The sequence below is a fragment of the Symphalangus syndactylus genome, chromosome 19, assembly GCF_028878055.3.
Source record: "Symphalangus syndactylus isolate Jambi chromosome 19, NHGRI_mSymSyn1-v2.1_pri, whole genome shotgun sequence".
Lineage (NCBI taxonomy): Eukaryota > Metazoa > Chordata > Mammalia > Primates > Hylobatidae > Symphalangus > Symphalangus syndactylus.
Genome location: NC_072434.2, coordinates 79,058,704 through 79,128,176, shown reverse-complemented (window position 1 = coordinate 79,128,176; position 69,473 = coordinate 79,058,704). Strand labels below are relative to the sequence as shown.

General features: G+C 43.5%; 1 protein-coding gene and 2 long non-coding RNA genes across 4 annotated transcripts; 1 reads left to right on the top strand and 2 right to left on the bottom strand.

The window, feature by feature from the left end:
• Positions 1 to 8,718: 8,718 nt before the first annotated feature.
• On the bottom strand, positions 8,719 to 23,530 carry LOC129458369 (uncharacterized). The gene is made up of 4 exons (XR_008649601.1): positions 23,325 to 23,530; positions 14,319 to 14,555; positions 13,411 to 13,536; positions 8,719 to 9,502 (listed from the first exon to the last, which is right to left on the bottom strand). It is a non-coding gene; the product is annotated as an uncharacterized lncRNA (long non-coding RNA).
• A 10,979-nt stretch (positions 23,531 to 34,509) lies between these two features.
• LOC129458527 (uncharacterized) lies at positions 34,510 to 51,659 on the bottom strand. Its single transcript, XR_008649647.2, has 4 exons — positions 45,602 to 51,659; positions 42,777 to 42,957; positions 39,530 to 39,668; positions 34,510 to 36,342 (listed from the first exon to the last, which is right to left on the bottom strand). It is a non-coding gene; the product is annotated as an uncharacterized lncRNA (long non-coding RNA).
• Positions 51,660 to 57,740: 6,081 nt separating this feature from the next.
• IRF2BP2 (interferon regulatory factor 2 binding protein 2) lies at positions 57,741 to 63,678 on the top strand. Of its 2 annotated transcripts, none has more exons than XM_055234068.2 (2): positions 57,741 to 59,500; positions 60,095 to 63,678. In XM_055234068.2, exons 1-2 carry the CDS (start codon positions 58,453 to 58,455, stop codon positions 60,808 to 60,810), a joined length of 1,764 nt encoding a protein of 587 aa, XP_055090043.1. In that variant the 5' UTR covers positions 57,741 to 58,452; the 3' UTR covers positions 60,811 to 63,678. The 2 variants fall into 2 exon arrangements, with proteins under 2 accessions (XP_055090043.1, XP_055090044.1); XM_055234069.2 differs by having other exon boundaries at positions 58,179 to 59,452.
• The last annotated feature ends 5,795 nt before the right edge of the window (positions 63,679 to 69,473 follow it).

Here is a 69,473-nt window from a genome sequence, read left to right as displayed (position 1 = left end):
ACTCTTCATTCATTCATGAAACATAACTTAGATACCTACAATGGGTATTGTGCTAGTGGCTGGAGATTTCAATGTAATGAAACAGTTCCTAACTTAAAGAAAAGCAGATACTGAATGTTTGCTACCATGAGTCTATTATTCCTATGCATATCAATTCCCATGAAGCATGTGTAGCTCGCCGATGGAATACAGAGAAATATTCCTGAGATAATACCAAAAATAGTCCATTTGTGCTACTAAAACAAAATGGCTGAGACTGAGTAGCTAGCTTGTAAAGAACAGAAAGCTATTTTCTCACAGTTCTGGAGGCTGGGAAGTCCAAGATAAAAGCACCAATGGGTTTGGTTGTCTGGTAAAGGCTTCTTTCTGTTTCAAAGATGGTGCCTTGTTGCTGTGTCCTCCAGAGGGAAGGACTGCTGTGTCTTCACATGGCAGAAGGCTGAAGGGCAAGTGAGCTAACACTGTGTGAAGCTTATTTTATAAGGGCCTTAATCCCATTCAAGAGGGAGGAGCCTGCATGTCCTAATCACCTCTTAGAGCCCTCATGTCTCAATACTGTCACATTGGCAACACCTGAATTTTGGAAGGGATACATTTAAACCATAGGAATACCTGTATATTACCCCAAGATCAATACTGGGTGACAAGTTTGCAGTCATTCACAGACATGAGCAAAGCAAAATATGTGTTACCTGACCTGCGGGTTGCTAGCTGAGGTCAAACAAAGTGACACGCTCTCTTCTTGTTTCAGCTCTCATACTATAAACAAGTGACCTTTTTGTGGTCTATTTGGTGCCATCTTATTTTACATTTTTCTTGGCTCTTTGTTGGTGATTTTGTTGCTTAAAATGTCCGTTTTTCCTGACCCCATTGCAGACTAGTGCTGAAGTGCTCTCTAGTGTTCATAAGCACGGGAAGACCAGAAAGTGCCTTATGTAGAAAATATGTGTGTTAGATAAGTTTTGTTCAGGCATGAGTTATTGTGCTGATAGCCATGAATCAATGTTAATGAGTCAACAATACATATTAAATAAGGTGTCTTTACACAGAAATACACATAAAACAAAGTTATGTATTGATGGGTGATCAGAGGCTCATAGGAACCTAACCCTGTGTTTCCCCTAGGAGCAATGCTTCAGTATTCCGGAATTCAGGGTTTGAAGCAACTTTATAGAATGCAGCTGTTGTGAATAATGAAAACCAGCTTTGTTTTTTATGTATTTCCCTAGCTGCTATGTGGAAAATGAACTGCAGTTGTGCAAAAGAGGTGGCAGAGAGGTCAATTAGAAAGCTTTTGCAGGAGCCCAGCCCAGGAGCTTGCACTCAAGGGGTAGTTATGGTGACGGAAAGAAGAGAAGAGGGAGTAGGATGGTTTTTAGTTGGAAAGGACAGAGTTCCTGTCTGCCTAACCAAAGCAGGCTCTCAGTCATTCTTGCATTGCTGTATTTAAAATTCCTGAATAGCTTTTAACTATCTGACATAGTCCTTATTTATTTATTTATTTATTTATTTTTATTTTTGTTTTCCTCTGCTGGGATGGAAGCCACGTGACAGCACGTGCCTTATCTATTTTCTTCATTCCCGTACCTCCAGTGCCTAAAGCCTAAGCTGGCCTAGAGAAGCACTCAATAAACATCTACTAAATGCATGGGTTTGCCAAAGGGATGGAGCAGAGGTTGAGGAAGGAGAGTAATTAACAGTACTAGGAATGTGAGGAACAAAAGATAGAGTGTAAATTAAGATCCCTTTGGTTAACTTCTGGAATATTCCAATCTCACAGAGAATTTTCCTATAAGAAAGTACAGGCTAGAGGGGTTCGTACATGGAGAATTTAAATTTCCCCATGAGAATTCAAGAATGCTTTTAAATTTCTGCATAGAAATAGCCATTGATTCATTCATGTCTCATGTTAAGACCTTGCCATACAAGAAGAAATTACATGGATGGTATCTTAGTTGGCTTGGGCTGCCATAACAAAATGCCACAAATTGGGTGGAATAAACAGCAGAAATTTATTTTCTCACAGTTCTTGAGACTGGAAGTCCAAGATCAAGGTGTCGGCAGGTTTGGTTTCTCCCAAGGCCTCTCTTCTTGGCTTGCGGATGGCATCTTCTCACTGTGTGCTCACATGGCCATTGTGTACATGGAAAGAGATTGAGCTCTGGTGTCTCTTCCTCTTCTCAGAAGGATACCAGTCACATTGAACTAGAGCCAATCCATATGACCTTACCTAACTATTTCTATATACAGTCACATTCTGAGGTGTACTGGGGTCAGTACGTTAACAAGTAAATCTGAGGGGGACACAGTTCAGTCCATAACAGACAGCCTTAAGAAGAGCCAGGGCTGTTGCTAGGTTGTTTACCCAGATGGAGGGGCAACAGTGAAGAAGAGCCATTTGCAAATGGTACTCCCAGACCAGCCTCGGCCAAGCCCAAGGGCAGGTTTGAGGCCATCCAGGAGCCAGAGTCCCAACACCAGGCTCTTACAAAGTGTAAATAAGCATCCTCTGCATGCTGGTTGCTTACTTGGAGATATTTTTAAGTGTCCCCAGTCTTTGAAAAGGGAACTAAATGTTCCCCCTGCCTCAGCTCCCTGCTGCCTAAGAAGCATGTGATGGAAAAACCAGGCTGGGCTAGGGACAGAGTGGGAGCGAGTGAGCTCTCAGGTCCTCACGTTGATTTATGTTGTGGTTAGTGGTTGTAGTGATTGGGCTTCTCAGTGGTGATTGGTATGATCTGGAGGTTGGCGTTGTTAAGGAGAGGTTTCGGTGATGAGTACAGAAAATAGAAAATTACTGTAAATAAGGTGGTATTTAGCTGTTTTTAATTTTATACAGCTCATTATACCATGGTCAAATGAAAACCTTGACATTTGGGGCAGGAAGCATGTGGCTAGTGGGGGTGAGTGGACTCCAGTCCTGGCTGCTGCAGAGTGAAAGTCTTTCAAGAACCTCACAGAAGCAAGCTGCACAAAAGGGAGCTTTAGAAATCAACACTGGTGATTTTGTCTTCCAGATAGAGTTCTGTACTCTATAGATTCCTTACTCTGCTAGTCAGTACAGAGATAGGAATGGGGACACTGGGGGATGAGGGGGTGGACTGCCCCAACACACAGGGCACAGGCAACGATATTCTCATTAGATCAAGCCAGTGGAACACATTGTCCTCACTCTGAGGTCCTCGTTCATGGAGGTCAGATGAACACAAATCTTCAGCATCGCTAAGGCCAGGCTACACTGTTAAGGCAAAGGCCTAGCTGTTCTCCAAACAGCTTAGGAAAAGACAAAACGTTTTCCTGGGTTACTCCTTGCCTGGCTGGATAAAGCGGTCACCCAAAGACTGAACTGCAAGAAATTGTGAGTCTTTGGTACATCATCTACATTCAGGTCAAAAGAACTTTGAACATAATGTTTGTCTCTGCAATAAAATCCCACTGTGATTCTATCTTCTCTTTGAAAACTATGAAGTTGAAAGAATATAATACAGCAAGATCATAGTATGGCAAGTGGTTAAAAGAATGGACTTTGGAGGCGGGTGACCTGAGTTCAAATCCAGTCTCTGACACTGACTGGTTGTGTGATTGTGGACAAGCGAGGTATCCTTTCTGTGCATAATGATGGTATCTTCCTCCTGGAAGTGTTGTGAGAAATACACATACAAGGGCTGGGGACAATGGCAGGCGTATGGGACAAAGGAAACTTGTTATCATGTGTACTGAACAAAGCCTCCTTTGGAAATTTCACTGGGTTAAAGGAGAGACAAAGAGAGCTAAGGAGAGAGAGAAACAGAGAGAGACACAGAGATAAAGAAACAGAAAGTATGTGTGTGTGTGAGAGAGAGAGACACACAGAGAGAGATGCAGGGTTGCGGGGGAGAGAGAGACACAGGGTTGCGGGGTAGAGAGATACAGACAGGTTGTGTGTACCTATTAGGTAGGAAGCAATGGAAGAACAAACTGGTTCTTATGAAGCCTCACTGGAAACACTCTTTAACAGTGGTCCCCACCTTTTTGGCACCAGAGACTGGTTTCGTGGAAAACAATTTTTCCACGGTTGGGGCTGGAATGGTTTCGGGATGATTCAAGTGCATTACATTTATTGTGCACTTTATTTCTATTATTATTACATTGTAATATATAAGGAAATAATTATACAACTCACCATAGTATAGAATCAGTGGGAGTCCTCACTCAGCTTGTTTTCCTGCAACTAGATGGTCCCATCTGGGGGTGATGGGAGACAGTGACAGATCATCAGGCATTAGATTCTCATAAGGAGCAACCTAGATCCCTCGCATGTGCAGTTCACAATAGGGTTCAAGCTCCTATGAGAATCTAATGCTGCAGCAGTTCTGACAGGACGCAGAGCTCAGGCAGTAATGGGAGTGATGGGGAGCGGCTGTAAATACAGATGAAGCTTTGCTTGCTTGCCTGCCGTTCACCTCCTGCTATGTGGCTTTGTTCCTAACAGGCCATGGACCTATAGGTATTTTAGAGCAGGGTTGGGAACTCCTGCTCTTTAATATTGTTTTATTTTATTTTATTTTATCGAGACAGAATCTTGCTATGTCGCCAGGCTGGAATGCAGTGGCGCGATCTCAGCTCACTGTAACCTCCATCTCCCGGGTTCAAGTGATTCTCCTGCCTCAGCCTCCCAAGTAGCTGTGATTACAGGCACCCGCCACCATGCCCGGCTAATTTTTGTATTTTTAGTAGAGACAGGGTTTCACCATGTTGGCCAAGATAGTCTCGATCTGCTGACCTTGTGATCTGCCCTCCTCGGCCTCCCAAAGTGCTGGGATTACAGGCGTGAGCCACCACGCCCAGCCCTGCTCTTTAATATTAAAACTCCTCCCAAATGTGGGCCAGTGGCTTAGTTGATACACCATACATTTTTGCCCCCTCTCTAAATGGAATGTGAAAGTCCCCTCTTTCTGAGCCTCTGTGGCCTTGAAAAAATCCAGGAAACACCTTTATCTGCCTGGGCCCAGTCTCACCTTCCTCTCCTCTTCATCTTGACAAGTGTCCCTGCCTTGGAGTCATCAGCTGCCAGTCCCCTGCCCCTTGGAGTGAGGCCTCCATCACCAGAAATCCTTCCTCTGCCCAGCAGGTGCCTTGAAACCTCTGAGAGTTTAGGCCTTAGAGATATTCTCTGGTGTATGTCTTAAAAAGAAACTTGCTGATTCGAAAGAAAATGTCTATTCATGGCCCTGGAAATGAAGGGAGGCAGTAAGAAGAGAACTAGGAAGTATAACAAAGAAGGAAAGAGGCCGGGCGCGGTGGCTCATGCCTGTAGCACTTTGGGAGGCTGAGGAGGGCAGATCACTTGAGGTCAGGAGCTCGAGACCAGCCTGCCAACATGGTGAAACCCCGTCTCTACTAAAAACACAAAAATTGGCCAGGCATGGTGGTGGGCACCTCTAATCCCAGCTATGCAGGAGGCTGAGGCAGGAGAATCGCTTGAACCTGGGAGGCGGAGGTTGCAGTGAGCCGAGATTGCGCCACTGTTCTTCAGCCTGGGTGACAAGAGCAAAACTCCATCTCCAAAAAAAAAAAAAAAAGAAGGAAGGAAAGACAGAAGGTCAGGGGCAAGTGAGTGAGCGAGCTAGCGAGTGAGGCGAGTGAGGTGAGTGAGGTGAGTGAGGTGAGTGAGGTGAGTGAGTGAGGTGAGTGAGTAAGGTGAGTGAGGTGAGTGAGTGAGGTGAGTGAGGTGAGTGAGTGAGGTGAGTGAGTAAGGTGAGTGAGGTGAGTGAGGTGAGTGAGGTGAGTGAGTGAGGTGAGTGAGGTGAGTGAGTGAGTGAGGTGAGGTGAGTGAGGTGAGTGAGGTGAGTGAGTGAGGTGAGTGAGGTGAGTGAGGTGAGTGAGTGAGGTGAGTGAGGTGAGTGAGTGAGGTGAGTGAGGTGAGTGAGTGAGGTGAGTGAGGTGAGGTGAGTGAGGTGAGTGAGTGAGGTGAGTGAAGTGAGTGAAGTGAGTGAAGTGAGTGAGTGAGGTGAGTGAGGTGAGTGAGTGAGGTGAGTGAAGTGAGTGAAGTGAGTGAAGTGAGTGAGGTGAGTGAGGTGAGTGAGTGAGGTGAGTGAGGTGAGTGAGTGAGTGAGGTGAGGTGAGTGAGGTGAGTGAGGTGAGTGAGGTGAGTGAGTGAGGTGAGTGAGGTGAGTGAGTGAGGTGAGTGAGGTGAGTGAGGTGAGTGAGGTGAGTGAAGTGAGTGAGGTGAGTGAGGTGAGTGAGGTGAGTGAAGTGAGTGAGGTGAGTGAGTGAGGTGAGTGAGGTGAGTGAGGTGAGTGAGCGAGGTGAGTGAGGTGAGTGAGGTGAGTGAGTGAGGTGAGTGAGGTGAGTGAGGTGAGTGAGTGAGGTGAGTGAGGTGAGTGAGGTGAGTGAGGTGAGTGAGGTGAGTGAGGTGAGTGAGTGAGGTGAGGTGAGTGAGGTGAGTGAGGTGAGTGAGTGAGGTGAGTGAGGTGAGTGAGTGAGGTGAGGTGAGTGAGGTGAGTGAGGTGAGTGAGGTGAGTGAAGTGAGTGAGGTGAGTGAGGTGAGTGAGTGAGGTGAGTGAGGTGAGTGAGGTGAGTGAGTGAGGTGAGTGAGGTGAGTGAGGTGAGTGAGCGAGGTGAGTGAGGTGAGTGAGTGAGTGAGGGGGGTATGGGAGGGAAGGAAGGGAACGGAGCAACATTTTCAAAGTTTATTGTGGAGCAAGAAACAAAAAGTGGCGAAGTGAGCATCTTCACGTAAATCTACACGAAAGCATGAACATCTGTCACAGCCAGGATAAATGTAACATGCCGAGAAACATACACACTAGGATGTTCAGAGCAGCAGGATCCACAGTGTGATTAGAACCATGTTAAAACCAAACACAAATCGATGCAGGAAAGATGATCTGAAGGAAATACTTCCAAAGTGTTAGCAGTAGTGGTCTTCGGGAGGTTTTGAGGAATTTTCTTCTTCTTTTGATGTAACAGAAAGAAGGAGCAGACTTATTTAGAACAGAAACCTCACTGCAGTAAGATCCCCCCTTTCACAGGCCACTATCAGCAAGGCAGCTGAACCATTCCAAGAGCCTATTTGTCTTGTTCCTTCTCCATTCCAGCTTTTCTCACTTTGTACCAGGTTCCTTCATTCCTGATGGGTGTCTTTACCTTCTAGTACCTTCCTGCCCTGTCCATCCTGTCCACTCGTCAGAGGGCTGCTGGACTCATCCACCTCAATTAACGACCACTTCCCACTCTCTCCCACCCTCACCTGGTTCATCCACCTCCTGAATTGCTCCGGCATCCTCCCTGCCACTCCCCAGGCTGGAGTCCAAGTCTGGTCCACATCTCTTCCCTGCCTCTTGCCCTCAGAAAGTACGAACCCTCCCATTGTGTACACTGACTTTCACACTTGCCTCCCTCCTCTTCCCTCCCTGTGTTCCACACAACCAGGTGTCCTGCCCTTCTCCTAAGCTGCAACAACAACTTGCTCTGAATATTTTTACCACAGCCCTTATCATGTTAAACCAAAAATATCTGTTTCTTATGTGTCATATTCCCCCGGTTAGATACTCTCTAAAGACAGAGACCGTGTCTTAACACGGTCGAACCCCCAGTCCCTAACGCAATCCCTGGCACAGGCTGAATTCTCCATCAACACCGTCTCACTGAATCTGGTTTCTTTGCCAAAAACTTTCCATGATTCTTCTCTGAAGACCGTCCAAACCTTCAGCCTGACTTTCTGAAACATCGAAAGGCTGGTTTAAACCTAGCTTTGCCACCTTAACTGCAAATGAACGCCACTAGCCCCCAAAATGGGCTCTGCCATACTGAGTGTTCACTTCTCTGGAGCATACCTCACACGTGTTCTCCCATTCCTTTTTTCTCACCGTGCCCAAAACACCCTCTCATCTTCGGGTTTCCTAATTTCACTCTGGTTCTCCCTCAACTCCCAGCTCCATTGCCACCTCCTCTCCAAGTCCCCCCTTCCACCCCACTCAGCTTCCGCAACCATCCGTGATCCTTTGCTGCTTCTGGAACTTCTCATGTGTGTATATCTCACTTTGCTAATTCAATGTAGGTAAGCCCCCCTCCCCGTCATGCTGCACATGCACTTGGACCTAGGAGCTCCTCAGTAAGAGCTGCTGACTGGCTGATGTAGGTCACGTGCTGCCGCGGAGGTGACTGTGCTGGGTGTGCCAGTTTTGGTTACCAGGCTGTGGATCCATGTCACACAGGCCGCACCTTGAAGGGAGGGCCCCTGAACCTAAGCAGGAGAGGTTCGGTCATCCCAGTGCTCCCCCAGCTGCTCTGCCTCTCCTTCCTGATCGCCTGCCACAGGCCACTGTGTGGACCGCCAGAGAGACCCTGCCACAGCTCGCCTAGGGACCAGGACAGACCCCGGCGGACGAAGGGCCCCGAACCTTGCAGCCAGTGTCCGGGTGCTCAGAACAATCCAGGCATCTTACAGAACACCATGGTTTGCCGAATCTGTAGGCAAACTGTTACTGTCCATGGGAAAGTATTAGGAACCAGAAAATCATGTTTGTTTTCCTTCTCATTATAAACTCTCAATGGCTCCCCTCTGAATACAGAAAAGCAGTAAGTAACCTGGTATTTGAGAACTTACACATTTTTATTCAAATTTGTCTTTCATTAATCGGATACTGTCCAAGGACACCCAGCCTGTACCTTTTACTCATTTATAAAGAAATGGAAAATTCCTTACTGAATGAGTCAATGTATAAATGCATGCAATGGTGATTGTCTTACACTTTATATAACACGTTCTCTGGATTTACTAATAAAAAATGCTGTAGGCCTCTTCCAGCGGCTTTCCCTCATTCTGGTCTGCATTGCAGGGGCTCTGGCTGCAGCCAACACTGAACACTGCAGGGCACCTGATGAGACCAACATCTTGTCTTCCAGAGACGAGGGCGATGTCATGAGTCACTTCTTGGTCTTTCCCCTCTCTCTGCGCATGTGGTGTCAGCCGTGGTGCCTGCCAACCCGAAGACGGGACTTGCTACATATGTCAGCAGTGGAAGAGACCCGAGTTACCAACGGCGAATCCCTATGGGTCCACAGCAACTTCAGTCCTTGCCTCCTCAGAAGACAGAATTCGACTGAGGGGCGTCAGGCAGAAAAAGAGACCGAGCAAGTTTCAGAGCAGGAGTGGAAGTTTAGTTAAAAGGCTTTAGAACAGGAAAGAAAGGAAAATTCGCTTGAAAGAGACCCAAGCAGGCGCCTGAAGGTCCAAGAGAGAAAAGAGAGCACAAGAAGACAGTAAAACAGAGGGTCTTTAACCTTGATCCTGGGACTTCATAGGCTTGCCTCTTTCCCAGGATTCTTCCCTCACAAAGTGGGTTTCCCGCATGCGCAGTGCTCGCCTTATCCTTTGGAATGGAGCATGCGCAGTGTGTTTAGGGAGGTCCACGCAGGCCCCTCAGGCTTTCTTCCCTTTTCTGGTGGAGTGGTCATCAAACGTCATCATTTTTTGTCTCTTAACACGCATGCCCAGGAAGTTGCTTCTCCCTGAGGCCTGCATTCAATTGACAGTTTGATGTTAACAGGTGCGGACCATCAGGAAATGGTCTTTTCTGGTGCGGTGGAATTGTCATTTTTAGAGAGGTGATGCGATCATTGCCGAATCATCACCCGAAATTTCTAGTAGGTGGTGGAGAGAGCTCTCTCCTGCCCCTTTCATGCCTAACTACCTGTAACACATAGAGGGGGCTTGGCTGGGACTTTGGAGTGAATTCAGGGAAGCTGGCCATGCACAGCTCGGTAGACAACTGGGGATGAGACTTGAGGGTCTCTGGGCCTGCCGGCGGCCCATTGTATGCAGATCAGTGCGAGGGATCCTCATACTCCGGCTACTACAAAGCTGGGCCTTTACCTCTGCTCAAGTAGAAAGAGGCCTGAGAGGGTGACTCATTCTCACTCATCACAGCATCCGCAGTGCTCCAGCCCTGCCCCAACCTCCCTGTGTCTACTGGGACAGCCTCAACGCCAAGGGAAGGAACTAAGAGGAAAAAACTCCAGTTTTAAAAACTGAACAGAATTGAGGAGGAGCCTCCTCAGGACTGGTTCTTTCCTCCCCCACTGGCCTCTCTCACCTGTCACCATCAACTCTTACTCCCTTGGAATGTTCAAGCTGTTTATCATTCCCTGGGAACAGCTTGTCCACTGAGCTTCTGCATTTGGGGCTGAGTGACAAGAAATCAAAGGGACGAAATGGGCCAACTCCCTAATCTTACCTCCCTGCATTAAAGTGGAGAATATATGGGAGTAAATAAATGGAAAATACACAGTCAGTTCTTTACCATCACAGTCAATAATGGCAGAATCACTCCAGGAGGAAATGCAGTCTGGGGTACTTCCTTCATCTGAGACACCTAACCTGGGGACAGCTTGGCTCTGTGTCCCACCTCTGCCACCACAGACTGTCTGCCCACTCGCTTCTCTGTATTCCTCAAGATCTGGGGTGCTCCATTTGAGTTCCTGGAGAAAAGAGAAATGTTTTCTACCTAGAGTGAATATATCTGGTGTCCTTCCAAATAGCTGCAGCCCATGCATTTTTAATAAGAAGGAAGCCCTGATGAATGTCACAAAGCCAATTAATGTGGCCACCACCACGGTGGAGATGTTGTTATACAGCTGTCAAGTGCCTGCAGTGTGCAGGGCAGAGCAGAGATTAGACATGTTGCCCACCCAGTGGGCTGATGATCAAAGTGCTTGCGTGTTTCTGTAGGCATTTCCAGTTCAGTTTACATTTTAGAAGAAAATAAATACACTCAGACAACCATCTCCTGTTCTTCTTCTCCCTACCCTCCACCTTTGTTAATGGAATAAACTTTTCCCTTCCCCCTCCTTTTTATACTAAAACAGTTCCTTGGAGGTATCAGTGGGGCTGCTTAGGGGCAAAGGCCGCGGATCCCAACTCTGCACCTAGGAACTGGCTGATCCTTGTGACCCGGTCAACTGGGACCCAGTTGTAGCCAAACCTCTCTTCACTCCCCAGCAATACCTGCAATTGCTCAGTTTCATCCCAGATCCCAGTGGTTCTAGCTAGACTCAGGCCAAAGACTACTTGGGCCTTTTGATGCAAGGCATTTGGGAAATTAGCACTTTTCCACTGGATTATTGGAGCTGCAGAAACTTGCCTACCTCTGGGATTCTGTTCAGCGCCTGACATCCTGAAGGTTTGCCTGGGCTCCTCCCAGCCCTAGTCTAATCCTGAATGAGCTGGCACTGGCTGGGCAGCCTGGCCTCACCTGGGATCCCTGTTTGGCTTGGCCTTTGTCAAGGAGGCCAGGAGCCTGAGGAACTAGAGGATTAAGCAACAGCTTCCCAGGGGCGAATTCCTGCCTAGCGCCTGGTATTGGTTTCTGAGCCAAGCATGGGTGGCTCTGTTTCTGCTGATTCCTCATCGTAGTTGCATGCTACATCCTGGTTCTCTATTCCTGCCTGGATATTCCTCCCCAGAAGGAATTAACTCAAGGGCCCTGAGAGCTGTGGGCCCGGATGTAGCTCTTATATGCAAACACTTCCACTTCTGAATTTTCGGAAGTTACTAAGACCCCTTAGAGCCACGCTGGGGTCCTGTTAGCTCTTCTTCTGGGCCCGACTTAATTGACTTGGCCAGGCGTTATTTTAGACACCTGAAATTGGCAAGTGCTTGGTATCAGGGTGGTTTAAATTTCAGAGGGGCATGGCATGGCATGGCACGGCATGTTTGAGGCTGGGACTTATAATGCACAGATAAGAGCCTTCTTTGTCGCTCTAACAGTTTTGCTCATCTTTACCCACCATGTGTCAGATCACCCTGTGGATGTTGGAGAGTTATGTCTGATTGTTTTTGCACACAGGTCGGAAATGTATGAAAGATAGGCTGAGTTTCTTGCCTCCTTCCCTAGAGCAAACCTAATAGCTCAGACTGCAGCAAGCTACTGATGTTCTATCTCTGTGAACTAGGAGGTGATAAGCTGAGGAATGCCTTCTCCTATCCCCATTTTTACCTGAGATCCCAGAAACTGGCATGCCCCTACACCGTGGGTTTGCCAGGGACAAACCTGTTTAAGCCTGTCCTGTTATACACATGAAAACACCCCCTGTTGTTCTCAAAATTGAAAGCTGGACAATGAGTTATAGAGTTGCCCTGTGTATAGAGGACATCCCATTCATTCTAGCTGTGTTCTTTCCAGACTACAGAGAGCATGTTATGGCTGGAGAAGTTAGGGCTGAGAAAGGGAAGTGACTTGTCTACACTCACATAGTGAGTCAGTAGCAGAACCGTTTAAGAGAATCCAGGGGCTTTGACTAATGTGCTACTCACTCCTGACACCACCCTGGTAAAGGGAGTAGAAAGGACAGGAATAGGTCAGTTGACAACATGTGGTGGAGGAGAGAAGCCTGCGTGCCTATGCATGTGAAATGACGGTAGAAGGCTTCCAAAGGGCAGGTGCAAAATAATACTGCACAGTGCAATCGATCCTTAGTGGGAGCTCAGGAGCTGTTGGTTGATGAGTGAGTTGATAAGCTACAAGTGCCCACAGGGAGAAGGAAAACATCAAGCAGGATGACCAGGGGGTGCTGCAGAGAGGAAGAAGTGAACTGCCCGCAGCTGGCTGAGCCTGAGCCTGTGATGGCGCCAAGGGTGTGCTGGCACCGTGTGGGCGGAAGGACTCGAGCTACCTCTAAGTCTACTGAGGCCTTATTTACCAAGGTGAGGGTTGAGCTGGATTCTGAAAAGGAAATCTAGTAAGGAGAAGGAGGCGAGCCCAGCGTGAAGGAAGGAGGTGTAGGGACAGTGGGCAGACGAGACAGCCTGGGGCAGAGGGAGATGGAAGAAAAGAAACAAAGAATGTCTGCCCAGCATCCTCATTTTTTTGGTTTTCTGGGAAAATGGTGAAACTCTTGCAAGTGGCGATTACAGAGGGCGGGAGTAAGAGAGAAACCACAGTGATTTTTTTTTCTTCAGGACCAAAAAAATAATGTTTTCCCCAAACTAAACAAAGTCAGATTGAGAAATGCAACATAGTACCTTAGGGACCTGGTGGCTCATTGCTACGTCTTGCCACAGGCGCCGGCCTCAGATGCTCATGGCCGCCTGGGAAGGGGAGGAGGACCCTTAAACTTTTCAAGATCCAAACAATCATGGTTCTCTTTTTGGAAAATAGTTTTTATCGGCCTCTTGTAGACAGCGGTGGTCGCACCTTTTGTGAACCACAGAACAATATGTGTCTGGATGCCTCTTCCCCACCTGTTACCTGCCCGGGGAGCCTCACCTGCCTCTTATAGGACAGCTTCATAGCCTGTGACTTCAGTGTGGTCCTCTTACACGGAAAGCCCCCAGTAATGATTGCTGTTGTTACCTAAAAGGTCATTTCCCTCAGATGACACCAGTGCTTTAGGATCATTAAAGAAACAAAGGAATCTTATAATTACAAGATGAAACTCTGCCTTCAAAGAGGGAGATGCGGCCAAATTCTTTAGGAAAAACTGGAGCTGGGGCCTGGGTGGTCTTGCTGGTGTTCCTTCTTTTGTGATTAAATGAAGCCATTCATTTCAGAGCTGCCTTAAAAAAAATGTAGGAGTCATTCAACCTTCTTCAGCAAATTATAGTGATTTTAAATGAACAAAAAAGTCAGCGGCCCTATTCACACCCCCCACCCCTCCCCCATCAGAAATAATGTATCTGATGATGGAAATTATCCACAGCCTGAAAAGAAAAAATCATGGCAACTTCTCAGTTGCACATCGTACTTTCATATTTCTATTTATGTGAAATTCTTATTCTCAACCATCTGATTTTTGTTAACGTTAGGGATCTAGATCTAGTCAGGTCTTGTGCCTGCAGACCCCTTTAATTAGCATGATAACTCAAATTGTTTTCTAATTGAGGTGGCTGTGCTTCTGATTCTTATCTGTGGAGCCAGAGGCCTTGGGGCCACCTGCACAGCCCCATTGGCTGAGATTTTATCTGCAAGCACTGCCCTCTCTCCCAGGACTCTGCTGGCCAGGGGTTGAACTCTGAAGCTTCTCCAACCTCAGGTGGAAATCTGAGTTCTTGCCCCGCCCAGAGTGCTGGGGGATCTCAGCAGCCCACCTGGGCACACAGGAGGAGTGGGTGCTGAGCTGGCACAGCCCAGAGTGCTGGGGGATCTCAGCAGCCCACCTGGGCACACAGGAGGAGTGGGTGCTGAGCTGGCACAGCCCAGAGTGCTGGGGGATCTCAGCAGCCCACCTGGGCACACAGGAGGAGTGGGTGCTGAGCTGGCACAGCAACTCCATCCTCCTGTCCTCACCCTGGGATTTCCGATTTGCTGCAGGGTGTGGGAGAACCCAGCTCCCACCTCTGCTAGCTGTGCATAATTACTGAGTGGGGAGGGCATCACTGTCTCAGACAAGAATGAGGGGCTGGCCCAGAGTCTCTGCACCTCTCAAGTGGTCTCTGGAGGCACCCCAGGTCGCTGGCTATGATCCTGACCTATGTAGTCACTGGTGCCAATGTCCATGCTAATGACTCTAGTGGCCACCTCTGTCCAGGCAAGGGCTGAATCCCATCACCAACATAACTTTTTCCAAGCAGCCTAGATTAGGCAATTGAAAAAAACAAAAACAGCCGTGAGGTAAAGGGACCTTCAGCATAATCCTAGCTTTTATCACATAAACAGAGGTTGGGGGTAACCACCCCACCAAACCAAAGGGATTCATGACACAGTGCGAAGTGCCATGTGCCTTCACAAAGAGAAGGGTCACGTCAATATCAACTCCTACAGCGATTCAACTCTACAGAGACAAATGGTGTTTTAAAAATTCCATTTTATTCTTTGGTAGTTTTTCCCTTTTTAACAAAATTGTCTATATTTAAGGCATACAACATGATGTTTTGACATACATATACAGAGTGAAATTGTTACTACAGTCAAGCAAATTAACATATTCATCATCTTGCATAGTTATTTTTTGTGTGTGTATGATAAGAACACCTAAAATCTACTCTCTTCACAAATTTCCAGTATATAATATAATATTATTAACTATGCTGTACACCATACCTTTAGATTTATTTATCCTACATTTGCACCCTTTGACCTCTCCCCATTTCTCCCTCTCCCATCCCCGGTAACAGCCATTCTACTGTCTCTTTTCTACTTATTTAACTTCTCTTTTAGATTCCACATATAAGATGAATCACAGTATTTTTCTTTCTGTGGCTGGCTTATTTCACTTAACATAATGTCCTCCAGGTTCATCCATGTTGCCAAAAATGGCAGTATCTCCTTTTTAAAGGCTGTATAATATTCCACTATGTGTGTGTGTGTGTGTGTGTGTGTGTGTGTGTGTGTGTATATATATATGTGCATGTGTGTGTGTGTGTGTATATATGTGCATGTGTGTGTGTGTGTGTGTGCATGTGCATAAAAGCATACTGATTAAGGAAAATGTTTAAGCCATACTGGTCTGCGGTCTGAGTTAGATCATGATTGTATCCTTTCCTTTGGCTGACCTTTACAATCCCTCAATAAGTTGTGCTAACACAGGGAAGCTGCTTTTACCAAATCCCTGTGATGAACAATTTCTTTATCCATTCGTCAGTTGATGGACACTTAGGTTGCTTCAATATCTTGGCTATTGTGAATAATACTGCAATGAACATGGGAAAGCAGGTATCTCTGTAAGGTACTGATTTAATTTCCTTTGGGCATATATCCAGTAGAGAGATTGCTGAGTCATATGATAGGTAGCTCTATTTTTAGTTTTTTTTTTTTGAGAAACCCCTGCAATTTTTTCCATAACGACTGTCAGGATTTATATTCCTACTAACAATGTTGTTCCCTTTTCTCCACACCCTCTCCGACACTTTTTATCTCTTCTTTTTGGTAATAGTCATCTTGATGGATGTCAGTTGATATCACATTGCGGTTTTGATTTCATTACTCCGATAATTAGCGATGCTGAGCACCTTTTCGTACACCTGTTGGCCATTTTTATGTCTTCTTTGGAGAAATGTCTGTTCAGGTGCTTTGCCCATGTTTTAACTGGGTTATTTGTTCTTGTTGTTGCTTTTGAGTTGTGTGAGTTGCTTATATATTTTGTATATTAACCCTGTATCAAATATCATGTTGGTGCAAAAGGAATTGTGGCTTTTGCCATTAAAAATAATGGCAGAAACTGCCATAAATGCCATTAAAAGTAATGGCAAAAACCACAATTACTAATATATGGTACACAAATATTTTCTCACAATCCACAGGCTCTATTCTTTTCATTTTGTTGATTGTTTTCCTTGCCGTGTGGAAAATTTTTAATTTGATATAGTCCCGCTTATTTATTTTTGCTTTTGTTGCCTGAGGTTTTGATGTAATATTCAAAAAAATCATTGCCAAGGCCAATGCCAAGGAGCTTTCTCCTGTTTTCTTCTAGGAGTTTCATGGTTTCAGGTCTTAACTTAGATCTTTAATCTATTTTAAGTTGATTTTTGTGTCTGTTGTAAGATAGGGTCTAATTTCTTTCATTTTCATGTGGATATCTTGCATTCTCAACACCATTTACTAAAGAGACTGATTTCTTCATTGGACCTTCTTGGTGCTCTTGTCAAAAATTAGTTGACTGTATATGTTTGGGTTTATTTCTGGACTGTCTATTCTGTTCCATTGGTTTATGTGTCTGTTTTTATGTCAATACCATACTGTTTTGATTACTATAGATTTGTAGTAAAATTTAAAAACCACCAAGTATGATGCCTTCAACTTTGTTTTTCTTTCTTAATAACTTTGGCTATTGGGGTCTTCTGTGATTCCATACAGATTTTAGAACTGATTTCTCTAGTTCTGTAAAAAATGTCATTGGAATATTGACAAGGATGGCTTTGAATCTTTATACTGCTTTGTGTACTATGAACATTTTAACAATATTAATTCTCTCAGTCCATGAATATGGGATCTCTTTCCATTATTTGTGTCATCTTAAATTTCTTTTATCAATGTTTTATAATTTTCAGTGTGCAGGTCTTTCAGCTACTTGGTTAAATTTATTCCTAATTATATTATTCTTTTTAATGTTATTAGTGAAATTGTTTTATTTTTTATTTTTTGGATAAGTCATTATTGTTGTGAAGAAATGTACTGATTTTTGTATGTTGATTTTGTATTCTCCAACTTTACTGAATTCATTTATTAGTTTAAACAGGTTTTTGTGTGTGTGTGTGAAGTTGTTAGGGTTTTCTACATATAGGATCATGTCACTGATAAACAGGGATAATTTTACTTCTTTTCTGATTTAGATGCCCTTCATATTTTTTTCTTATCTGACTGCTCTGGCTAGTACTTTCAATACTATGTTGAATAGAAGTGGCAAGAATGGGCATCCTTGCCTTGTACTGGATCTTAGAGGAAAAGCTTTCCATTTTTCCCACAGCTTATGTTGCCATCTCTGGGATTTTCATAAACAGCCTTTATTATGTTGAGGAAATTTCCTTCTATACCTAAAGTGTTGAGACTTTTTAATCAAGAAAGAATGTTGAACATTGTCAAATGCTTTTTCTGCATCTATTGAGGAGAACATGAATAATCTTGAGGAGCGTTTTGTGAAAGTGACTTACAGAGTGATTGTGCCTAGAGCACTGACCCAAAAAATGATCAAGTGCTGGCCGGGTGCTGTGGCTCATGCCTGTAATTCTAGCACTTTGAGAGGCCAAGGCAGGCAGATCACCTAAGGTCAGGAGTTTGAGACCAGCCTGGCTAAGATGGCAAAACTCTGTCTCTACTAAAAATACAAAAAAATTAGATGGGCGTGGTGGCGGGAACCTGTAGTCCCAGCAACTTGGGAGGCTGAGGCAGGAGAATTGCTTGAACCCGGGAGCCAGAGGTTGCAGTGAGTCGAGATCGTGCCATCGCAATTGCACTCCAGCCTGGGCAACAGAGCGAGACTCTGTCTCAAAAAAAAAAAAAAATCAAATGGGCAAGAATTGCCAAATATGCATGAGGAGAATTATCTCAGAGAGGCTGGGGGTGGGGGTGAGTGGACAGATCAGCTTAGCCTCTAAGGTAGGGCATGTGTATGCTTGCAGTAAGAAGTTATATGAAGGGCTTTCTCTTTATAGGAACAGTAGCTTTTGCCCTAATTCTAGGTCATTGTCATCATCTACCCAAAGGGGTAAGCATTAGACACTTGATGAGTGTGGATCAGGTGAAAGTAGTAAGGGCTGCTTATAAGAGGTGAAAAGAAGAGCTATTCAACAAACGGTGTTGGAACCAGTGGCTAGCCACTTAAAAAAATAAATTAAGCTCGTTCTTACCATACTCTTTCCCCCAATAAATTCCATGGGGATAAAAAATTTAAAGGTAAAATTTGAAACCATAAGATTTAAAAAATCATGGGTGTGTTTATTGATCATCTCTGTATAGCGAAGTCCTTTCTAGTGTAGAAGCCACAGATTTAAAAAATTATAAATTTAATACCATAAAAGTATACATACTTTTGTATGACAAAATTACCTTTAAAAATGTGACAATCAGGGCAAATACTTGCAACATATATGAGAAACACAGGGTTAATTTGCTTAAATTATAAAAAGCTGGTACAAACCAGTAAAGAAAAGCTGGCACGAATCAATAAATTAAAAATTGGGCAAAGAATATGAATGGGCAGCTTATAAGAAAAGTCACACAAATGTGTGATAAGCACATTTACTTGAAATTAAGAATGCATATCCAAATCATAACAGGATACCATTGTTCACCTAATTGGCAAAAATTATAAAGTTTTTAAAATAATTAGTGCCTGTGAAGATATGTGGAGAAAGGAACTCACAAATATTGTTATGGGGACTGTTAACTGGTGGTCATGTTGCTAATATTAATAGACTCATCTGAGAGCAATTTAACAATAGCAATTGTAATTTTCAATGTATGTTCCCTTTGATCCAGGAATTCCGCTGCTTGAATTTCGACTACTACTACCTTGACAAAATTATACCAAAACACATCCCAGCACTTTGGGAGGCGGAGGCGGGCGGATCACGAGGTCAGGAGATGGAGACCATCCTGGCTAACACGGTAAAACCCCGTCTCTACTAAAAATACAAAAAATTAGCTGGGAAACACTTGCTACTGTTTTAGACCACTATGTTTGGGGGTGATTTGTTATGTAGCAATAAATAATAGAAATAACCATGATCCCAAATTTTTGTGCACACTCGTGTGTGTATGTGTGGTGTTGTGTACACAATTGGCCCTTGAACAACATGGGCTTGAACTGTGCAGGTCCACTATACACAGATTTTCTTCTACCTCTGCTACCCCTGAGACAGCAAAACCAGTCCCTCCTCTTCCTCCCCATTGCTCAGCCTACTCAACATGAACACAATGAGGATGAGGACCTTTAGGATGATCCACTTCCACTTGACACATAGTAAGTATATTTTCTCTTCCTTATGATTTTCTTAATAACATTTTCTTTTCTCTAGCTTACTTTTTTCTAAGAATACGGTATCTAATACATATAACATATAAAATAGGTGTTGCTTGACTGTGTTATTGGTAAGGCTTCTGATCAACAATAGGCTTTTGGTAGTTATGTTTTAGGGGAGTCAAGAGTTATATGCAGATTTTCAACTGTGTTGGGAGATCGGTGCCCCTAACCCTCGTGTTGCTCTACAGTCAATTGTATATGTATATGCATACACACACACACACACACACAATATTTTTATATATGCAAATGTACATCCACATTTGCTGTGTTTTGCATAATTTTGAGGCAATAGAGAACAGAAGGAACTGCTGAGAATGGTTATTTTTGAGTGATGGACTGGAAGGCAGGGAAGCTGTGATAGTTAATTTTAGGTCTTAACTGGATTAAGGAATACCTAGAGAGCTGGTAAAGCCTCAAATCTGGGTGTGTCTGTGAGGGTGTTTCCAGAGGAGACTGGCATGTGAGTCAGTGGACCGAGTGGGAAAGATCTGCCCTCAATGTAGTCAGGCACCATCCAATCAGCTGGGGGCCCACATAGAACAAGGCAGAGGAAAGGAGAATTCTTTCTTTCTCCTGGACCTGGGGCACCCTGCTTCTGTTGCCCTTGGATATCAGAACTCCAGGCTTTTCAGCCTTTAGACTCCAGGACACACTGGGTTCTCGGGCCTTTGGCCTCAGACTGAGAATTGCACCATTGGCTTCTCTGGTTCTGAGGCTTTTGGACTGAGCCACGCTACAGGCATGCAGTTTGTGGGCGGCCTGTCATGGGACTTCTCTGCCTCCATAATCATATGAGCCAATTCCCCTAATAATCCTCTCTTTATCTATCTATCTATCTATCTATCTATCTATCTATCTATCTATCTAATCTATTCATCCATCTATCCATCCATCTATCTCCTATTGGTTTTGTCTCTCTGGAGAACTCTAATATTAAGATCATCTTTGTTAGAAATGGAATGTTAATGCTCTGTTCTTGCCTGCATGATCTATAACTTTTTTCTTGTGTATCTTTTAAAATCTTTAACTGGCTTGGGAGGAAACCATCCTTTTTTCTGCTCATATTAGCTTTTTTAGAGTCTGAAAGCACGTAGTTTCTGCACAGTACCAACCTGGACTGAACAACAGTAATGTGCTTAACATGATCCAAAACTGATTCCAGTTATCAATTGTGCAGTCCTTGGAGTCACATTTGAAGGTTCACATCCTGGACCTTCAAATATGAAGCTGGAGCTTCATATTTGAAGCTCCATCATTTCCATCCTCTCTAAACCTCAGTTTCCTCTTCTGTAAAATGCAAATAATACCAGTACCTACCTATATTAGTTATCTATTACCGTATGATAAATTACCCCAAAACTTAGCAGCTTGAACCAATAAACATGTATGAGCTACAACTTCTGTGGGTTATGAAGCCAGGCACGACTCAGCCAGGAGCTTCTGGCTCAAAGTATCTCATGAGGTTGCAGTCCAACTACTGTCTGAGGCTGCAGTCCCATCTGAAGGTGTGACTGTGGCAGGATCCTCTTCCAAGTCCATGCACGTAGTTGCCAACAGGATTCCATCCAATGGAGTCTGTTGGACTGAGGGTTCCACTTCCTCACTGGCTGTTGGCTGCGGGTCTCCCTCAGTGCTTTGTCACATAGACCTCTCTACAGGGTGGCTCATGGCATGGCAGCTGGAGCACCAAAGACAGAAACCACAGACGTTTTACAATCTGATCTTGAAAGGGACATCCTATTACTTCAACATACTCTATTCATTCAAGGCAAATATATGAATCCAGTCCACACTCAAAGAGAGAAGAGATTATACAAGGAAGTGAATGCCAAGAGGTGAGGATCAACAGGGGCCATCGCAGAGGCAGCCTACCACAAGACCTCATAGAGTGGTTGTGAGCATTAAATGAATTAATGTCAGTGTTTAAAACATACTATCACTCAACAAATGGAAGGTCTTATTAATATTATAGATATCTGTCCATGTTTAACATTAAATATCAAATTTTTTTTTTTTTTTTTGAGACAGAGTCTTGCTGTGTCACCCAGGCTAGAGTGCAGTGGTGTGATCTCTGCTCACTGCAACCTCCACCTCCTTGGCTCAAGTGATTCTCCTGTCTCAGCCTCCCGAGTAGCTGGGACTACAGGCGCACGCCACCACGCCTGGCTAATTTTTGTATTTTTAGTAGAGACAGGGTTTTGCCATGTTGGCCAGGCTGGTCTTGAACTCCTGACCTCAAGAGATCCACCTGGCTCGGCCTCCCAAGGTGTTGGGATTACAGGCGTGAGTCACCTTAAGTGCTCTTTTTCTGCAACTAATTTATAGTGGAATTTCAGAGAGGCCTTTTGGCCAGAAATGTACTAATTTATCCACCTAGGTGTTTTCTCAGATTCCCCAGGGCAACACTGACTTAGGAGTGGCTCCTGCCAAGCAGTGATGTGGGCTGGGCCTGTCATGGTTTTGGGGCCTCTCAATACAGCTCATCGAGCAGTCATCGAGTCTGTATTAGTGCCTATAACAAGACGGGAACCCAGGTAGTAACTGGGGACCCAGCAGTGAACCAGGCATATGTAATTTCTGCCTTTACAGGGCATGCAAGTTACTGGAGGGGGTTCAGACAGAGAAAAGACAACTTCAGCTATTCCTGGGTGCTCTTAAATACTGATACCCAGAAAGGCATAAACCTAAATGATTACTCTTCTCTTACTACCTCAATATTTGAGGGTAAATAAGGAGGTTTATTATTGTTAAGTATTTAATTTAAGAAATACATAATTTATTTAATTAAAATCTATTTAATACCTAAAATGTTATATTTATGAAATTTACTAACACCAAGTATGCCCTCACTCTGGTGGAGGCAGGAAACTAAACTGCTTGCCACTGTCATGAGATCAGGTTCACAATGTGGTGATACTCTGGTTTCCTAGGAGACTTAGCCCTGGCACAGGCACACAGCTGGGCACATGCAAATAATCGCTATCCTCGCCAGGTGTTCAGCTGCTCTTCATACAAGCATCTCTGCAGTCTCAAAAAGTATATATTCATGCATTCAACAACTATTTTATGAACAATAAGCGAATGCTATATTGGGGTACTCTTTGGATCCCACCTATTTCCAAATTTCCAAGACTGCATTCTCTCCATTCATTGTCCTCCAACACAGCTTTCGAGACTGTGAATTGGGGTCTTCCACTCATAGGCATGCCCAGCACAGCATAAGGTAGAGAGCAGAACAGGAGCCATCAGAGTGGACATTGAATCAATCACAGAGACAACAGCAATAAGCCACAAATACTCAACAAGTGGGGAAAAGGGGCAAGGGAATACAGTTATAAAGCGCAAGAGTTCTCCAAACATTTAAAATATTTTCTTCTCACTCTTACGATTCCCACTTTCTGTGTAGGAAAACAAAGAATAAGAAAATGACTTCTATGAAGCACATCCTCCAGAGTGAGTTGACCCAGAGTCTTTATGGAATGAGAAGGGAGAGAATTCATAATTAAATAAACAGCAAACAAACCTCAGGACAAAGTTACCCCTTATCTTACCTAAACTCTACAGTATTATAATTTACTCAGTCAGTCAATAAGTATTTTTTAGCATCTACTCTACACCAGGTACTATTCTAGCTCAAGTTTTATCATGGGCTCCAGTTTTCTCCTTGTAGTATTTACATTCAACAAACACTTATCACTAAACCCACTGGCATGCAGAGCTATAATCTGTAACCTATCGTACACTTCTGAAAAATATTAACAGAACCTTAGTTGGCAAGAACAAGAACTCATTAAAAATGGGGTTTAGAGAATAAAAATTTTAAATGATACTATGTTTGAGTAATTACACATATATATATATGTAAAAATATATACACAAACCAAATATTCAGGAAGACACCAATTCTGAAACAAGCTCTGTCGATATTAAAGAACTAATGTTTTCTCCTTAATCTCCTTCAGATATTTAGTATATATCTGTGATATCATGATTTTCTAGGGCATATTCTCCAACAAATGTCATGTTACATAAGCTGTGTGTTCTTTCGTGTTTAGAAACTAGCCCTTACTGTGAAGTGTAACATCTTCTTGCACTCACATACTCCTTTGTTTTATTTGTGCAAATCTCAGCAAAATCTTGTGTAACTGTATTAGTCAGCTTCACTGCATAACAAACAATCCCCCAGAATCTCAGTAGTTACCTCATCAATGTATTTCTTGCTCATGATACATGTGGGCTATGAGTCTGCTATAGCTCTGTCCCACGTGTTTTCTCATCCCAGGATGCAGCTGAAGGAGCAGCTCCTATCTGGAAAATGCTTTTCTCTTGGAAGAGGGCAGAAGAGCAAGAGACCGGGTGGAACCACACGATCACATTTAAAGCTTCTGCTCCTAAGTGGCATATACCTTGTCTACTCACATGTCATTGGCCAGTGAAAATCACATGAGCAAGCCTGATAGGGACAGGGAAGTACACTTACCTATAAGGAGTCTAAGGCAGAGTTGTGTAATCCTTTTAAAGGAGAAAGGACAAATAATTACAAACAATATTGTAATCTACTACAGTAACCACTCGGCAATTTCCCAAAATATTGAGGAACTTAAGGGCACATTTTTTTTCTGGATCTACATTTCTATCCATTCATTGAAGGGTAGAACACAGGCAGTTCCTCAATCATGGCATGCATTACCTACAGGAAAAGAAAGTCATCACTGTGAAGGATATTGAACTGAGCCCAACATCTGCTAAAAGATCACAGATTTTGAAATTTTAAAAAACAAATGCTGAACCTCATTATTACAACACTAGGGTTAACAAAGGATTGCCATAGTTTACGCAGCATTATCCTGGCAACTTCATTTCACTAGTGTCCTATTTTGTTTTTAGTTTCCTGGGATTCAAAACCAAAAGAAGGGTAAGGAGTGGCTAACATTCATGCTAACACTCGTATAATGCTCTAAAATTTATTTAAATAGCACTTCCACATTCACAGTAATTGCAGAAGTGATGAACACAGTTAAGAAGGACATGCTCTCCTTGGGGAATTAGAATTAGAAGTAGGAGACGTAGGATAATATTTGCTTTTATATGAGAAGTAAAATTATAGTGTTACATGTGCTTAATCATTGTAGGGACCTAAATCACTGCAGGTATCTGTTTATGCCATTTGTTGGAAAAAACTGGGACAGGATACTGTTTTCCTTCCTTTAATATTTTTAAATCACCTCCTACATGACAGGTGCTGTGAGATGAATATCTCATACTTACATATACACACGCCTATTATTTCCACATCTCTGATTTTCCCCTGTACCCAGGGATTTACTTCTAGTCATAAAAGATGGCTTAACTTAGATTTCCTGCCATACAGCGCCTTCCCTTTATACTAAGTCATACTTTCTACAGTTGGCTTAAGAGACACATTTTATAATGAGAAAGCTAAAATGGAGTCTTTTTAAAGACATGCCCAAGACACACATACTAACAAGATGACTACTTCATTCCTTAATTTGTGGTCCATTGAGATGACTGATTGACATATAGATAGATACATCAATAGATACATAGATAGCTACATGGATGAAAGACAGATGATAAAGAGAGAGAGAGATGAAACATAGACGATAGAGGGAGGTGAATAGTTTCTCACCCTTGGTGTACGAAGTGAGGAAGTCAAGGTAAAACAATGGCAAGCACTGTGCCTCGGTCATAGTACCCACTTCAAATTGGAGAGCATGGTCAAGTCAACCTTCTAGGAAAGAAACAAGAGCCGTGTCAACTCTGTCATTCAAATAAATGTCCACGATGAATACTGTGCCTTCTTAAAGAACTTGCAGCTCAACATTTTGACATTTCATATAATAGCTAGCACATTATGACCATGTAGTAGATGTTATAGTGAATTGTGTCCCCCTAAATTCATATGTTGAACCCCTAACCCCACTAACCTCAGAATGGGACTCTATTTGGAGACGGGGTCTTAAAGAGGTAATTAAGTTCAAATGAGGTCATTACTGTGAGCCCTAATCCTATATGACTGGTGCGTTTTAAGAAGAAATTAGGATACAGATGCACTCAGGGTGAAAACCGTGTAAGGTGAACTGGTGAAGATGGCCATCTAAAAGGCAAAGAGAAAGGCCTCAAGGGAAACCAACCCTGATGGCACCTTGATCTCAGACATCTAGCCGCCAGAATCGTGAGAAAATAAATTTCGATTGTTTAAGCCACTCAGTCTAGGTTACTTTGTTATAGTAGCCCTAGCAAACTAATATAGTAAATATTTTAAAAATCAGCTTCTCTTCAATTTATTTGGAAAGAAAGAGACAGTATTACCAATGCTTAATTTACATAGTAAGGCAGCATGGAAAATGGGTATATACTTGCTTTTGTCTGGGCCTGGGTTCAACTCACTGGCTCTACCACTTACTAGCAATGTATGTAACCTTGGACAAATTACTGAATCTCTTTGTGCCTCAGTTTGCAGATCTGTAAAATGGGGTAATAGTACTTATCTCACAAAGTTGTTAGGAGGAACAAATGAATTAACAATATTTGAAAGCACTTAAAATAGTGCTTAACACATTGTGACCAATGCATAAACATGAAATACAGTAGTTGGAAAGTATTGTGAAATCCAGTCTATAAAATCCTTTTAAATTCTAACAATTTAAAAAAAATAAGTGTAGAGTATTCTTATTAAAGTGAGAAAATATTTGTCACAGCATTCAGAGTTTCCAGTCTGTTTAGTAGAAGGGTTATTGGGTTGAGTTTGCATTTTCGGGAAGAGGGAATGTGCTCTAATGATGAAGATGGTCGTGACCCGTGCACCCTGATGGCAGTAATTGTGAATTATTTCCGGAGAGGATTTTAACATTTGCCAAAGCTTTGACAGTTGCTGGCTTTCCCCGCAACATTCATTGCCATGAGAACCATGGACGGGGTACAGAATGTGTGCTGAAAAATGTTCACAGGTGCTATTTGCACATGACTTGCTGTAGAACGGGTGTAAACACAACTTGGTTTCTACTGGTCAAACTTTAACTCAAGATAAACTTGCTGACTGTGAAGTGTACCGCATGATTGTTCAGTGTGTGACGGCAAACATAAACAGGGGAGCAGGGGCGTCCCAGGGTCCAGGGACCAGTGTGTGTACCTTTCAGGAAGGCCAGCCTGGCTGCAACCTGCTCTGGTCCGGCGGCCCCCCATGGTACCACATTTTCTTTATCCAGCCCACCAGGAATGGGCACTTACGTTGATTCCATCCTCTTTGCTATTGTGACTAGTGCAACAGTAAACATCTGAGTGCAGGTGTCTTTTTGACATAATGATTTCTGTTCCTTTGGGTAGTTACCCAGTAGTGGGGTTGCTGGGTCAAATGGTAGTTCTATTTTTAGTTCTTTGAGAAATCTCCCTACTGTTTTCCATAGGGGTTGAACTAATTTACATTCCCAATAACAGTGTATAAGCATTCCTTTTTCTCCACATCCTTGCCAGCAGCTGTAATTCATTGATTTTTTTTTTTTTTTTTTTGAGATGGAGTCTCGCTCTGTTTCCCAGGCTGCAGTGCAGTGGTGTGATCTCAGCTCACTGCAACCTTTGCCTCCCAGGTTCAAGTGATTCTTCTGCCTCAGACTCCCGAGTGGTTGGGACTACAGGCACATGCCACCATGCCTGGCTAATTTTTGTATTTTTAGTAGAGACGGGGTTTCATCATATTGGTCAGGCTGGTCTTGAACTCCTGACCTCATGATCTGCCCACCTCAGCCTCCCGAACTGCTGGGATTACAGGCTTGAGCCACCATGCCCAGCCTATTGACTTTTTAATAGCTATTCTCACTGGTGTGAGATGGTATCTCATTGTGGTTTTAACTGGCATTTCTCTGATGATTAGTGATATTGAGTATTTTCTCAAATGTTTGTTGGCCACTTGCATGTATTCTTTTGAGATGTGTCTATTCATGTCCTTTGCCCACTTGGAAAATGATTTTTCTAAACCAATTGGGAAAAGAGGAAAGTGTCATCAATAGGGAGATAGCACCTGAGATAGATTTTGGAGGATATTACTTCTCTGAGATCAAACTTGCCTTTGATACACTGGGAACATTTTTATGAGCATAAAAATTACTAAAAGAGACTTGAAATATTTTTCTCTCATGTCAGTTCAGTCCATGGAGCTATTAAAATTTTCAAAACTTCAGGGCAAGAAAGATATATATCATCTGAATGTAAGCATTTGAGTAACCAATCTCTGCCAGGGGTGGGGCAGGTAGGTTGACAATACTTAATATATATTTTTATTTACATAGAACTGAGCCATTGCTAACCTCACATATCTAGAAAATAGCTTAGAAACAATGATTTTTTTTAAATAAAACAACACTTGAGAAACGCTTTTCTTATGCTTTTCTCGGAGAAGAACCAGCCCTCAGTTCCTGACTTGAAAAGCATTTATGTTTATTGCACACATATCCCTAACCAGTGTGAGTTTCTCTATGCCCATAGCAATTTAGAAATAGAAAATCAGCATTAGGGAGAAGGCTTTGCATAGTCTTGCACACTAACAAGAAGTAACTGCTGATGGCCCAAAGAAGAGAGCAACAGGAAAAAAATGTAAAAAACGGACAGGCACAAGAATTCCAAAAGGCACAGTAATTTGGGACCTCAGGTGTGCAGGCAAACGTTTCTCTCTCTGTCTCTGTGTGTGTGTGTGTGTGTGTGTGTGTGTGTGTGTGTGTGTGTTTGTGTGTGTGTGTGTGTGTGTGTCTTTCTCTCTCATTTCTCTCTCTCTCTCTCCCCGCCCCACCATGGCCTAAACCCATTATTTTTTCATCCGATAGCAGTGAAATCAGTTCTTTTTGTGATGATGTTAAGATCAAAAAAAGAAAAAAAAAAGTTAAATAAAGTTCCTCCACTCTTTAAGAAAACAGGGGCGGTTGAATTACATTTTAGAAAGTTTTCTGCCAAAATCTTTTCTTTTTTTCCTTCTTTCTTCCCTTCCTCCCTCCCTTCCTCCCTCCATTTCTTCTTTCTTTCTTTCTTTCTTTCTTTCTTTCTTTCTTTCTTTCTTCTTTCTTTCTTCTTTCTTTCTTTTTCTTTCTTTCTTTCTGCCTTCCTTCCTTCCTTTTTCTTTCTTTCCCTTACTTTCTTTCCCTCCCTCTCTCCCTCCCTCCTTTCTTTCTCTTTCTTTCTTTCTTTCTTTCTTTCTTTCTTTCTTTCTTTCTTTCTTTCTTTCTTTCTTCTCTTTCTTTCCCTCCCTCCCTCTCTCCCTCCTTTCTTTCTTTCTTTCTTTCTTTCTTTCTTTCTTTCTTTCTTTCTTTCTTTCTTTCTTTTCTTTCTCTCTCTCTCCCCCTCCCTCCCCTTCCTTCTTCCCTCCATCTCTGCCCACCTCCCTTCTTTCCTTCCTTTCTTTCTTTCTTTTGGTGCTTTGAAGGACCAGCTCTTACTTGCCTAGAACTCAGCAATCCAGAATGGCTACAAAGCAAGCTGAGATTTTATGGTGTTTGTGCCACCATTTGCCAGTATATAGATGTGGGATTACACGTTGTGTGATCAATGTTAGTTCCTATCCTTTAAGAATCGTCTCATGATTTTTAAGTTTCTGAACAGCTGAACGATTGTTGAAGATACTGTTACTTGAAAGGAGAAGAAATAAGGAGAAAAAAATGGAGGGAATTGTTAGATGATATGTTAGAACAAACATTACAATATCAACATAGTGGGAGGGTAAAAGGGAGTTCCCTTAAGGCACAAACAAAATTTCACCGTCCCTTTTATTTTTACTTTTAGTTTAGTTCACAGACTTCAAAACCTGCTCATTATCACCAACTGCTCTTTCAAGTGATGAAGTACTGAAAGAAAAACCTAAGTCACCTCTACATATGATATATAAGAAATGTTGGCACATCCAGATCTTCCTAAGGAGAGTTTGACTATAGCAATGCTGAATGCAAGCCTTATCAATTGCATCCTTCCTTCCTTCTTTCCACTCATAATACACACATACGCCCCTTGTATGTTAGGAACATTGTACTGGAGGGAATGTATAAAAACTCTAAGTTAATTCTTCTCTGAGGGCTTGCTGTCAGCCAGGTACAGGGTTAAAGTACAAATACTTAATTATCACTTGACCACACCCTTGTGAGGAAACTGATGCTCAAGAAATTTAAGTAAAGTTTCTGAAAGACACAGAGCTTGCAAACAACGGAGATGGGATTTAAAACAAGGTTGTTTATTAACCACTGGGCTCTACTATCTGCCAATGGGGTGTAAATAGTGATCCCCGGAAATAAATGGCCCCCATTTTCTTAAAGGGCAGGGATAGGTTGAGAAAAATAGCCACTTTGATGGTATAGACCTGGAATGTGTGGAGGACCTTTGCTCTACGCAGAATGGAATTGCTGGGCCCACTGATGTTGCTTAATAATTGACAGATAGCCTGTCTAAGTGACTCACATGCAACTCAGATTTCAGGGCTGGAAAGGCCATGGGCTAATGTGGAAAGGAGGTGCATCCCTGGGCAGTTTCTGTGGCCAACCACCCTGTTTAGACAGTTCTCCGTTCACGGAGAGCTCTCTGCTACAGTGAGCAAAATGTTTACAACCTGATCCAAACTTTTATCATACATCGAGAGGCTGTCTGTAACCAAATCACACCTGCCCTGGGCAATGTGCTCTGTATACAGATCTCCATCAGTCACACAACAGGTGCTTAATTCTTGGTAACAAAAGGTGACCTCAATTTCTTTAAAGATATAGCAAGCCCTAAGGATCCAATTATATGGGGATTGGGCCAAGTGATCCTAGAGGCCTTGCCTTCCACTATTTTGAGATATTTACAAAATGCAGATAAAGGAATTGGAAAATAGAAATATGTAAACCGGGAGAAGAGAGAGAGAGGGAGAAATTGACTTTTGAAATTATTAGCCTGTCAACCTAACATATGGAGAAATATAGCAACCATTGATGAAAATATCAAGTTGTCAGCACGTAAACAGAATGCTAAGAAAGCACTAAGCTGTACAACCATATAACACACCAAGCCTCTTGGACTAACACAATTTCCTTATGAGACAAAATGGAAGATGATGAAGCTGCAAATGCTTTGCCTCCACACTTCAGTGAGACCAGGCTAAGCAGGTGGGCCTGAGTCCTAGATACTTGGGCAAAGGTTAGACTCCTTGGGAGTAAGCTTGGGCAAGTTTGCCAAATCTTTGGGAATGGTTCATTCTTTAGCATTGCAGGACAGTCACAAGTACCTAGAACATGAGCTTCTTGCCTTCACCTTGCAGACCTGGCACTGTTGCTTTTTTGTGGTCTCCTGACTCTTAGGCATAAAGTCAGAGGCCAACACTTATTGAGTGAGTGCTCAATAACACTGGTTGATGGAAATAATAGGTGCTCTGTAAGTACCTGCTCTTTGAGTCATTAATGCTTGAAAACACAGTATTTAATCATAATACTCCACCTCCCTACACTAAATCCAAAACACGGTGTGTCCACATTTCTCATTTAGGGAGAACATTCATCATTTTTTAAAAAAGCATATAAATACCATAACCTTCAACATTATTGAGATTTTTGACATTAAAAGCAATACAGAGTCATTGTAGAAAAATCTTAAAATACTAAAAAATAGGCCAGGCGCAGTGGCTCATGCCTGTAATCCCAACAGTTTGGGAGGCCAAGGAGGGCGGATCCTGAGGTCAAGAGATCGAGACCATCCTGGCCAACATGATGAAACCCTGTCTCCACTAAAAATACAAAAATTAGCTGGGCACGGTGGTGTGGTGCACACCTGTAGTCCCAGCTACTCAGGAAGTTGAGGCAGGAGAATTGCTCGAACCTGGGAGGCGGAGGTTGCAGTGAGCTGAGATCGTGCCACTGCACTCCAGCCTGGGCAACAGAGTGAGACTCTATCTCAAAAAAAAAAAACAAAACACAAAAAACTGAAACATATAAAGAACCAGAAACAATCACCTGTAATCTCATAATCCTGCCACTTAGAGATGAGTTAACATTTTAGTGTATTTCTTTCCAATTTTTTCACATATATTATATATACACACACATTCATACATATTTAAAATTATAATTATATGGAATATATGGCTGTATATCTGTCTTTTTCATGGAATGTTATAGACTGGGCATTTCCATTGATCAACAGCCATCTCTGAAAATATGATTTTTACATATCTACACAGCATTCCATCATCCGAATGGACTATGATTAAGTGTTTCCTCATTTTTGTATATTGGGGTTTTTCCCAAATTTTCCTATAGTCTAAGGAGTGCTTCAGTGAACATGCTTATCCATAAATCATTCTACACATTTCTGATTATTTTGTTAAGATAAATATACACAAGCAGAATTACTAGGACGAGGGAATATAAACACTTTTATGGCTCTTGTTGTACATTTCTCAAAATATTTTTAAATTATTCTTTTCTGCATCTCTATTTTATTTTATTTTAGATTCAGGGGGTACACATGCATGTTTTCAGGTGGTACATGTACATAGGCATGGGTATATTGCATAACAGTGGGATTGGGCTTCCAGTGTACCTGCTACCCAGACAGTGAACGTAGGCCAGGTGCGGTGGCTGTCATGTGTAATCCTAGCACTTTGGGAGGCCGAGGTGGGCTGATCACTTGAGGTCAGGAGTTTGAGATCGGCCTGCTCAACATGGCGAAACCCTGTCTCTACTAAAAATACAAAAATTAGCCAGGGGTGGTGGCGCATGCCTGTAGTCCCAGCTACTGAGGAGGCTGAGGCAGGAGAATCACTTGAACCTGGTGGGTGGAGGTTGCAGTGAGCTGGGATAGCGCCATTGCACTCCAGGCTGGGCGACAAAGCGAGACTCCATCTCAAAAAAGAAAAAAAAAATAAGATAGTGAACATAGTACCTAACAGGTAATTTTTGAACCCTTGCCCCTCTCCCATTCTCCCCCGCTTTGGAATCCACAGTGTCTATGATTTCCATCTTCATGCCCAAGTGTACCCATTGTTTAGCTCCCACTTATAAGTGAGAACACACGGTATTTGAGATCAAAAGGAAGTTACAGAGAGAAATGACACGTTTGGTTCTGTGTTTTTAGCCCTATTGCCTCCTTTCATCCAGCCCAGGCCAGTATACCCATTTGTCGTCTTTAGGGTTGTTCGTCCTGTTGATCGTGCCCTGCATCTCAAGAGAACTCACCCTAGAGAGGTCTCTGCTATCGATGATCTGTGTTGCTTCATTCACATGTGGGGCCTGCGATCCGGGGGTCCCGTGCATCCTGATGCACCCTTTGTGGAATCAGGAATTGCTCTGCAGAGAGTTGGTTTCGAGGCTAGAACAAACTCTACAATCATTGGCCTATTGTCCAAAAAAGTAAGTAAACATACACAAGAAAGATTGATTCCATTGAATTAAAAATCCTAAATTACTTCCTGACCCTTTGGAGGTATTTCTGCACAGCTCTTCCCAGCATTCTTGCAGATTTCAGAAACTCAAGGGACATTTTTAGCCACAGAAAAAGTTGTTGAATCCAAAAAACTCAATGAGGATCATTTTCAAATATAGTGTTCTGTTATATGCAACGATAACCTGAAGTTAGGATTATTTCAATTGTTTCTTTTATGTAGTAAAATACTAAGTTTGCTGTTTACTTTAAAAGGTAGGCGGGATTTCTAATTGCATTTAATCTAACGATTAAAATAATCAGATTTTGCCCTTTTTTTCTGAAAATTTACTTTGCAATGAGCACAGACTATATTCATGTTAATCATAAATACTCTCCTCCCCTTTCCAGGTAAGCTGAATTTTAATTATTATAATAGGTGGATTTTCTTAAGCGTTTCTCCATATCCTTTCTTATGGCCTACTTTCCCATCTTACTTTACTTTTTTCCCCTTCGTCCTCTATGTTATACAAAATATATTCTGAAAAATTTATGCAAAATAATTTAATATTATATGTAAACAGCATCATCAAATATATTCCCACATTTCAGGAATTTGGATGGAAGTTCCCGCTGATAGATTCATAGAGTCAAAGAAAAAAAAAGATTTAGCTGGGACCTTGGGATATTAAACATAATTCCCTCATCTGAGTAAGGAAACCGGAGCCCAGAGAGGTGAGTCTTTGGGTTTGTCATTTGATCAAGTGTACAGAGCAGGAGCAATAATAAACATAATAACTGACTTCTTTACAGCCCTTTACACTTTATAAAACACGTTCACATTCAACATTTACAGGTATCGCAATTCTTGCCTTTCAGTAAATGAAACGCCCCTGTGCTCTATTTACCTCCAGGAGACCAATATGGCTGATTTTATATTTGTTATTATTTCATTTATTGGCTGCTGCTGATGGCAGCACCCTTCACCTGGAGACTCGGAGGCATTTAAGATGGATTCATGTATGAAACAGCAGGCTAACTAACACTTTGGGTGGGCCGACGTTAAATGGAGAGTAATATATCCTGCCCTGCCAGTGAAAAAACCACAGCCACATCTGAGGGGCAGAATCCCAGTGTCAGTGGGATTTGAAGATTTGTAAAAAGCTGTTACTGGTCACATCTGCCATTTGCGAATCCAAGGACCAGACTAAATCTCAAAGAAACCCAAAGTTGTGCCCTTCAATGGCCAAGGGTGGGTTTCTCCAATGAAAGCATCAAATCAGATGCCTTTGTCAGTTACATCTTCATGGAAGGTGATAGGAAGGACTTATATGACATCATAAAATAAGGTTAATTGTGGCCGGGCGCGGTGGCTCACGCCTGTAATCCCAGCAATTTGGGAAGCCGAGGTGGGTGGATCACGAGGTCAGGAGTTCGAGAACAGCCTGACCAACATGATGAAGCTCCGTCTCCACCAAAAATACAAAAATTAGCCAGACGTGATGGTGCATGCCTATAATCCCAGCTACTCAGGGGGCTGAGGCAGGAGAATCGCTTGAACCTGGGAGGCGGAGGTTGCAGTGAGCCGAGATCGTGCCACTACACTCCAGCCTGGGTGACAGAGCAAGACTCCATCTCAAAAAAAATAATAATAATAATAACGTTAATGACTTATTTGAGATAGTTTTCCTATGAATTTATTTTCAACATTTAATTGAGCATTTCTGGTTTTCAGGCACAGACGGAGGGATGTGGAGGAGAACAAGGCATGACGCTGTCCTGAAAGTGCTCCTAGTCTGGTGGGCACGTCTGTCCTGCCACATCTCCAGGATCTATCTTGAGCTGTTGCACTGCTGCACTTCCTTTGTAGATGACGGCACAGTTCATTATGACTCTTCGGAATATCTCAGCCTTTTCATCCATGTAGTGAGTTTTGCATCAGACATTTACTCTTTAGCAGGGTGGATTAGTTTCTTAGAACTGTCATAACGAATTACCACAAACTGAGTGGCTTAAAGCAACATAAATTTATTCTCATAATTCTGGAGTCTAGAAGTACAAAATCAAGGTGTCGCCAGGGTCAGACTCTTTCTGATGGGTCTAGGGGAGGGTCAGTCCCATGCCCTTCTCTTAGCTTCTGGTGCAGCTCACGGCCCTTGACATTTTTTGGCTTGTAGATGCATCACTCCAATCTCTGTCTCAATTGTCACACCATGTTCTCCTTATGTCTCTTCCTTGCTTCTCATAAGGACACCAGTCATGTTGGTGGAGGCCCACCCTAATTCAGTATCACCTCATCTTTGCTTGATTACATCTACAAGACCATATTTTCAAATAAGGTCACATTCACAGGTACCGTGGTTTGGGTCTTCAACAGAGCTTTCTAGAGGGTACAATTCCACACATAACAGGTGATTCGATTCATCCAAACCCTTTCTCAGCAGAGACAGTAAAAATACTTTCCCCTTCAGCTGCCAGATTGCAGTTTCATATGGCTGTGCTCACAATTAAGCAGAAAGGCCAGGGTTCCTTGAGCTTCAGAGTGGGCCACAGATGGTTAAAACAATGTGGAACGTGTTTTCAGGGGAGAGAGGACAGAGCAGCCTAAAGTGGTCCTTCCAATAAGTGACATTGCATGTGTCCCTCTTGCTTTCATCTTTATGTGTGTATCACACATTATCCTTCATCCTAATGTCTTTTTCTCCTTGTTCCAGTGAAGCGGCAAAGAGAGCAAAAGTGCTGAGCTCCTGCTGTAAGTCAGGTGCCATTCATGCCCCTCAATCCATTTGGACCGCTCACTGTCCATTCTCTGTGACAGAGGTTGCAGCCACTGTCCTGATAGATCCTGTTTTGCTACTCTTAATTGAGTTTGAATGGCCTACCTGGTAGAGCTTTCATTTAGGCAGCAGAGTGCACATCTTGTTTCCATTTCAATCATTTGCATTGGAAGTGCTTTTTCCCCCTAATGAGTACATAGTCATAAAGAATCCAGTTCAGCCTGTCGTGCTGTTGCCACTGGCATCAGCTGGAAGGCTGGCAAGTAATGATCCCACCTGGAAGAGCACAAAGCAGTCAGCCCCTGTGCTCTGTACCGTGTAACTCACCCATACTGCAGCCCTTGTTCATTCCAGCACGGCTCCTTCTTCACATGTGGGGCTGTTTCTGTTTCTATTGATTCTATGTGATGCCTTGCTTGAATGCCTTCAACATCATGAATGGAAAATTGTGATGGGCCTAACCCCTTCACTCCACATTCTCCAGGGAAAGTGTTGGTCTCAACAGGAGCTAAAGTTTTCCTGGGAAAGGAGAGCCATGAGAGAGAAGTTTACCTTTCCCCATAGGTGGTCCCCAGCAGAGAGGCAGGAAGGTTTATGCACAAAACTGTAGGAAGAATGTTGCCTTTCCTTGCCATCAGATTGTGATTTAGCTTCTTGTGGCAAGTGGCACTTCATTGGGTGTTCTAAAGACACATTCATCATAGACCCTGCTCACTGGTAACACAATACCTCATATGAACTGCAAGGACAAGACAAACATATAAAGAATATTTAGGCAACTAAACAAGTATACTAAAAAATCTTTAGATTGTGTATAGGCAAAAGGAAACTGCATTTTCTGGTAAATGAATACAAGTTGTAAGAGTTCCTTTGGGGAGGAATGGCCATCTTTCTTCCAATTACAGAAAATTTTGTAGTGAACTAATTTAAAAAAATCTTTATATCCTAATTCATTTAGTAACAAATTAAGTGTATAGTCAAGATTCTTATTTGAAACTAAGTGAGAGAAATGAAATTCAAATAAGGGCAATATATTTGTTTATGTACCTGAAAATGCTCAGGCTAAACACAGTGGCTCATGCATGTAATTCAGTTACTTTGGGAGACCAAAGTGGGAAGATCACTTGAGGCCAGGAGTTCAAGACCAGCCGGGGCAACATAACATGACCTCATCTCTACAAAAAAAAAAAAAAAAAAAATCGCTGGGCACAGTGGCGCATGCCTGTAGTCCCAGCTACTTGGGAGGCTGAGGCAGGAGAATCGTTTGAGCCTAGGAGTTGAGGCTGCAGTGAGCCATGATTGCACCACTGCACTCTAGGCAACAGAACAAGAACCTGTCTCTAAAAGAAAGAAAAAAAAAAGTTCCAGGGTTGTTCCAGATCCTTGAAAAATATCTTCAGGAATATTCTCCAGGCTTTAGCTTTGCCTTCTTCTCTCTTGACTTCATTCTCAAGCAGGCAATCACTATTTTTTGACAAGATGTCCACCAGAAGCTCCAGGCTAATTTTCTATAGGTTTAACCACCCCAAAAGAGAATTTACCCTTTCCAATACTTCTAGCATAACCCCTGGGGCTGACAGTGTTGGTTCTGATAAGCTCAGCATGTAACACATACTCATTCTTGAACCACCAACATGGTTAAAATTCTCATTGGCCAGACTTGGACCACATGCCCCACCCCTGGGGTTAGGGGTAAGAGTCAACCCCACCAGAAAACAGAGACTGAGAGTCAGGGAGGGGTGGTTCTTTCAAAGAAAACTAGGCTCTTGGTATCACAGGAGGAAGTGGATGTTGATCAAGCCAAAGCCCCAGATGCCCATGACACTATACAAAAAGAATGTACATTGTTCTGAGATGCTGATTAAGAAATACAAATCAACCTCCGCTTTTTAAAGTAATTTTAAAAGAGGTCAACTTGCAGTGTCTTTCATGGAATTTCTGATTACTTTGAGCTAGTAATCAAGTCAACAATAAATTCTTTGTTTCTCTTGCAAACCCACATTGTCTAGGAACATTTCCTGTTAACACCTGTTTTAGAGAATTACACGAGTCTTGAGTCCTTCTTTCAGGAATAAAGGTAACAAACTGACAGATTAAAAAACAAACAAACAAAAGTGGTGGGGTAATTTTTAAATTTTTATGTCATAATTTTCTTCAGCAGGAAATTCTATTTGGCTGAGTGATGTTTGAACAGAGAGCAAATAATGATTTAGATTTTTTTTTCTTTTTTTTCTTTTTTTTGAGACGGAGTCTTGCTCTACTGCCCAGGCTGGAGTGCAGTGGCGTGATCTCGGCTCAATGCAAGCTCCACCTCCCGGGTTCACGCTGTTCTCCTGCCTCAGCCTCCTCAGCAGCTGGGACTACAGGTGCCCGCCACCTCTACTTGTATTTTAAGTAGAGATGGGGTTTCGCTGTGTTAGCCAGGATGGTCTCAATCTCCTGACCTCGTGATCTGCCCACCTTGGCCTCCCAAAGTGCTGGGATTACAGGCGTGAGCCACCACACCCAGCCTAGATTTTTTTAAAAAGATAAAAAGCAATCACTATGTTTAGTATATGCAATGAAAAAAATATGAAAGAAACTCTCTCATGGGCTAGATACTGCCATTTTCTGGGACAGCACTATAATGTCTATCTCCAGTTCTAATTTTCTTTTTCACCTCAAAATTTTAGTATTTGCTGTGACTTATATTTGATTTGTTGGATTCTTAATAACGGCTAAATTTAATTCCACTTTTTCTCTCATTATAATCAGGGCTAGGTTTTTAAAAAGAAATCCACACACTATAAATTCAAAAACCAAGTTGCATTAAAAGTCGTATTTTCGACTGCATGGAGGGTCAGCGCCCCGACCCCTGCGTTAGTCACAGGTCAACTGTATATGTGTACACATGCACATACATCTAGTGTTTATACATATTCAAATGTACATACACGTTTGCTGTATTTTTCATAATGTAACGAGTGCTTCCTATGCAGCAGGCACTGTGTTGTACGGGAGACCATCTTTGCCTCACGGAGCTTACATTTTAGTTGGGGAGATAGTGACGAACCAATGAATAAATACATCAACCAAATGATTAAAGACTGTGATCAGAGCCATGTAGGAAATAAACAGGGTGGTGAGATAGACGAAAGCTGGGAGAGTCCATTGTAGGTGGGAGGTCAGAGAACCACTCTGAAAAGGTAACATCTTCAGTAGGGCCTCATGGAGGTGAATGATCAGTCAATACGGCAGAACAGAAGGCAGGCCAGTGTAATTGGGGTGGGGTCAGTGGGGTAGGCAGGAGACAAATCAAGCAGGGCTTCATAAACCATGGTAGAAATATAAATTCAATTCTAAGGTAAACTGGAAGTCATGAAGGGATTCATAGCCAAGAAGTGGCATAACTTGATTCAAATCTTAAAATGGTCACTTTTGCTCCTATAGGAAGAACGTGTGTCTCTATGAGAAATAAAATAGAAGCTTAAACAAGAGATTCCTGTAATATAAAAGCATTGTGGACGGGGTTAAGGGTCCCAGATGGGCCCAACAGCTCCACATCCATCAAAAAACCTAGTCTTCTCTATCACCCTACCCCATTGTCTTAGAAAATGGTTTCCATTCCCAGAAGTGCAAGATGGCCAGAGCAATTCCTGACATTTTGTCTGAACTATAAAAGAGAAGGAACAAAAGATGACAGAAGTTTTCCTATCCCATCCAAATCAGCTTCCTTGAAGCATCCTGTTTCAAAGTCACACAAAACACTTCTGCTTACATCTCATTGGCCAGAATTTAGTTACATGGTTACACTTAGCAGGGGAGGTGAAGAAACACGGTCTTTCACTTATGATGTCTACGTCAGTAAGATACTTAACAGCTATCAGAACAAGCAACCAAAATACGCTTAATGGCTCAAACATGATACAGGATTACTTCTCACTCACATGAAGTCCAAAATGATATTCTGGATTGGCAGGTGGTTTTCCTCCAAGCAAGGATCTAAGGACCCAGGTTTCTTCTACCTTGTGCCTCTTTCATCTTCAACACTTGTCTTCCAAGATCTTGTTACTTATCTGCATTAAGCTGTGGAAAGATAAAGAGTATAGAGAACCATCGTGGGTTTCCGTAGGCCAGGACTACAGACGTGTGAGTAGAAGGGACACATCACTTCCACTCACTATTGGCCAGAACTCAAACACACAGCTGCATATAACTGCAAGGGAGGCTGAGAAATGGCATCTGGTTGTGCACAAGAAGAAGACCTAGGCTCATGACATGACCAGCCAGCAGCCTCTACCACTGGGGAAATGAGTCCAGCCGAAAACTAGGGTTCTGTTACAAAGAAAGCACCTTGGGAGACAGGTGGCAGTTTGTGTCACAGGAGGCAACAGTGGAAACAGAAGACCAGTTCCACTAAAGAGTTAGCAAGCAAATAAATATTTGCCATCTGCCAGCAATGAGGGGGCACGCTTAGAACCAAAAGATGACATAGTTCTACTGCAGGTTCTGTTTTGCAATGACGCGTCTGCACAAATATCTCAAGGATTTGCTTTCAGCCTACAAAACATTCTCAAAATGAAATTGCTATGATTAGTCAATTTAATTTTTATTTATTATTTCATTTTATTAATATTATAGAAAGCTCTTTAATAGTCTAGAAGTGCTCCATAATCAGATATTAAGGCTTTACAGGTTTGGCCATATAGAGAGAAACATAGTATTAGTGACATAACATTGCTGGAAACTCAACTGAAGAAATTCCTGGTTGTGAGCTTTTACATATAATGTGTTCATTTTGAAATACTACTTTTATGTTCCAAATTTCGGTTTCCATTGATTATTTATTAATTTGTTTTTTTATCTTGAGTTTTATTTAATCTACAAAATATACTACTGCAAGAGAAGGGTACTGGCTGGGGGAGTACCCAATGCTCACAACCATTCTCACTCAAATAATTAATATCTGGTGGACATTTACTATGATGTTCTAGGACAGCTTCGTGGGTCCAGCATAAGTGTAGAGCCTTGAAAGGATAGACCGGCAGGCCTTAAAAATATAAAGGAGAGAAAAAACAAACATAATGACACTAGGAGGAGAATTAGTAGATTTCAACATATGTGAATCAATCAGAAAGTAGAGTTAATTAAGTGGTCAAGAGCACAATATTTGAATTATGTCAGACCTATATTCAAATTCTCATTAAGCCACTTCAAAACTATGTAAAACTGGAGAAGTCACTTAGCCTCTCTGAGCCTCACTTTCCTCATCTGTAAAAAACAGAGGATAATAACAACCACTATGCGAATTTTTTTTTTTTTTTTTTTTTTTTGTAGAGACGAAGTTTTGCCATGTTGCACAAACTGGTCTTGAACTCCTGGACTCAAGCAATCCTCCCACCTTGGCCTCCCAAAGTGCTGGGATTACAGGTGTGTGCCACTGCACCCGGCCCTGATTTTAAAATAAATTAAAATCAAACATTTTCATGAGGCCCTAAAAGTATCTTGGTCCCTACTACACGTAACAGAGAAGACAGTCCTGATCATTACAAGATCGCGTGATAGTGGGAACAATCCAATGTGTAATGTCTTAAAAATTATGTATAGTTGACTTCAGAGAGTGTGTGTATGTGTGTGCATGTAACGGGAAGTCTGCTTCTCTTTCTATGCTATAAGCTAATATTTTAATTGTCCTTGATTCTCATAGGTCAAACCTTTATTCGGCTTCAGTGCAAGATCAAACCAACAGTTATTATACTTCACTGTCTTTAGGAAATCCATTGTTGGCCAGGCGCGATGGCTCACGCCTGTAATCCCAGCTCTTTGGGAGGCTGAGGCGGGTGGATCACAAGGTCAGGAGTTCAAGACCAGCCTGACCAACGTGGTGAAACCTTGTCTCTACTAAAAATACAAAAATTAGCCAGGTGTGGTGACACATGCCTGTAATCCCAGCTACTCAGGAGGCTGAGGCAGGAGAATTGCTTGAACTCGGGAGGTGGAGGTTGCAGTGAACCAAGATTGTAGCATTGCACTCCAGCCTGGGCAAAAGAGCGAGACTCCATCTCAAAAAAGAAAAAAAAAAGAAATCAATTTTATTTTTTATTTTTTAAGAGACAGCATCTTGTTCTGTTGCCCAGGCTAGAGTGCAGAGGTGCCATCATAGTTCACTGCAGCCTTGAACTCTTGGGCTCAAGTGATCCTCCTACCTCGGCCTCCTGAGTAGCTGGGAGTACAGGCATGTGCCACCACACCCATAAAATGCATATTAAAATGTTGGGTTCTGCCACTCAGAGAATATGATTCCCTTGTTAACATGCATCTTATATGCCTCAAGAGGAGTTATTTTTAGGATAATAGTATGTAGTTTTGATGTGCGGTGGGGCCTAATTCCTGTTTCCTGAATAAAGTGAAATTTAGACCTTAAAAATATACCTCCCTCCCAAAATTGGAAACTTGGAACAGGTTAATTTAATTACAAAGCATTTCAGGCTGGATGTGGTGGCTCATGCCTATAATCCCAAAACTTTGGAAGGCTGAGGTGGGTGGATCGCTTGAGCCCAGGAGTTCAAGACCAGCCTGGGCAACATGACAAATTCCTGTCTCTACAAAACATACATAAAATCAGCTAGGTGTGTTGGTGCACACCTGTAGTCCCAGCTACTCGGGGAGGCCGAGGCAGGAGGATCACCTGAGCCTGGGAGGTCGAAGCTGCAGGGAGCCATGACTGCACCACTGCACTCCAGCCTGGGCAACAGAGTGGGATCCTGTCTCAAAAAATATATAAAATAAAATAAAATGAATTTCAAGGCTCAAAAGGAGAAAAAGATGAACTATAAGTGAGAAGATGTTGAAGGTTTGCTTCATCATAGCAGAGATTCCAGGCAGAGCAGCAAGAGCTCAAATATCAAGAAAATGATACAAAGGGACAGAGTTGAGGAACTACTTCAACAACACAGTTCAAGTCAGTTCACAAACATTTACTGAGCATCTACGATGTGCCAAGTACTGACACTTCCAGTGTGGAGTAGGGAGTTGGGGATGTGGGAGGCAGAGAGCAAACACATAAAATAAAAACATAGGGAAAGAAGTTCAGTAGGTACAGGATATTTCTTTAAGAGTCAAAGTGAGAAAAAGATGCCAAGGAGTGATATCCAAAGTGGCAGATGACTCAGAAAGGATTAGAGTGCTAAGAACCTCTTGGAGATGGTCACAGGGAAGTCATTGGCAGCTCTGATGACAGCTACTTCCATGGAGTGGTGGACGTGGAGGACTGCTAAGTAGCAGAGGTTGTTCCTAAGGATCCTGAAGTCTGGCCATGAGCAGCAGCAGCAGAACTGGCTGGTTTTAGAAGTGCCTGCTTTAGCAGAGTCTGGAACTAACGTAACATAAAAGCCAATGTGAATCCAGGGTGTGCCATGGACGATGCACTGTTCCAGGCATTTTGCACATCATTTAATCTCCCCATCAATCTCTGCAGTAAGTACTAACTTTAGACCCATTTTTCACAGATAGGGAAATTGAGACACAGAAGGTTTAAGTCACTTGCCTAGGATCACACAACTGATAAAAGTGGTAGAGCTGGAATAAGACCCCAGGCTCTCTGACTCTAAGCCCTGTGCTTTATCTGCTGGCTGATACTGATACTGAATGGTCTCTGGACATATTTGTAAATCACATACTGACTTGGCAGTCAGTTTTGTTGTTGCTGTTGTTATATCAATTTACAGAGGCAAGAGAAGTTATATCAATTTACAGAGTCACAGAGAAGTGGTGTGTTGACACAGCAGTATAGCAGCAGAAGCAGCGCTGGCACCCGCCACATAGCCTGAGTGACTTTCCCACAGCTTAAACCTTGGAGTAACTGCAGAGAAGTGGGATTTGAAGCTCTGAGCATTGTGTGAAACAGAGCCAGGAAATGCAAAAGAAGTCGACTGAGGTCCCCAGAAAGGGGAAGTGGGGACACCATTCAAAAGAACAAATATCTGGCCAGTCCCTGGCCTAGATCGATCTCAACAGCCCTGGAGCCCCCTAAAAAGAAAAGTTTTTGTTAAGAAGAGGTGACTTTGCTTTCTCTCCCTGAACATTTAGAAAATGCCCGGGTTTCAAAGCCTTTCCTCTTTAGGCCCAGGTAGTTTTAGATTCACAGCACTGGCTTTCGCTCATGGATGCAAAGTGCATTCCGAACAAAAAACATACTGCCTGACATTATGAAAATTAAATATGTGTGTGTGTGTGTGCGCATATATATATATATATAGAGAGAGAGAGAGAGAGAGAGAGACAGAGAGAGAGACAGAGAGCGAGAGAGAGACCATCTTGGTTTTTACTTGAGTACCTAAGGCGAAAAACACAATCCAGGAATAGAGGACCGTCATTTGCTTTTTTAAAAAATCAAAAGTTAATGACATTACTTTATCAGCACGGAGTGTGTGCAATTGACCTGTAGGCGCTTCTCTGTCTGGTAATGAAAATACATGCCTTGCAAATGTGTGTGCAAGGACAAAGAGAAAACGGTGGGGGATAATTGTCATAATGATCGGGTAATAAAGGTAGGCCCTGATTTTTGTGACTACAGTAATTGCTGCTTCTACCGTCACCACAGCTTAAGTAAAATAGTGGTGAAACATCCATCAGAGAAGCCGAAAGGGAGACAGTGTTGTCTGTTGAAGAAAAATAGTGGTGTCTGCAATGGCTACATTACAGATGCCACCGCTGAGGCATCCATGAGAAGAGGTCCACATGCTTGCCTCTCCAAAGCAACTTGTGCGGAGCTTTAACAAGTCTACGTTGATTACATTTAAAAAAATCTAATACTATTTAAGTACATTTGACCTTGAACAACATGAAGGTCAGGGTGCCAACCCCTGTGAATTCGAAAATCTGAGTTTAACTTTGACTCCCCCAAAACTTAACTAATAGCCTACCTGTTGACTAGAAGTCTTACAAATAACATAAACAGTCCATGAATGCAGATTTTGTATGTGTCTTATTATATAATGTATTCTTACAGAAAAAGGAAGCTAGAGAAAAGAAAATGTTATTAAGAAAATTGTAAAGAAGAGGGGCTGGGCACAGTGGCTCAGACCTGTAGTCCCAGCATTTTGGGAGGCTCAGGCGGGCAGATCACTTGAGGTCAGGAGTTTGAGACCAGCCTGGCCAACGTGGTGAAACCCAGTCTCTACTAAAAATACAAAAATTAGCCAGGCGTGGTGGCAGACGCCTATAATCCCAGCTACTCGGGAGGCTGAGGCAGGAGAATTGCTTGAACCTAGGAGGTGGAGGTTGCAGTGAGCTGAGATTGTGCCAGCCTGGGCAACAGAGCAAGACTCTGTCTCAAAAAAAAAGAAAAGAAAATATATTTGCTATTGATTAAGTGGAAGTGGGTCATCATAAAGGTCTTCATTCTCTTTGTCTTCAAGTTAAGTAGGCTGAGGAGGAGGAGGAAGAGCAGGGGTTGGTCTCGTTGTCTAAGGGGTGGCAGAGGCAAGAGAAAATCAATGTATGTACCTGTGCCATTCAAACCTGTGTTGTTCAAAGGTCAACTGTACTTTTCTTTAATCCTGTGGTAAATTACAGACTTTATAAAGGGTCCTTTTGTAATTGTGAATAATCACTTCTTAATTGATTTCTTTCTAAGGAATATATCATTCCATGTAGAATGTTCTTAAAGCTAGTTATACCTGTTCTCAGTAACAGATACAAATGGTCATTGCAATAAGAGATGACTATAATGAAGAGTTAACATGAAAAAATAAAATATTCCTTTCTATTACTTTGGAAATGACATTGGGCAGGGAAGGACCGATATAAAACCTCAAAGCTGTGCATTTTTCTGTACATGTCACCTCCAAATGGCTCCGTAGTCTGAAACTCAGACTGCCTGTTTTTCTCCTTGAGCTCAGTCTGTCACTGTGTGGCTCAAGAATTCTCTGAGTTAATGTGTGGTTCAGAATGGAATTTACCATAGTCATTTTCCCTCCCGACATATCTATTACAAAAAAAAAAAAAAAACTACCTACAGTGATTTACAAACTTTGTTTTCTTTCAGGACAACACAGCAAGCTACCATCTCATGTGCTCCAAGAAGAATTGACTCTTCCCCCCACTTCCCCCATTTCAAGGAGGTGGGGAGGGGGGCGGAGGCACAGAATCCTGGCCTTGGTGATAGGATGTGGTGCGATGCTGTTCTTCTGTATGCACTGTCCCGTGGGGTGCCTGAGGATACAGTGCTGGCTGTGGTCCAGGTAAATTGGAGACAATCCTAGAAGTAAGAACATCCATCATGCTTAGTAAGATCTTAGGTTGTAACGGCTGCTTTGAGCCTTCAGACATTTTTTTTTATAAAGCTCCCGGTCATAAAGCACTCTTTCCGCCTCTGCTGCCATATGTTTTTCCAGCTGGACTTTCACCAGTCTTCCACTCTCCAGAAAGTTCTTACTCATTCAGCCCAAGGGTATCTCATCAGCTTTTCTGAGGACTGCTGGAAATTTCAGCAGGCGTCCTGGCCACACAGAAAATCAAGCTAGCTAAGCTTGTGGATGAAGTTCTCCAGTTATGAGTCTGTGCCCTGAGATACTGTTGCCTGCCTTACTCAATTTAAATTTAGATAAATTTAAATAAACATATATAAATGCAGGAAACTGTATAAGAAAAAAGTCCTTATTAGTATGCATTTCTAGGAATCAGACATCCTCACCAAATCCATCAGCAAAGAAATTGAATAACTTTTTGTCTTTTAAGAATAGTTTTTGTCCAAAGATTGGAATCTACCCACTTTTTTACCCTGATCAGCCAGTGACCTCTGAACCTTGCTTTTCATTGTTCATCTTCTATTCACCTGGGGCACTGAGGATGTTTTTGCTTTTCCAGATGCTGTTTTTACAATTGGTTGACACAATGGCTAGAGTCATGACTCTTGGGTATGCTTCGTAGTTATTTGCCTATGGGACAAGTTTCACTCTTCCAAACTTTTTTTTTTAGAGATTGGGTCTCGCTCTCTTCCCCAGGCTGGAGTGCAGTGGCGTGATCATGGTTCATGGATCACTGTAGCATCAACCTCCTGGGCTCAAGCAATCCGCCTGCCTCAGCCTGCCTAGTAGCTGGGACTACAGGTATGCACTACCACATCTGGTTAATTTTTAGTTCTTTTGTAGAGACCCCAGCCTCCCAAAGTGCTGGGATTGCAGGTGTAAGCCACTCTACCTGGTCTTAATTTTTGTATTTTTTTTTTGTAGAGATGGGGGTCTTGCTATGTTGCCCAGGCTGGTCTCAAACTCCTGGCCTCCAGTGATCCTCCCACCTCAGCCTTCCAGAGTGCTGGGATTATATTACTACTGCACCCAGCCACTCTTCCAAATTCTAACCAAGCAGTTTGTTCTTTGTGATTCAGGCTTAGTTGCTGCCCTGTTGGCCATTTTTCCTTTGGGTGAATTTAGAATTCAGTTCCTCATGCTCAAAAGCCCTAACTGAAAAGGAACTGATGACACATTCTCCATGGTAAACCCTTCTTGGGAAACTCTCACGAGGACTTGGGCACTGTGTATCCAGCTCCTATTTTAGTGATAGATTTATATTTGATTTACAATAGAAATTGAGCCCACATCCAGATTTTAATAGTGCCACCCATTCCTTACTGGTGAGACCATCCTCCTCCTACGGTCCACCCCACCAGCTGACTGCCTCTCCTCCCCACTACAGTTTCCCAGCTGTCTCCTGCCACCCTGCTTCCATTTGCTGTTGTGTATGCTCCAATTTTTTACCTTCACATGACGAAAACTTCGGGGGCAAAAATTATACCTATGATAATGTAAAGAGATCTTAGAACAACTGAGACTAGCAGTAAAAAAATTCAAAATTTTGACATTACTCGTTTGGGGAGACCAGTTAGATTCAGGGATAGCTATGAAATTGTGCTGTCTGAATTGGTAAAGTATTTTTCAAAGTAGATTAACAGGACCCAGTATTATGAGGAAATCACACTGATTTTCACTTTCTTTCTGGCTTGTTGGTTTCCCTAAATGCTTAAATAAGAATATAATTACAATATTTCTAAACGATTGTGCAACTGCTCTGAAGCTTGACTATTTACCTCCCACCACTCAGAAGAATACAAGTGGTATATATCTGGTAAGTTACCCATTAAACGACTGTGACAGATCGTATTTCTGGTTAATTGTTAGTTCCTTATGACCTTAGACTTTGCCTGTGTATTTAATAATACCATCTGCTGTCTAGGGTAGCAATACCACCCTTTTACGTGAGGATTACTGTTCTTACTTCGTAAACAAAAGTGCTCAATCTGAGGTGTTGAAACTGTACCACAGAATTATTTAAATTATACCACCTATGGAAAGCTTAAAGAAAAAAAATTAACTTTCTTCTCTATGGTGGCTTTATTAGCTTCAAGTAAAATATCATAATTTATACACCATAAGAAAAGTATTTTTAAAAGATTTACAAGTTTTATTATTGGTCTGCAAAATGAAATGTTTTAAAAGAACGTTGTCTCTGTTATACTTGTTTTGTTTATCTTCTTCTAGCCGAGTTTCTCATTGTATATGATCTCTGAGCAATTTCTCAATAAAACAGACAATTTTAAAAAATTCTCACAAAATTAAATCGAGACGAGACTTAAAAAAAAATCATCACCCAATATCATGCCTCTCTGTTTTGAAGCACTCTGAGAATCCTACTGGTTCATAAAAAATATTACAACATCTACTAACACATGGTCTATAATAAGGCAAATGTAGACAGGGTTTGAAGTCAGCTACCTTTGGGTCTCACAGATAGTGGCGCCTGTTAAATGAACTCTCAGTGGTCACAGTGAGGTGGGTGGCAGGGGGCAGAGCATTTATGTTTAATTTAACCAGGCCCATGCTGTACAGTATACTAATTTAGTTCAATTCTCCAATCCATGAATCAGAACTTCCTAAAAACAGAAGGGCTCTATGTAGTGGGAGAACTGGCTTGCATCGAAGTTGTATCTCCTGCGTGAGGGGAACTAGCACCTTTCTGAGTCAGGAGGAGGGAACTCCACTCATTTATTCTTTCATTTATTTGTTCCTTAAACCATTGCCAGCCTTCATCCAAAAAGGAGCAGAGGTGAATGAAATTGCTGTTTAATTTTACCAGGGAAATGACAGCTCCCTAATGGTGACAATTTTTTCACAGTAGCGATACTTTTGAGAATCAAGAATGAGCACTGGAGAATAAAGCATTCCAGGTCAATGTGTGTCTGATTTTGAAGCCTCTGACTTTGGCTATAAACTGTGATGAGGCTCACCGAATTGACCGTGATACACCCAGCACTCGCATAATTCCTAACTTTATGCTAAAATATGGACACTTCAGAGTGGTTTGTTTTTATGTGTGTGTGTGTGTGTGTGTGTGTGTGTGTGTGTGTGTGTGTGTGTGTGTGTGTGTTTAAATCACTTGGAACCAAAAAGGTTGGCCTGAATACTCACCACATGAAAATAATCAAGAGGTCATTTGCCAACAGAAAACAACTTCAAAAGTACGGAATGTGGAATTCTGAGCCTAAACCATTTGACAGTATCCCAAAAAGGCATGTCCTGACATGTTTTCAGTCTAAGAGGGTTTCAGCATTCCAGGCTTTTAAAAGAATGTCTCCTATTACAGGAGCTGCCTATCCTTTTCCACACTCTCAATTCAAGGAATCTGGAAGTCTAATTCTGGAACACCCATTTTAAAATATATTGAGTAATCTTTATATGAAAAGTAAAGTATACGGTGGCTCCTTTTCTGGTTTTTGAAGAATAGTTGAAACAAATTCTTCACATAAGACAAACACAGAATTTTTGAAAAACATAGAATTTTTTAAAACTTTATTAAGTTATCCCATAATCAGACCCGTATAAACAAAAGCCATAATGTAACATGAATGTAACATTTCACCATAGTTAACCAAGTCACAACAAATTTCAAAACATCAGAATTCTTTGAATTTACTCTCAGAACATCCTTTATGAATTCAGTATACAGCCTGCAAAGAAGCCACACAGCCATTAAGTAGTAGAATTCTAGGTGAGAATCCAAAAACACCTCAAAGTAAGTTTCCATATCCTGCCGACCTACTCAGCCAAATGCCTGCCTGTGTATGAAACCGTTTTGTTTGTCTGTTTGCTTCTTCAACGGAGGGCCTCTTGAATAATCTGAATAGCCTGTGGATAGTATATTAAGTCTTTGCCCATATATATATGTATGCATATACATATACATGTATATGTGTATATACATATATATTTACACATATACGTGTATATATACGTACACAGATATACATATAAAATTATATATAAACACACATACGCACACATACATATATGAAATAAGGCAGTCTCTTGAGGAAAGAAAAATGCAAATATTTTCCATAAGCCCTGAGACATTGAAGTTGGGTTTATATTAATGCTGATACAGATGCTTTGCCCTGGCTAATTTAAACTAAGTATAGACCGTGGTTTAGATTCTCCTAACCTGGGATTGAGCCCAAACCAAACAGACATGATGTTCTCAGATGATGTGATGCTCTGGTAGCCTCACATCATTTAACCTCTTGACTTTATTTGGATGGCACAATGCCCCCAAATAATAGGCAGGCATTTACTGGTAGTTTTTCCGCATTGTTTTGTAATCCCATGTGGGTCAGAAGAATGTTGGGCTTGGGTTTGTCAAATTCCTGTGTATTCCCATCACCCCCACCCACCACGAGAGGTCAGAACAGAAATGACATCAAGGCCAGCACCGTCTCCTCCACTCAAGAAAAGCTGGCCTAGGGTGTCCAACTGACCTGCCTCAGGTCACATGCCAGGTGAATGAAGAGAAGCTATGGTCCCTCAGTGATCTCCTGCATAGATATTTACATGTATGCAAAAAAGAATTTATGAAGAAAATATAAATAGGAGGTAGCCCACCAGTGGGCTAAAGAAAGAACTGCAGTTTGGGAAACCTGAATTCTAACTGTCGTTTAACTGCACATTTTCTTTGTTTTAAGACAGATTCCTTATTGTCTTGGTGTCTCAGTTCATAAAGTGAACAGACACTGATGTTCTTAACCATTGTTAAGAATAATGAATTGGTCTGATAATGCAAAGATAGATAGATGGATAGGTAGATAGGTAGATAATTGAGAGGTAGGTAGACAGAATAAAAGCAGCCTGACAAATGTTTAAAATCCAGCTACCTGTTAAATGCTAAAGAGAAGAGGCCTCAGGAAGTTCACATGTATGCAGTTCCCAGGCATGTTTCAGAACCAGCTTCCTCACTCAGGAATTTGCTTGAAGGGCTGGGAGTCTTGCCAGGAAGTCCATCAAAGTTCATTTGTATTTGCATTTTAGCTGTCTGTGACAAGCTTTGTAGTAAACACACTATATTTAGGCAGTCACTTTGGGGAATCCATCAGTGGTCTCTTGCTAGGGCTCACATCTAGGCTGCCTACCGCATGTCTGTTTCCTTCTCCCCTGTATGAACTTCAGTTCTGGGTGTGAATCTTAATTTTCCCAGTGGTTTTGCACTCTGCCTCACGAAGAGGCATTACCATGTGGGCACAGAAATGGATGTGCCAATGCATACCGGAATTCACTCCAACTAATAAAGTACAGTCCTCAGTCAGTCTGTTTAACTTTCCTTCCTTCTGTAGGGAGCTCTCTGTGTCTCCTTTACCTACAAAAATGACCACTACTCCTCTCATGCCAAAAAACAAAGTTGGAGAAAGAATTTTATTGTTAAATGTGTAGACCTCTGAGAGATATCATTGGAATCTGCACTGTATACATACAATAATTGTTTCAAATAACAACCTTACTTTATTTTTTGCTGAGCCCGTTAGACTAAAGTAAGTAAGTCACCAGAATAGTGAAACTCCATTGGTAAGGCCAAATTATCCTGCTGAATGGCATTCTTTTGCAAAATATACTTTCATCTTGTCAAGAGAAAGCCTAGTTCATATTGGCTAATTTCTATTTCATAAGAAATACAAAACACGGCCAGGTGCAGTGGCTCACGCCTGTAATCCCAGCACTTTGGGAGGCCGAGGTGGGAGGATCACCTGAGGTCAGGAGTTTGAGACCAGCCTGGTCAACATGGCAAAACCTAGTCTCTACTAAAAATATAAAAATTAGCCGGGTGTGGTGGCACGTGCCTGTTATCCCAGCTATTCAGGAGGCTGAGGCAGGAGAGTCGCTTGAACCTGGGAAGTGGAGGTTGCGGTGGGCTGAGATCGCGCCACTGCACTCTAGCCTGGCCGACAGAGAAAGACTCTGTTTCAAATAATAGTAACAATAGCAATGAAAGTTCATTGGCATAATTTATGAACAACTTGTACCCTTGATATTCTATACAATGTTGTTTCACACTTTTTTCTTTTCAGTACCCTGTAGCCCATTGTATTTATTTGTCTGAGTGCAAAGTAGTCAGGATTGGACTCCTACAATTGGAATTAAATTATTTCATGAGTTTTTCCTCTTTTTAAGAAAATAGGCCGGGCACGGTGGCTCACGCTTGTAATCCCAGCACTTTGGGAGGCCGAGGCGGGCGGATCACGAGGTCAGGAGATCGAGACCACGGTGAAACCCCGTCTCTACTAAAAATACAAAAAATTAGCCGGGCGTGTTGGCGGGCGCCTGTAGTCCCAGCTACTCGGGAGGCTGAGGAGGAGAATGGCGTGAACCTGGGAGGCGGAGCTTGCAATGAGATTGCGCCACTGCACTCTAGCCTGGGCGACAGAGTGAGACCCTGTCTCAAAAAAAAAAAAAAAGAAAAGAAAAGAAAATAGATCAGAAAGAGTTGGAGGTGCAGTATTCCAATCTGGTAAGTGCCAAAACCATTTCATCACCCAACTGACTCCCACAATTGAATCTTTTATCCTAACACCAACATCAGTAAAGAGTCCCACACTAGACATGGTGTTGTAGCAACTGTGCCTTACCTCTGTCAGCTCCTTTTGTCTGTGGTGAATGTTTACTTCTCTTTGGATTGATTGTTCTATGAACTATACTAAAATTTTCCTTTTTCCTATAAAAATAGGTATAGATAAGCAAATCTTAACACCTTTCCTGTTAACACTTAGATGTTAACACTCTTTTGCTGGGCTCTATGCTGTGCTTACATGATTTTTAACAATGCAAAACGCAAATAGAATATTCTCGACTACATCCTTAGGCAACAGGACTCATACTTAGGTATCAGTTCTGACACTTTTTTTTTTTTTTTTTTTTTGAGATGGAGTCTTGCTCTGTCGCCCAGGCTGCAGTGCAGTGACACAATCTTGGCTCACTGCAACCTCTGTCTCCCGGGTTCAAGCAATTCTCCTGCCTCAGCCTCCTAAGTAGCTGGGATTACAGGTGCCTGCCACCACGTCCGGCTAATTTTTGTATTTTTAGTAGAGACAGGGTTTCACCATGCTGGCCAGGCTGGTCTCGAACTCCTGAACTCTTGATCCACCCACCGTGGCCTCCCAAAGTGCTGGGATTACAGGCGTGAGCCACCGCATCTGGCCTCTGACACTCACTTTTCATATTACTTTAGCTAAGTCAGATTTTTAGTTTCTGAAAAGGATGACAAGATAATAGAATTTATCCTTGAAATATCTTTTTAAAATGTTCATATGAAAGACATAGCAAATACCATGCCATCGTACTGTTCTTTAACCTTTTAAAATTATTACATTATTCAAGTTTTTCAGTTCTTGTGCTATGGAATGTGTATGTGGGAAATGTACATTTTTTAATAGAAAAGCTAAGAAGAGAAAATTTACCATTTTTATATTTTCAAACATTATCTGTGATGTTAATTCATTATTTTGTCAGCATCTTCCTACTGATATCTTTCAAAGGGTTTTAGTGAGTGTCTTAAATAGTCTAAGTTAAACCCACATCCAGATATTATTCCAGAAAAGTGCATTTCATCCTGCTTTTTCCAAAAAGTCAATAGGTGGTTTACTGGCATCAAATGGCTGTTGAATCCCTTCCAGTTCTACAAATTTCCTTGCAGACTGAGCAAGTGTGTGACCTCAATCTCTCCTTTGTCTGTTTTGTCTGTTTCTCACTTAGCTCTTTAAATTCTGACACAGTGAGTATTTAACCTTCATCAAGACCCCAAATTTTGCTCTAAATAGGGACCTATACATATGTTGACATATAGGCAGCTGACTAACAGCTTCTGTGTACAATATGTGGATGATTAAGAGCTCCTGTGATTTTATTTGGCTTGATTCTTAGACCCTCCACAGAGAGTTTATCTCCTCCACATGCAAAAGTCTCTTTAATATCCGTATGCTCTCTGTGCACAGGGGAGGTAGGCTATAGAGAGGGGTCAAACAGAGGGAAAATATTTCTAAAAAAGAATATTTGCAATTTGAAAAACAGTAAGATTGTCTCATAAAATGCTGTTACTTAGAAGGAAGACTCTCATATCAATTACAGAAGGTTCACTTATGTCATGGTGCTCCATAGCATGTGTAGATATATTCATATAAACAAATGTGTTCAAATATATGTAACTTATTTAAAAAATTGGAAAAGCCCTGAATATCACGTGTGCTCTTCAAGCCTTATGACACTTTTGCCAAAGCTGAAGAAACCCGCAATGATGTCCACAGAAATCCAGATGAAATGTGGCTGCATTTTTTCTCTTCTTCAAATACGCCAAGGTCAGAGTTTAAGAAGCTTTAGCACGGTTGCAACATCATGCTATTTAAGGAAACTGCACTCTAAAGAATGAAGGCTGAGATTCCACCTCTGGATAGAGGGTGAAAGCCACGGATTCAGCAGTTCCTAGGAATACCATCTATCTCCGGGACAGCACCCACAAGCTGCTGGGAGAATGGGGTTGCACCCCTCTTGCAGCTGCGTATCCTGGGGGCAATTTTCCAATAAGGTACTCTTGTAGGAACCGTTTCTTTACACTGCTCTATAGACTGTCAGCTCAGGGCTTCCGTGTGTTAATAGCTGCTTGACTGGAGTAAGCTCTGGAAACCAAATTCAGATTTTAGATGTTTAACGTTCACGCAGTAGAAGCCCGTTTCAATCTCAGTGTCGGAAGGTCACATTTGTTCTACCCATTGAGCTATCGCTTACAACTGCTCTCTTAGGTTTGCCTTCCAAGCCACTTCCTTATTCCTGCTTTTCTGATAGTGTCATACTGAATGGCTTTCCTTTTACTCCTAAACTGTAATTTTTATTAAAAAAAAAAAAAACTCTCAGAAATTAGAGCTGGAAAGGACTGTTGGTTTGTCTAGTCTCAGCAGGAGTGTTCTCCATAGAATATTTCCTTTAGTCCTTAAGACAAATTGCAACATTTCAGTGTTCTGGTGAAAAGCCAGGCTCATCCCGCTGCTTCGCCGACACTTGGCCCAGCATCTGCCTGCCTGTCCGTATATGAATGTGCAGAAGCACACTGCAGCCAACCCGGTAACCTTGACTCTGGGTGGCAAAGATGATCATAATTCTCTTCTGAGAGGACCTGGTGCCTTAAGCAAGAGGGCAGAGTCTACGTGACTAAAACATACCAACTTCCTCTTTCATAAGTCATCACATGATGAACTACAATTACAATTCCTGCCTTGTCTCTGCGAATTGCAGACGCATTGCCTCACCCTAGAAACCCTGCTCCTGTGTGTGGAGGAGGCGGCTGTAACTGCTGCAGCAGCCGCTTTGGACGGGATCCAACTCCAGTCTGTGCCGGGAGGGAGCGGTGGGTGGAAGACAAAAACAAAGCTATGTTTACTTAGCATACATCGATAAAGCTGCTTCAGAGCTACATGAAAGGCCAGGCAGCATGAAAGACTTCTGATACAATATAAGGAATTGCTGCCCTGAATCCAGCCTTAACCCCCTTGATTCCGGATCGAGCCCAGAACTAAAATAGCCCTTCCATTTTCCATCGGGCATTTCATTAGGAAGTTACAACAACTCAGTTTCGACATGAAACTGGCAGTGTAAAATAAGAAGGAAATGCTCTCCTTTGGAGAAGAAAAGCTCTGTTTTACAAAGATCTTAGTATCAAGGCAGAATTTCTATCTTTAATTCTATTTTAGGATGGAGTAGCAGGCTCTCCCCTTGAGGCCATTACAGTACCAGCTTGCAGAGAAACGAGTATAATTAGGCCACAACTCTAATGGTGAGCTGTGTTTTCTTTTAATATGTTTCAGTCAATGCTTAGTGGGGGCGTCTCTTGGGGGCGTTGAGTTGGTTCATTTCTCTGCAGCATAAGGACTGGACTTCATCCCCTTTGGGCAGTAACGCAGTGGGTGAAGCCATGTGCTGGAATAACTGTCACAGGGTCTCTGAGGAGGGTGACCAAAGGGACAGGTCTTGAAAGCGGTGTGCAACAGCAGGCCTGGGAGTGACCAAACCCGCTGGCACCAGCTACTCCCGGGAAGGATCCGGGCAGGCCCCGTTCTCCCAGCTTGGAGAGGGTGAGGCAGGATTGCAATTGCAGGGCAAGATCCAGGAACAGATGGAGAGACCTTTAAAGCAGGCGCACCTTCTATGGAAATCCCCAAAAGACATTCAAGGTTAGCCTGTAAAAACATTTAGGTCTGACATTACGTTTTCTGTGCCATTTTCGCACAGGTTTTTTCATGTGTTTTAAGCAGCTCCCTCCACTGTGATTCTCTAAGGGTGTTTTTCCTCTTCCTTGTGGTTAATCCTTTGAAGCAACCTGGTATTTTCAATAGCAACGACTAGAGAGAAACGTCAGCAGGATTTTTTTTTTCTCTCCACCTACCAATCCAGTTGTAGGAAAGATAATATAATTAGTACCCTGTTCTTCCCACACTTAACCACCTCATTCCAGTCTCAAAGGAGAGTTGTGGGCCTGTGTTCCCAACAAAAGCAGCTCCAGAGGCCGCCCTTAAAGAGCTGAAGTCCCAATTGAAGAGCGACTAAGCCTACGTGTATTAGGGAGACTAACGACCAGCACAAAGTGATTTACCATAACACACACCAGCTCCTCCTCCCGATAAAAGTGCGAAACTCAAGCATTCAATTCAGTCTGAGCTGAGTCTGAGGCTGCCAACGGTGGCAGAGCTGCAAGCCGAGCGGCTGGGCTGGGCTCACCCCGGCCTGGGTGGCATATAGTGCGCAAGTCCGCCAGCGACGGCGAGCCAGCCAGCCAGTCGCCCCCACGGCCCGCGGGGACCTCGCGGAGGCGAGCAGGACCCCCCCCCCCGACGACTCGCGCCCGCGCCTCCCGCCACCTCGAGTCCAAGTTTGGGCCCGGGGGCGGTGCCTCGACGCCGAGACTCGCCGAAGGGGGTGGAACCTGCGCTGTGACGCGGCCGCGCTGGCCGTAGACCCCGGATCCCTGGAATGTGCATTCGTTCCACGAGGCCCTAGTGCCAGCGGCGCCGAGGCACGTCTGCGCGGAGCGTGCGCACTCGCGGCGGCGGCCGCCCACGGCCTCGCGCCCACGTCACGCGCCCGCCGCGCATACCTACATAAGGCGGCTGGGGCGACTGGCGCGGCGAGGCCCCCGCTGAACAGGGCGGGCTGGACGGGGCTAAGAGCGGCACTTGGTGTTCGGGAGAGGCTAGTCCGAACCGCGCTCCCTCCCCTCCAGAGGGCTCCGTGGAAAACGCGCGAGCCAGCTGGCGGCGTGTGCACGTGGTACTGGGCTTGGGAACATTCAGAGTCTCCCTAGTTAGTAAAAGGGACAGGCGGCGCGTATGTCCTTCCCAAGACAAATGCAAATGCAAAGCACCAGTGACGGATTTCATGCTCATGTGTCCGACATTGAGCTTTCAAGTATAACTCCTAAAAAACCAGAACTGTGAACGACGCTAGACCTAAATTCCCCATTCTGAGGAGACTGACGGAAACCAAGTGACAAAGTGGCCTTGCATAAAAGAAAAATGACTTTTAGCACGATTTGGCCCAGAGGCACACCAGAGGAAAACATTCTGAGAGTGGTCGAGACAGCCAGGTGGGGCGCGAAGTGAGGGAAAGTAGAGGAAACGCACACGACCACTTTGCGCGGTGTTCTGACGGGAACACCGGCGCTGCGCCGCTGCCCTGCCCCGCGGGCGGGCGGGCGCCGCAGAGCCGGCTCTCCCGGCAGCGCTACTTCGGCGCGCGGGGGGAGGGGGAGCGCGCGCGCGGGAGGGCGGGCACGCGCACGAGGGGAGGGGGCCCGCGCAGGCGCCGTGCGAGACTGTCGAAGAATCAAGTCTGTAGAAGTGGAGCGGTCGCGGCGGCAGCAGCAGCAACGACGGTGGCGGCGGCGGAGCTGAGGCGGGCTGGCCGCTGACGCTGGAGAGCGGCGACGCCAGGAGCTGTGAGAGAGCGGCGGAGCGACCCGGGGCCCTCGCCGCGCCCGAGCTCCACGCCGCCCGGCCGCCGCCGCCCCGGCGCGGCATGCCCCGCCGCTCGGGCTGAGCCTACCCCGGCGGCCGCCCCCCGCCCCCTGTCCCCCCGGCCTCCCCGCCCCCCGCCCCGCACTCCGTGCCGGCCGCCGCCGCGACCTGCTGCGCTCCCCCGCGCCCGCGCGGCCCGTCTTCGCCCCGGTCTGGAGGCCCGCCGCGGCTCCGCCCGAGCCCCCGTCGCCGCGCCCGCCGCCCCGCCGCGCCGCGCCGCCCGCCCGCGCCCGGGCCGGCCGGGGGGAACTGCTGCCGCGGCTGCAGCCCCTCGCTTCGCGCCCGCCGCCCCTCGTGCACCGGGGGCGCTGCGCGGGCGCCGAGCCTTCGCGGGCTTTGCCGCCGCCGCCGCCGCCTTTGCGGCCGCCGCCGCCGCTGGTGGGGGAGACGCGGGGTTGGGGGGGGAGGAGGGCGCGCGTGGTGCCGGTGGGGGGCGGCGGCGGCGCCCCCTCCTCCTCCTCCTCCGCCTCCTTCTCCGGCGCCGCGGGCTCCTCGGACATGGCCGCGGCGGTGGCGGTGGCGGCCGCGTCCCGGCGGCAGTCGTGCTACCTGTGTGACCTGCCCCGCATGCCCTGGGCCATGATCTGGGACTTCACCGAGCCCGTGTGTCGCGGCTGCGTCAACTACGAGGGCGCCGACCGCGTCGAGTTCGTCATCGAGACGGCGCGGCAGCTCAAGCGGGCGCACGGCTGCTTCCCGGAGGGTCGCTCCCCGCCCGGCGCTGCGGCCCCGGCCGCCGCCAAGCCGCCGCCACTCTCGGCCAAGGACATCCTCTTGCAGCAGCAGCAGCAGCTTGGCCACGGCGGCCCCGAGGCGGCCCCACGCGCGCCGCAGGCCCTGGAGCGCTACCCCCTGGCGGCCGCGGCCGAGCGGCCCCCCCGCCTCGGCTCTGACTTCGGCGGCAGCCGCCCGGCCGCGAGCCTGGCCCAGCCGCCGACGCCGCAGCCGCCGCCCGTGAACGGCATCTTGGTGCCCAACGGCTTCTCCAAGCTAGAGGAGCCGCCTGAGCTGAATCGCCAGAGCCCGAACCCGCGGCGCGGCCACGCCGTGCCGCCCACCCTGGTGCCGCTCATGAACGGCTCGGCCACGCAGCTGCCCACCGCGCTCGGCCTCGGTGGCCGCGCTGCCGCCTCCTTAGCCGCGGTGTCCGGAACCGCGGCCGCCAGCCTGGGCTCCGCTCAGCCCACCGACCTGGGCGCCCACAAGCGGCCGGCATCCGTGTCGAGCAGCGCGGCGGTGGAGCACGAGCAGCGCGAGGCGGCAGCCAAAGAGAAGCAACCGCCGCCGCCTGCACACCGGGGCCCGGCCGACAGCCTGTCCACCGCGGCCGGGGCCGCGGAGCTGAGCGCGGAAGGTGCAGGCAAGAGCCGCGGGTCTGGAGAGCAGGACTGGGTCAACAGGCCCAAGACCGTGCGCGACACGCTGCTGGCGCTGCACCAGCATGGCCACTCGGGGCCCTTCGAGAGCAAGTTTAAGAAGGAGCCGGCCCTGACTGCAGGCAGGTTGTTGGGTTTCGAGGCCAACGGGGCCAACGGGTCTAAAGCAGGTAGGGGCGGCTGTGAAGTGAGGGGGTCTAGGGGAGAAAAGGGGACGGAGAGCAGAGGAGGGGTGGTTCTTTCGATTCACCATTTTACCCCAGCCCAGAAACAACAAACACCCCACTTCCTGATCTGCCTAAGGCGGAACCAGTGCTTGGTGGCAACGTGTTCATGTGCTGAAGCAGCATAACAGAGATGAGTCAGACTGGGCTGATACGCTGTGACACGGGGTTTTCCTTTCCCAGCACATTCTTGGATGGGAACATGAGGGCACCAGTCACCTTTTAACCTATTGGGGGACATTAGCAGTCACATGCTCAGTGCAAACGAGGGTACTTTTGTGCATGTGTAAAAACAGGCAGTTACAAGCGTGCCATTTTCAGTGGCTCCATTTTAAATCAGTCTACTGCCTCAGAACGCCATACGCCTAAAGGTTTTAAGTTGCGTGTGCACCTGAAACTGATATACGAGTGTTTTCTGTCTGTGCTTTTAGAGAGGAGGAATTCTGTAATGAGTTTTGTTTCGGGTCAGGAAGAGAAGGATCCCTTTCAGTGCACCGCTACTTATGTTTCCTTTTTCCTTTTATTTCTTTGTGTTTCCAGTTGCAAGAACAGCAAGGAAAAGGAAGCCCTCTCCAGAACCAGAAGGTGAAGTTGGGCCCCCTAAGATCAATGGAGAGGCCCAGCCGTGGCTGTCCACATCCACAGAAGGGCTCAAGATCCCCATGACTCCTACATCCTCTTTTGTGTCTCCGCCACCACCCACTGCCTCACCTCATTCCAACCGGACCACACCGCCTGAAGCGGCCCAGAATGGCCAGTCCCCCATGGCAGCCCTGATCTTAGTAGCGGACAATGCAGGGGGCAGTCATGCCTCAAAAGATGCCAACCAGGTTCACTCCACTACCAGGAGGAATAGCAACAGTCCGCCCTCTCCGTCCTCTATGAACCAAAGAAGGCTGGGCCCCAGAGAGGTGGGGGGCCAGGGAGCAGGCAACACAGGAGGACTGGAGCCAGTGCACCCTGCCAGCCTCCCGGACTCCTCTCTGGCAGCCAGTGCCCCGCTGTGCTGCACCCTCTGCCATGAGCGGCTGGAGGACACCCATTTTGTGCAGTGCCCGTCCGTCCCTTCGCACAAGTTCTGCTTTCCTTGCTCCAGACAAAGCATCAAACAGCAGGGAGCTAGTGGAGAGGTCTATTGTCCCAGTGGGGAAAAATGCCCTCTTGTGGGCTCCAATGTCCCCTGGGCCTTTATGCAAGGGGAAATTGCAACCATCCTTGCTGGAGATGTGAAAGTGAAAAAAGAGAGAGACTCGTGACTTTCTGGTTTCAGAAAAACCCAATGATTACCCTTAATTAAAACTGCTTGAATTGTATATATATCTCCATATATATATATATATCCAAGACAAGGGAAATGTAGACTTCATAAACATGGCTGTATAATTTTGATTTTTTTTTGAATACATTGTGTTTCTATATTTTTTTTGACGACAAAAGGTATGTACTTATAAAGGCATTTTTTTCTTTTGTTAACGTTATTAGCATATCTTTGTGCTTTATTATCCTGGTGACAGTTACCGTTCTATGTAGGCTGTGACTTGCGCTGCTTTTTTAGAGCACTTGGCAAATCAGAAATGCTTCTAGCTGTATTTGTATGCACTTATTTTAAAAAGAAAAAAAAAGCCAAATACATTTTCTGACATTGTAAGATTGCCTTACTGTCTGTCATTCCTTATTGCTGGCCCCTTTCTCAGGCCGTAGGCCAAGTGGTGGAGAAGGAAAGGAAATGATTGAACGGGCATGTTGTCAAGTGGGCATGCCACTGGGAAATACCACCAGTTTACCCTGAAACATTGTCCTCAGAGGAGTAGGAAAGTGGATTTTGAATCTCTATTTTGTTCAAAAGTTCAGTTCTGGAGATACTGATGACTGAGAGTGCTGCTGGGAAATTTTCAGAATTGTGTGGTCTTTTGGGGTTTTTTTTTTTTAAAAGACAAAGTTGACTGCTGTTCACTGTCCACGTGATCAGTTGTAAGATTACAATGCTGCATGCTAGTTGGTTACATAAGACACAATTCCAGTGATGGAAGGCGATTATAATGGATGGTGGTGTGTACAAGATGGCACTGCCATCTTTGAGCAGAGCCCAGCTCTGCAGCGCCACTTCATCTTTTTAAACACCCTAGAGGTCTGTTTGTTGTTGCTGTTGTCCTTTATTTTGAAAGAGTTGCAAGAGAAGTTACAGTCCAGGTGAACTTGGAGATTGTGGGATTGGTTTTGTTTCTGTTTTGTTTTGTTTATCATTTACCTGTAGTGCTATTGCTGTTGATACTATCACCTATACCCTGTTTCTAGTGAGTGCTGAATACAGTATGGTACAATGACAGTAACAGCCGCGTGGTGCTGCCAGGACTGCCCTTGGGCATATCAGTGACAGCCCAAATGTGGGTGGAGGAAACCTGTAATTTCCTTCTTAACGTGTTTGAAATACCAAGTGAATAATACTGTTCTGGAAAAAAAATGATAAACTAGTGGAAATTAAAGAAATTAAGGGTTTTATATAATAGGCCCCACCTCTCAATATTTTTAGAATTCTTTTTGTAAACTAATTTCTTTTGATCACTATTTTGCATCAGTAAAATGATTTTTTTAAACTAATAAATCATCAATTATTAGAAATAGTTGTCTCACAGTGATACTGGTTTTTCTTTTGTGCTGTTATGATTTAACATTGACAGGAACACTATTTTAAATCCTTATGTTCAGGTGTTTGTAACTTGGCCTCATAATTAGGCTGAATTATGGCTTCAAGGTCTACAATTTATGTGTATGGTTCACAGCCTAGCTTCTATTTTCATTTGAAAATATAGATTTTTACCAACTTTGGATTCTTTTTTAGTTATGTGTTTGTCTTTCCTTTTTAAATTGTTCAAAACTATTTTTTAATGGTCAAGTTACTAACACTTGAAAATCAGATACTGCACCAAATACAGTATTTTTCCGTAGTGTTTTTAATGAGTGCACCTATTATTACTACTGTGCGAGAATTCATGTTGCCAGTCATTGTTATATTACAAACAGACTTGCATGATTAACCAGTTGTTACACTTTTTTTTTTTTCAAATTGGAGTATATATGACTCAGTTCAGACTGGTCTCTCTTATGTGAATGCACACATGCAGAAATGCAGAGTCAATTTTACATGCCCATAAAGACATTTGTAAAGAATTCAGCTCTTATGGTCTGTTGTATAAATGTGTATCTAGGCACTTCATTATAACTGGAATTTGACCTCATAGATGTTACAACTTGATCAGTCATTTGACCTAATTTGTGGTAGCTATCTGTATGTTTTGCAATCTTAATACAGATACGCGTTCCAAAAAGATTAATACAGAACCATCCTGCCGTTTTGGATAAGTCTATCCAGCTGTGGAAAGGGCAACCTGTGGTTTCTCTGTACTGGTGTTTAATGGGGGAAGAATATGAACAGCTTTAAAGAGCTGTGTATTGTGGTTACTACTATTAAAAAGTAAGATCTGCACAAGTCTGACTGGCCCTTGGGTGGCCTTTGTGGACGGCTCGTAGCTGGAAAGTGTTGATCTGGGTTTTCTGGCATTCTTTTAAGTTAAAAAGTTAACATCGGGACATGGGTTTGATCTTTTGTTGTACCTGATGACAGTGCAGAGATTCTCCACAGCTGGATAAAAATGTCAGAAAGCTACTTACTGTACATGGGCAGTATCAGATTTCAAATCCTAATATTTCAGCTGTGCTTTTAATACTCAAAATATTAGGGGATGGGGTGTTGAAGCTTTCCCTTTTTTGCTTTAACAATTTATAGAATTTAACAGATGTACTGTCTTTCATGTGGCCTCACATTTAAAGTTATGAGAACATACACATGGTTTACAACTTTTACTATATACCTTTCCTTGGCCACCAAGTATTTTAAAAGTGTGCCACCTTTTAACCTTTACTTTTTTTAAGTTGAAGGTGATACTTTTTCTATATATGATGAAACTCATGTCAACTGAAGTGAGTGTAATCTCAGATATCAACATTATTATATTTTAAAATCACGCTATGGAAATATCACCTGAATTCTGTCATTTGTCAGATTTACAGTACCTTTTTTTCTTTAACTTTTAGCATTAAATAAAAATAAAATTGGGAGCACTGAACATTTTCTGAGGCCTTTTTTAATTTTCTAAAGCAAGCTTAGAATGGCTATTGTTTTAATCACTAATGGCAGTGTGACTAAAGGATGTGTGGGTTTGGGGTTGGGGTTTGCCTGAACTTCAGGAGATAAAAGACATGGAACAAAAAGGCAACTGATGGTATAAAAAAGAAGTGCCAGGGACTGGTGAAAGGGCAACTGGATAGGGGACACAGATAAAAGAGCTGAACAAAATACAGCTAGAAAGCATTTGTTTATTTTTCAACTAGCAGCAGAACCAGCCATTCTGCAATAGTAGATTGGAAGGAGAAGATAGTGACGACACTGAAAAGACTCTCAAGACCTGGAGCTGCTCTTTGAAAAGCTTTGGAATAAAACAGCTACGTTGGGCCATAGGAAATGCGCTAAAGACAAAAGGGATTTAAAAAAAAAAAAGCCTTTGGAAAGCTTAGGAATGAAAAAAGCCAAAGCCATGTATGAGCTTTATTGATATCCTGAAACCTAAATTTATAAACAGATAAAAGGTAGAAAGCACTGAGACACATTTTACTGGCTACTCTCATATAGTAAGAAATTTCCTAGATATTGCAGCTTTTACTCTTTTTATTGATTAATGGCTTGGCAGACTTCTCTATGAAAGGAAGTTGTGAAACTTATAAAGAGTTGGAGGCTAGGATATACATAGAGTTACTATATGTTTTAAATTAAACAGCAACAGTGAATGTGTACTTGAATATATTTACACTAGGGGTGGTCCAGTAACTAGGAGGGGCCCATCACTATATATATTTTAATAGTTTTTCATTATTAGTAGTCCATTTAAGGTTGTTTTCAAGAAACCATATTCTTAGCAAGTTACAAATGAGAAACAATTTTTCATGTAATAACTAGGTTAAAAGAAATAGGATGAACTATTCAGTTTTTTTCTAACAAAAATGCCAAATTTTATTTTTAGTGAAATTGAAAATATTGCAGCTTGTAGAAGTAATTTTCAACATTTCAAAACCTCTTCCCAAAGATACACTTTAATGACTGCATTTCGTTTTCAGTTAAGAAAACAAACCAGACTCTTGATGTGGCAGATGTCTTTGTTTATTCCCCAAAGGGGAGTTGGGGGAGAGTTAAAAGGAAACTATGGAAATCCTTTTTTAATTCCGAGACTTTTAAGTCCCTCTTTACTCAAAGTTGTTTTGCATATGATTTATAGATGGTTTTATTTGGTTAGTGAAGAGTAAAGTGTTTCTCTTCCTGATTCCTAAGTGTATACGTGGAATCATTCAGAAAAATGTTCAGTTGTGTGTAGGCCACGAGAAGTCCTGAGTCACCCTCATTTGCTTGCCTTTTGTTCATAGGGAACAGTATGAGAAGACACGCCTTTCCTCTGTCACAGACCAAGGTCAGATGCACCAATGAATGGAATACATATTTACCCAATTTATCATCTGGGGTTCTAGAAATCGGGAGTGGGGGTGGGGACTGTTTTAACTCCTTCAGTGCCACTGGTTAGGCCTCTGACAGCAATGGTACTACAATCAAATAAAAATTACGGGTGTGACTTTCCAGATTACAAACTCTATAGATCCCTTGTTGCTGTTTCTCTTGACAGTCTGCATTTTCCTTAGTATGTCTGAACCCCTCACTGTAACTTAAAAGGCACACAAATAGACATTTATAAATTACTTGTTAAGCGGTTAGAAGATAGAAAATGGGTAGATTTATGGATTATCTGTGGATTCCGCCATTAATCCTCAGATAAATCCATAATTTGTCAGGGATACCCACACTACCCCTAGTTATCTTTACATTAATTTATACCTAATTTAACAGTGAACATTGTTTAAACTCATTAGGTGTGTCATCTGCTCCCCCCCATGTCAATACAACTTAACCTAAAATGCTTGATTTGAAACAGCTCTCTGATTGGTTGATTTGAAGTGTAACTTGTCTCTTTAAAGATTATAGAATATGAAGTCTGTATTTGCACGGGTTTTTATCAGAAAATTGTGCACATCTGCCTGGCACAACATAAAACAATCCATACAACCCACAGAAAAGGTATTTCAGGGCAAAAAGTAACTATACCATAGACAGATCATTATTGAGAATCATTTAGACATTTAGACAAAACTTCATTTAGACAAAACTTCATTTAGACAAAAAAATCATTTAGACAAATCATTTAGACAAAAACTTCATTTTTAATCCAAAAACCAACTGAGTAAAATTTCCTTATTAAACAACCCTATTAGAATGGTATAAACAGTTTCTTCTGTAAGACAAACATTTATTTGGAAAATACATAGAATGGCACTGTATAACAGTAACTCAAAACATGGAATAATTAATCTTCAGTGCAAGCAAAACGTCACAAAATCAGCCATGAAAAGCCTCTAGGAGATGATTTCTGCCTAGGTCAGATAAGTCTAGAGACTAGACTACAGGATTCCTAGTTTAAATTGAGAGCTTCAAAGCACCGGTTCTCATCCTTTGAATGGGCTGTCAGAAGTTAGATTGCGTAATCTAAAGAACCTCCTCCAGCAGCTCTGCAGACGCCCTTGATGCTGAGATAAGACATCCTGTATAGGGTAATAATGTCACATTTGAATATTTCTAAATATAGTTTACATTTTGGGGGAAATGAGCTACATTACATAATCTGTAGAACACATCACTTACCACTTTTACTTAGCAATTAGTATTTCTATATCATCACCATCAGGTAGCATTCAGATGCCCATTGTGCACAAAAAATGAGTTCGGTTTTGTTGTGGAGGCACTCAGCAACTTTAGCAGATAAATATTTAAGTCATTGCAAATTTATCTCCAATATCTATAGAAAATATCTTTCCTATACTAGTTCAAATACAGTACTTTGAATTGCGTATGTGGCTATGCCTCCGGGGGTGGGGGGATTAAAAACCCAGAAACAACATTTCGCGCCAGAGCTAAGGGCCTCAATTTATTTTAATGCATGGAAAGAGTTTATTAAAAGTGAACCTCAAATTACTGAGGTTTTGCCTTCTTTTATTGTATGATTTTTAAAGTATTTGCCATACTAGTAAGAGTTCTGCAGAGAAGTGACATGTGGGAGTAGAGATTGTCTGGGTCAGACTAAATCAGCATTTCTTTGGCACAGGCTTGGCTTGGGCCGTCTGCCTGAGCCGACTGTATGTGTGAGCTGCAAAACAGAAAAAAGCTGTTGAGAGCCTTAGCCCAGGCTAAGAGCCCATTACCCCCATTTTGTTATTTCTGCCTGCAAACAGCAGTTCAATTAGCTTTTCTGGTGATAAAAGATAAAGATTTATTGTACCCCATATACAATTGAAATCAGAATTTCACAGGAGGGTCACAGTCATTAGAGAAGTTTTGGAATACTATTCTCCTAATAAGCACCATATGGGTTGTTGCTGTTATAATTTAACACCTACTAAGCAGGCATCTCATTCTAGGCTTTGAACAGCTGAGAGGCTAGCTCCTATCTTTTGTGCAGCTTAAAGTCAAAGCCACAGGTAGGAAATGTCACTTTGCTTGGTTCAAGACACGTATCGACAAGCGTTAACCGCGAGTTTGTTAGCTTCCAGTTTATCTTACAAACCACAGTAAAATTCTAACATAGGAACACGGTCCGAAGTCCAAAGTGCTTTCGCACAATTAATTCATTATGCCCAGCGTGCAATTCATGCATCAAAGGGGCCGCCGGACCCTATTATCTTTATACAAATCAAGAGGCCAGTTGGAACAAAGAGGCTGGTCAGAATGGTCAAATTGTAACTTCTCCTTTCTTTTTTAAAAAATTTATTTTTTCACTTTGTATCGTTGATCAGAATGGCACTTTTTAAAAGGAAGAAAGCCTCCAGCCCTGCCAAGCCCTGTTTACTCCACGGGAAGGAAAGGGGAGGAGGCTCCCTCACTCTCCAACAGCCTGGAGCCCACGAGGAGCCCTTGCCGCGGTTTCCAAGGCGGCCCCCTGACTTGCGCCGCGCCTCTATTCTAGAACTTTTCCCGGGCTGGAGCAGCGCAGTCTCGCGCGCCCGGCTCTGCGCACGTGGAGCCGCGCGACCCCGGGCGGGGCGGTACCCGACGGGACGGGACGGGACAGGGCGGGGCGGGGCGGGGCGCGGGCCCGGAAACGGGAAACGGCCCCGTGCGCCCTGCCCCTCTGCTCCGCCGCCCAGTCCTGGCCCCGAGCGCCAGGCCAAGCCTGCGCGCCAGCTGCTAGGCTATAATTAGAGGGACCGCGGCCCGAGCCCTGCCACCTCCCCGCGCCCCCCGCCCGCGTTCCCGGGGAAGAATGTGCGAGTGCGCGCGAGGGCCCGCGTGCGCCGCCGGCGGCGCGCTCTCTGGAGCGGAGACCGCGTGGTGAACCAAATAAAGTAAAAGGTCTGGCTCCTGCTGGGCGAGGCCGAGCGAGGAACGTGCGCGCCAGAGCAGGGGTGTGGCGAGCCCTCGGTGGCCCAGAAAAGATCAAACGCGCGTCAGCAGCAGCCGTGGCTGCCGCCTGCAAGGGTCCCTGACGCGGGCCGGGCTGTACTGGGTGGATTTTGTAAGTTGGAGATGGCGCATGACAAGAGCTGCCCCAAATCAAATGTCACTCCCTTTTTGGAAATCATGATGCTGCTTTTTTTTTTTTTTTTTTTTTTTTTTTTTTTGGCTGCAGCTATAATAAGCCAAATGTTCCGTGCTGGTGAAGTAAACACGCATGTTGAAGAAGCATCTGTGTTAGCACTAATGGATGGTGCATGCTAATAAAAATGTATTTATTAAGCAAACCTCAGGACATGCCCCTATGGGAACTGCCCAGAGTACTGTTAACAACTGACTGCCTGAAAATGAGTTTACTTTCTATCAAGAAACTTTTATTTAAATTTGAAGAAAAAAGTTTTTCTTTGATCATAGCATTGTTGTGCACCTGAGGTTCTACCCAATTAGTTAACTGCTAATTTTTATTAATTATTCCCTTTAATACTCTGCAGTATTTTCTCAAAAAATGAACAGCATGACCCCTGTCACTTTAAAAACTGACATTAAACTATTTCTCCATCACCAGCCTTGGAGTTGGGGGGGCAGGGTGTTGGCTACCAGAAGTAGCAACTAGATTGTGGAATAAGTATTGTATAATAGTTTTAGTCATTATTTAAAAGTGAATGAACAGGTGAATGGATAGGAGGCTAAAAAAAATAAAGCCTTGCTTCAGGCTTGTGAATTCCTGGACACAATCCTACCCAAAGACTTCCTTCACCAACGTATTTTTCTTTCTAGATAATAAGGACAAAAACCATTTAGAAGCTTGAGATGGAAATCATGCAATGCACTCTACTCTTTATATATGTTACTGAGGAATCTGGAAGCTTTTTCGGGTTGAAATGCAATTCCTAGGAAATTATTCTTGCTCTTTTCCTGTGGCTGTTTGTCTTGACACAGCAGCAATGCAATTTCAGTGGCTCTGCTCCTTCACAAAGACCTTTGAGAGGGAACTATGCTGAGAGACGCAAATTCAAGGTTTTCTGAAAACACCTCAGAATTGTCCAGTTCTGCCCCCAGATAAAACCACTAGAATAAAGGTCAGAAATCTCCAGATGTTCTTGGGCCTTGTGCAGTCATCTCAGGTAATTCAATTAGCTTTTGTGTCTGTTTTGCAATTATTAAAAAAAAATATAGGCCAGGCACAGTGGCTCATGCCTGTAATCCCAGGACTTTGGGAGGCCGAGATGGGTGGATCACCTGAGGTCAGGAGTTTGAGACCAGCCTGGCCAACATGGTGAAACCCTGTCTCTACTAAATATACAAAAATTAGCTGGG

What these genes read in the sequence shown, in the direction of transcription:
- IRF2BP2 (XM_055234068.2), top strand. Translation starts at nt 58,453, where the DNA reads ATGGCCGCGGCGGTGGCGGTGGCGGCCGCGTCCCGGCGGCAGTCGTGC. An exon ending in GGCCAACGGGTCTAAAGCAG is followed by an intron (nt 59,501 to 60,094) that starts GTAGGGGCGGCT and finishes TTGTGTTTCCAG; the next exon opens with TTGCAAGAACAGCAAGGAAA.